Genomic DNA, 72089 nt, shown 5'->3' with positions numbered 1-72089 from the left:
TATAAAAGAACAGGCTTCCCAGCTCAGTGTTCCTCTCCTGTAACAACCTGCTGTGCATGCACACATCTATGTGGGTGCCCTGTGTCACTGTCATGGGAATTAGGAAACCAGGAAACTGACATAATCATGCTGATTGATGCTTATGCTACTTGCCAGGCTGTGAATGATAAATCTTTTGTATCTTATCCAAGAATCTTGTGTCTTCTGCCAACATCTATGAATCCATAATAGACTAAGTTATTAGCATTTAAGTAGAGTAAAATCAAATTTCAGATCTGACAATAGAATGTCTTCACTTCTGTTCCATTGCCCACACATTCTGTTTGAAACATTCTTTCCTCCTGTCTTTGCTTCTTTGTATTTCTTTTCTTTTATGGTTATCACAGTTTTAAATTTTTTTTCTTGCCTTTTTCAAAATTATACTTTATAGTTTTATTCTCTTGTTAGTTATCTTTAGGTCATGCTTCTATGCCTCCAGCAAAAGTTTAATCAGCATCTCTTTTCTTCTCTCAGACTCTACAAAGATTTCAGAATGTTTTAACACCAATCATACATCCTCTTTTTCCATGTTATGGTAGTCTTCTGTTTTAATTTAATTTCCCCTCATTTTAATCACCCCCCTTTTATTTTGTTTGGTTTGCTATTAGGCAGTGATTCAGATTTACCATATGCTTACCAATTGTTTTGCTCACCATTGCCTCTTACACCCCAATCCTTTCTTCTAGGTTTAATTCCTTTCTTATAATGAAGTGTATCCTTCTGTATTTCTTCCAGCAATGGTTTGTGAGTGGTGACTTCTTTATCTGGAATATTCTTACTTCATCCTTACTCTTTGGAGACTGCAAATAGCAAATGATTTTTAACACTGATATACATGAGAATAATCTGGAGAATTTGCCAACTGCAGATTCATGGGTTCCTTAAGAAATCTGTTTTAGTAGTTTTGAAAGGGGAGGAACAGAAATATATCTTTTCAATTAGCACTTAAAGTGATTCTGATGTAAATATGTCAAAGCCATCCTTTGAGAAGAAATGGAAAAGATTTTTAGTTTGTTTTTTACACTTTTTTCTTATAAAAGTAACACATAAACACTAAAGGAATTTTAGAAAAACAGAGAAATGAGGAAGAAAAAGTCACTTAATTCCATCTAAATACAGTTCCTGTCAATATGAATGTAGATAGTTGATCTTCATCATGAGCAGATTCCGTATTTGCATATTCACCTACTCCCTAAAATTTATTTGTAACTCCAAAATCAGTACTCGTGGAAATGCACACAGCAATGGAAAATCTGAGTCCAGGCGAGGTTGAGCAAAGCGACGCTCTGCTTGTTTCAGCGCTGGTGCTGAGCTGACCCGAGGACGGGGTCGGTAGGGGGCAGTATAAGGTAGTGCAAGAAGCTCCAGCTCCGTCGGCTGCACCGGGTTTGAATCTCAGCTCTGGCACCTGTTACTGGAATAGTCTCAGGCAAGTCACTTAACACCTCTGAACTTCGTTTTTACTCTTTTGTAAAATAAAGAAAACAGAATCTACCAGGACTTGTTTTTAGGATTTAAGATTATGATCTATGTGACATAATATATATATAAGCACATCTTTCTCCCAAGAGCAACAATTCAATATTTGCTAATTCAGTGTTCTGGGACTTTATGGACATAATTACCATTGTGACAACTGACTGTATTTCCTTCCAGACTTTTTAATGTTCTCAAGTTTTTTGCAATGTTGCTGTTCAGATTTAGATGATGTATTTATTACAGGCCTCTCCCATTCCGGATCGCCTTCTATGCGGTAGTGTTGCAACCTGGCTGTACATCAGAATCGCCTGGAGAGCTCTTACGAAACACTGATGGCCAGACCCCACCCCCAGAGATTCAGATTCAATTATTATGAGGTGGGGCCCACGTAACAGTGCCTTTTAAAAGCTCCCGGGTGGTTCCAGTGGACAGTGGAGGAACCTCTGTTTAATCTATTTGGAGGAGAAGCAAACGGTCTCAGTGCACTTCAGAGCCCCCTATTAGCCCCCTGGCCCTATGGAGTTAGACTACTTCACCATTCTCAGCTCTGCTCTGGCCATGGCCCATTCCTCTGCCTGCAAGTGCCTGGAACTCATACCTAGTGTCTTTCCCTCGACAACGCTGCTATTTGTGCCACTGACCTCATTCGAAGGGTGAGGTAGAAAGGGCCCCAGAGTGCCCTTTGCCTCCTCTCGACAGTACCACACAAGGCTGGAAGAGAATACCAGGCTTTCCAGAAGATGAGAGGGAGGGAATGGAAGCAAAAGAAAAAATGCAAAGCATGCACCAGATGTGAGTGCCCCCACAGTCCACGGACAGGGAGCCGTCACCACCAAATGAGTCCGTGCACAAAACCAAGCCCTGCCTTCCGCCGCCTTCCTGCCCTGGGCAGTGCACAGGGCACTTCCCAAAGCCTGGGCTTCTCAGGCTAGAATAATAGTCCATAAAAGATGGAAAGGAGTCCTTCTACCATTGCGACGTGAAAATACGGGTCTTCTTCCTTCCTGATAGATTCATCAGGTACCCCATGAGTCAAATGCACACACATGCACACACACACACTCCCATGGAGACAAAGGAAAATTCTCAGCCAGCCAGAGCACTGTCTCAGTTCACACCAAGGATGTAGAGAAACATTTCCTAACTGTGAGTTAACATGGTTCCCACATATACTGAAGATAATATTTCACCTTATTATGCCAAGCAATACCAACCTCCTCACCCAATTTCTTACCTCCCCGCTCACAGCCCCTTCCCAAAGGACTCCTGGTGCTGACTTGGAACACTTTGGCATGTTTTTCAAGCATCCTAGCCACTTGCCTCCCGATGGGCACATTCTGGCTCCACAAAGCAATAGCAAAGCACTGAAATGCTGCTTTCTTTTCTATTACATCAAATCATTTTCTTAGCGTGTTTCCAAGACTAGCTTCTGGCAGTGGTCGAAGGCTGCATGAGGTTTATTACCCTCCCGGGGAGACCACTTCTGAACCTCACCTCAGGGTGCGACGGCGGAGATGGGAAGAGGGAAGGGAAGCTGTCAACATTTTCTCTGAATTTTATGTTTTTGGATTTTAATGTGTTTACTGAACTTCATTGCATGAGCACTTTCCCATGCTCTAAAATAATGCAATTAAGTATTTTTAGCTGCTAAAAAATACTTCCTTGACTGGGTATACCATGGGCTACCTAACTCCCTCCCTAGGTGTACGTACGTTGTTTGTTTCCAATTTTTATTGTCTTAAATAATGCTGCATGAAACATCTCTGCTTGGAAAGCAACTGCTCCGGACCGCTTGCTGATGACGGATGATAAGAAACAGAGCTGTTGAGTCTAAAGACAGATAAATATTGGCAAACCCTTTTTCAAAAGGCATGTACCAGTTTACCCCTTTACGAGGAAAGTATGAGACTGGATGTGGCTGCTTTTTCAATGAGGAAATGACTGGTCAGACCTTCATCTTATAAAGGTAATTCTGGCTCATGTCCAGAGCTGGTAAGGTGGGCTTCTGGCAGCCCAGCTGTAAATGACAGGAGCCTGGTAAAAACGAGAGGGAAGACTGCATGAAGGAGACTCAGCCAGACAACCAGGAGAGAGGCACGGTCCCTCTTGGCCTTAAAAACACTGCAAATACATCACGAGTTGAAGGGAATTTGGAGGAATATTTCCGTCTGTGCCACAATTGAGGCATCACACAGTGCCTGCCGTGTTTGGTTGGAAATAATTGCAGCATCTGAGGCCCCTTGAGGCTGTTTTCTGTCCACATAAAGTTACATTATGCAGAAACATCATGTACATGGATATTAGAGTAGCCAGAAGCATACAAATAGGTATTTTTCATAGTCAAGTCTTTCTCTTTTAAAAAACCAAACTTTCCTTATTTTGTTTCTGATTGCAAAAGTCAGCCATGCTCACTCTCTGACTTCTAATTGTTGTGCTGATGCCCCTGTTCCAGAGAGCTTTCATGCCTTTCTGATAGTCCATTCAGCCTTAGAACAAATTTCCCTCAAGACCATTTTAGAACCTAAAAATAGCAGCTATAGCACTAGAGTTCCCTTTGACTTGATAAGAAATGTAATTTTTATGAATCTTTTTAAATTGTCACTTACAAATAATTAGAACTTAAATCTATTTTAAAGTCACTAAAACTTGCCTCTTAAATTCAAATGTACAAAGCATATTAATCTAAACCTTGAGTCTTAGATGTATTAACTCTATCCACTACAGAAACAACTTCAACCAAAAGAATAATCATCATCATCAAAAATAAACAATCAAAACAATAGTGATCATCATCAAAAAAATGCTTATTTCACATAGCTTTACCTAATTTGGCTTATTCTTCAAATCTATAGAAATTTGCCTAAAGATTTGAAAAAATCAAAATTGTCTATGGGGAAAAAATGCATTCTTTCAGGACAAATCTTAGCTTTGCTCTACCTATCCAACTCTTATGTATCTGTCTAAATCGGTTCTGGCATATGTGATGCTTTTCATAAAAATTGGAAATTATTTTTACAACCAGCTACCTTGTTCTTGCTCTGCCCCCACTGCTGCAGAATCTGTTCTGCATCCTTAAAACTGTCCGTTTCATTTAACGGTGTATCAGAGCTACGGGGTGTCAGACGCCTTCAAGAAAACAATTAGTTTTCGGGCGCCTGGGTGGCTCAGTCAGTCAAGCATCTGACTTTGGCTCAGGTCATGATCTCAGGGTCCTGGGATTGAGCCCCACAACCGAGGGGCTCCCCGCTTAGCAGGGAGTCTGCTTGTCCCTCTCCTTCTGCCCCTCCCCTCACTCATGCTCGCTTGCTCTCTTTCTCTCTCTCTCTCAAAGAAATAAATAAAATCTTTTTAAAAAGCAATCAATTTCTTCAGTTAATTTTCCACAGAGTATAACTGGCTTTCCCCTAATGCCAAATCGAATTTTTATTACATTGACGAAAAAGGTTTTTTGACCATTATTTTGATTGTCAAATACCAGGGAGGCAGTGACCTATACTGTGTCAAAATTGTGAAATACAAAAATCGCTTTTCTTGCCAAAGTATACTAAGGGTCACATTTAACCAAATAGCAATGGATAATTGCCCAGGAGCCTGTGGGGAAAATTTCACTTAAAAAAAAAAAAAAGTTTTTTCTAAGACAGGAATAAAAGCAGAAATGGTCAGCTACTATTGAAAATTCTACCTATAGCCCTAGAAGCATAATTTGTCTGCTTCCTTTTACGGACCTCATCTAACCCTGTGGCTCTTCTGGAAAACTACCAATGCATAAATCATGTGTGGTACAAGCTTTAACTGCCCAGCACTGCTTTGTTATCCTACATGCTCCCCACTGGGACCTAGAAATGCCATTCCAAATGAAAATTACTTTCTAATTTTGCATAAAGAGTGAAGAATTGAACAAAATAGTTTTTTTTTTAACAATTTTCAAAATTTAGCAGAAAGTATGGATTCAAAGGAAGAAAGACCTAATCCACAGGCTTGCTCTCCATCATGGTTCTCCCCTCCCCCCACAGTCCTCAGTGTTCCCCCACCCCCAGGTCTTGAGAGACTGGCAGTGGTCAACAGGTGCCTTTGGGGGGCTGAGAGGAAAGGGGAGTAGTAGCAGAGATGCGTTAATATATATGTGAAGCCCTTAGCACAGGGCCCAGAACAGTGTATTAGCAGTAAGCACAGTGTATTAGCTACTCTCGTCATCAGGATCATTATTGTTGGTCTTGTTATTGTTAGGAAATGGTGGATATGTCTTATTTCTTAATATTCTGGAACATTCTGGAAATTCTGGGCCAATGGAGGAGACCCCAGAGTGGCTCCTCTCAAACAGATGTGCAGGGTTCTTATGGGTCCCTCATCCTCCCTGTTGGCACATTGGGATCTGTTGGTTTGTGTTCTCTTATGGGAGGCTATTACAGCTCCCTTACTTCTGTAGCACCAGCGTTACCAGCTCTCTGCTCTACCACAGGGTAGTCATAGCTAACAGGTGCAGCTTCTACAACCACCACCTCTCATCCATTGCTACTGATATTGCCTTTGCCGTTCCTATCACAGTGGCTGAAGGTAGTCTCATTACCAGGATTATGGCCCTTCTCTATGATTCATTCAACTGTCATCTGACTCCTTGTTTACATGTTATTTTCTCAAAGAATCAAAAACATACGTCCTTAAGGTTGGATCGGAAGACTTCTATGTGACATCATGTATGCCTCCCTCCCTTCCAACCCCCAATCTTAACAATTAATCCCAAAACCCCTAAAGAATCTTTATGAGAATAGAAGTGCTGGTGGCTTGTTACAAGATGATAATATTTCTTCCATTATTATGCAGATTAGATTTCTCCCTTATTCTCAGGAATACTTCACTGCATTCCCAACCTGCTTATAATCAAAGTGCCCAAGATGTCTGAGAAGAAAACTCAATGGTTGTCTTAAATTATGAGCAGGGAAAAAGTGATACAGTGTGACAAATGAAAGCATATTTTTGAAAGAGGCAGCTGGCATTTTTAAGGATAACAGATTTGTGGAGATAAATGTAAAAGAAATGTAAAACAAAGAGAACTGATACATAATTTTTAAGAATCCAGGAACATTCTGAGAAGTCAATAATAGATCATTCTTGGGATAGAGCAGTACTCAATAAGTGTCATAATTATAACCCAACCTCTTTGATTATCTCTCTACTAGACTATTCCTCATTCTTCCATTCCCATTGAAACATTTTGAACTTTCTATGAGTATTCTGTGATGGGAAAGTGAGACTCTGACTAATTTTTTTCAAACAATGGCACTTCAGGAGCATTCAGAAACATGAGAGAGGCAACCTTGATGTGGATGTGAGGAGGGAGTAAAACGATATTTTCATTTAAGATTTGATAGTTCTATATCTTAAAGCTCATTTAAATTATCTCATGAATATCATAGTCTGACAATAGTGGATATTTTATGAGAAAGTATACAATTTTTACCTCTCTGATCAGACATCAGAAGCTAGTGGGAAGATTCTTCTCAAAGCCTGTGAATCTCCCTTTTAAAATGCTAAGGATATACTAAATTCTGAAAAGCACAGTTGAAAATTAGTCTGGTTATTGAATATAAAACACTATTGTAAGTGGAGTTATAGTTTCCACTTCTTAGCATCTTGAATAGAGTTCACTTAGGTCTCAAAAGTTCTGCTACTGACAAGCAAGTTTCCATATGAACTTTTTTAATTGTTTGGGAATGTCAACAGGACCATCATACACTGCAGCAAAAATGTTTCTCTGCTCTCTACTCTGTGTGTATGTATCAGTCATATTCACTCTGTTCATTTGTCAAGGTAACAGATATTTATATAAGGCCAACTACTTTCCCAATACTGCCTTAGATACTGAGCAGAATTTAAATGAATGAATGACACAGGGCCTAAAACAATACAAAAAATATTAGGAAATAATACAAAATGGTACACCATATGAGTATGTGAAACAGAATGCTAAAAGTGTTCAAATATGGAAGAGACCAAAGTGGGAAGACATAGTTGGGGAAGGCAGCATAGAATGCTCAGTCGTTACTGAGCCACAACTGATGAGCTGGCTGAGAAACTGACTGAAAGAAAGAACACAAATGGGAGAAGTAAGAAGAGACCACAAAAGTAGGAAAGATTCCAAAAGCTAGTGGGATTGATTGAGAATGGGAAATGAGGGGAGGAAAAGTCAAAAATACCAACCAAAAATACCAACTGAAATAAAGAAATCTGCTAGAAAGCAAAAGGAGGATCATTCATTCATTCAAGTGTAACGAAAGACAATTAAGGGAAATGCTTGGGTCAGCTGTGAGGCCGAGTTCAAGCCAAGTTCAGTGAATAAAGAGGGACTCTTAAGGAAAACACAACATAAAAAATTTTTTTAGAAACAAGGACAGATATGATGGTAGAGGTAACTCAGAGAGAAAAGACAAAAACATTTCCAGTTACAACCCTACTCACTGTGTCCCATCCTCAACCACTAAAACCAAAACTAAAATTTCAGAATAGCCGATTTCAAAGCAACTGTGGGGAATATAAGACAGTGAGAGCTGAAGACTGGCCAATGATGGAAAAACAAAGCATGTCTCTGAAGAGCAAGAAGCCAAGTGTAAGGCTGAGAAAGAGGAAGAGATCAAGCACCAGGGGCACATGGAGTGATCACAGGCAGGAAGGAACGGGACAGGACAAATCCCCATGAAGGACGTGGAGCACATTTAAAAGACTCGGACTTCAACTGGTGTTTGGTTTCCATGTGGCATCTGAAGACTTATGTGTATTATATGGTTTTCTGCTCATCAAGCTATCCCAAGCACTACGTTTCCCAGACAGGTCATGTGAGAGGGAATACCGAAAAGACAGTACAGAGGGATGGGGCAGGGACAGCTAGTAGCATTCTGAAGAGCTATTCTTAGCTTCTCCTTTGGCAAAGACTCCAATCTTCAGCTAAGCACATAGCTGCCTGAAATAAAGACCACGTTTCCCAGCCTTCCGTGCAGATAGGATGGCCATATAACTACGTTCTAACCAATGAGATATAAGAAGTATCAAGTGGGTCCATTAGAAAAATACCTCAAAAGAAGCTGAGTCGTAGAAGACTCCTTAAAAGACTCCTTGACTTTTTCACTTTGCTCCCTTCTTTGGCTTTGCAACTAAAATAGGGTGACTGGAGCTCTGGCAGCCACTTTGTCCATGAGGTGACCTGAAAGAGAGAAGCCATACACTGGAATGATGAAGTGGAAAGGCAGACACAGCCTCGGACCCTGCGGTCTGAGACGTCCCCACACCAGCCCTAGCATGCCTACTCCGAACCTCTTCCGCATGAGAGAAGAACACAATTCTATGTCTTTTTAAGCCACTGATATTTGGAGCTTATCAGTCATATGCAGCTGAATCCAATCCTAACTGATCCAGGGCATTTATAGCTGACCACAGTCAATAAATAGTTGCACAACGTGCAAGACAAGTTGTAAGATTGTGATGACTAAAACTATGAACGAAAGCACGCTTCCTTCCCACAGTCTCGAGCAGTGAGGAAGAAGAAACACATACGCAGCCATAATTCATTACAATAAGGGCTCTAACATATTGCAAATGCAACAGGGAAGAAACTTATTTATAATCACGCCTTGACTTCTAAGGATGGTGCAATTGGGTAACTAGGAGTCTGTTGCTTGTTAGTTGGAGCAAAGAGTGAGAATGTTTCTGAAAGTTTTAGAGCAGCTGAAACAAACTATTCTGCTCTGTATTCTAGGAGGAAATCAAGACCTAGAGAGTGGAGAGCAGAGCCACAGGAGACTAGATCTAAGAGAAGGATTAAAAGAAAGAAGAGAGAGGAGGGCAGGGAGGATAGAAAAGAAAAAACGAAGACAGAGAAAGAAGGACACATTAGTTGGAGCCAAGAAGAGAGCCTTGTAGAGAGGTGCCTAATGGACAGTTAAATGTGAAATACAATTAAAACATGTAAATCTGTTCCTCAGTTTACCCCCATGAAATCCTGAATAAGATCTTTTATCTGTATGGAATAGATATCCTTTGGGGAAATGTGAAGAATAACTAAATCCTACTTCAAGGTTGGTGGGGGCCATACCAGAGGCAGCAACAACCACCGTCTGGTTAAATATACCATGTGCTATGGAGGTTCTGAAGAAGGAGATATGGAAGTTTTGAAGGGGTAAGATGAGAGGAGCACCAAGAATAATGAGCAATTTTTTTAAAGATTTTATTTATTTATTTATTTATTTATTTATTTATTTATTTATTTATTTATTTTAAGAGAGAGAGAGAGTACAAGCCAGGGAGAGATGCAGAGGGAGAGGGAGAAGCAGACTCCCTGCTGAGCATAGATCCTGACGCAGGGCTCAATCTCACAACCCCGAGATCATAACCTGAACCAATATCAAGAGTCAGACACCCAACTGACTGAGCCACCCAGGTGCTCCCCTCCTTTTTTTAAAGATTTTTATTTACTTATTTGAGAGTGAGAAAAGAAGAATGAGCAATTTTACTAGGGAGATAAAGGCAGTAGGTTCCAAGTAGAAGTACTAACACCTGCATATTCCCAGAGACCTTTCAGAAAATGACTTAGTGGAATAGAATGGTTATCACTGTGAAAATTTAAGGTACCATGCCAAACTGGAGTGAAAAAATTGGGGTGGGGGGCAAATAGACCTTTCAATATCTCTTAAATCACACCATCTATGCAGGTAGTTGATAAACGAAAGGGGATAGATTGGGGAAACTCCTTTAGACCTGCCATATATTTAGCAAATACTAATCTGTGAGGCATTTAAAGATGAATAAACACAGGTCCCCCTTTCAAGAATCTCGCATTATATATCCATCATATTTTCATTGTGTTTTAGCAGCTGCTAAATACTCACTAGAAAAGCTCTCCAATGTGACCACATAACTATGCTCTAAAACAGGCTGGTTTCTTAACTAAATTATAACTGAGCTCCTTTGGGCTCCAAAGACCTACAACCGTACCATGATCTGAAAAGTTTATATGACAAAAGATGATTGTGAGAATTGGGTTTGCTATAAGATAGCATAGTTTCCTGCAGAAACTATGTTATTTGATTCTTATTTTATGTTATTTAATTCTGAATCATTTTCCAGCCACTTTATATCTCCTCCAAAGTAGAAGAAATAACGTTCCAACTCCAATTAGCTCAGCAATGAAGATACTGAATTAAGCCAGTATAGTGAACAAGGCAGAAAAGAAAGTTTCAAGGACCTCTCATTTAAAATGGAGATGAGATGTTAAACAGAGGACAAGGGGAAGAAAATTAGTTCAAAGACAACATACGAGCTATGATAGCGCTAATGTGATACCATAATGACAGACTTCTAACCCATGATTAATTTAACCAGTCACATGAGTCAACCTGCCAGTTATGTCAAAAGGAGTTGGCCTGTACAATGAATTCTGAAAATAGTTCCAGCAGATGTGGGAGCAAGTGGGAGAGGGAGGAGAGAGAAAGGGGAGGAGAGGAGAGATTAGTTCAGAGAAAGGTGGACCCTGGATTTGAAGCAGAATTTTATTCACAAACCAGTTCACTGGCTTTGCTTCAGGACAACGAACTCTCCACCTCAGAAGACGCATTTGCTCAGTAAGACATTGGTTCTTCAGCTTTGGAACTAATCGTTCCAGAAACTCAAAACTAGCAGTCACCTACCCATATGGTGAGTGTGATTTAAGAGATTGTGGAAGGTCCATCTGCCTCCAAATTTTCACACTTCCAGCTAGACCTGAAATCCTCACTATTACAACTCTGCCATTAAATTACAACAGATTCTGGAAAGTCTCTGAAAAAATGCAAATATTAGTATTTATATTTGGCACATACAAGACCATCTTGTTACTTTCCTGCCTAGATATCCTTCCTTCGAGAATGGCTGAGGCTTTCCCAGCTGCCTGGGATAAATTCTATAAATATGTAAGGGCTACAGATTCTAGCTGACCTACAAATTATGAAGCCTAGAGAACACGCATATCGTCAAACACGTGGCTCTTTAAGAGATAAAGTAAGACAAACTCCCCGTCCCTTTTAAAGTTAGAGGTAAAAACTGCTTGTGAATAATCAAGTCTTATAGCAATGAAAATGAAGGAACTAGGACTACGTGCAAAACCATGGCTAACTCCCACCAACAAATGTTGAGCAAAAGTAGTCAGACATAAAAGAGTACATATTCGACAATTCTGTTAATACCAAGTTCAAAACAGACAAAAGTAAACTGTAACATTAGAAGACAAGAAGACAGTCATTACTTCGGAGGAGAAAAGAAATGGCAGTTGGGAGGGAACAAAAAGGAGGCTTCCGGTGTGCTGGCAATGTGCTATTTCTTGAACCAAGTAATTGTTACCCAGGTATTTACTTTGTGATAATTTCTTGATAATGCATTTGTGTTTCATGTATTTTTTATATGTAGTATACTTCAATTTTAAAGAATTTTTATTTTTATTTATTGTTTTTAAGTACACTCCAAGCCTAACAAGGGACTCAAACTTACCCCGAGATTGAGTCTCATGCTCTACCAACCAAGCCAGCCAGGCACCCCCAATTTTAAATAATTTTTTTTTTAAGTTTAAAGGTCAACTACAGGGGCGCCTGGGTGGCACAGCGGTTAAGCGTCTGCCTTCAGCTCAGGGCGTGATCCTGGCGTTATGGGATCGAGCCCCACATCAGGCTCCTCTGCTATGAGCCTGCTTCTTCCTCTCCCACTCCCCCTGCTTGTGTTCCCTCTCTCACTGGCTGTCTCTATCTCTGTCAAATAAATAAAAAAAATAATAAAATCTTTTAAAAATAAATAAATAAATAAAGGTCAACTACATGTGTGGAATTTCAAAGGGCCCCAAATAGCAAAACCAGTCTTGAAAAGAAAACAAAGTTGGAAGTCTTAAACTTCCTGATTTCAAAACTTACTACAAAACTACACTAATCAAAACAGCATGGTACTGGCATTAAAACAGACATAAAGAATAAAATAGAGCCCAGACATAAACCTTCACATAACTGATCAAAGGATTTTCAAAAAGGTGCTAAGACCATTCGATGGGAAAGAATAGTCTTCTCAACAAAATGGTGTTGGGAAAACTGGATGTCTACATAGAAAGAAATGAAGCTGGAGTCTTACCTTGGACCATATACAAAGACTAACTCCAAATGAATTAAAGACCTAACTACGCATAAGAACTAAAACTATAAAACTCTTAGAAGAAAACATAGAAAAAAAGCTTCATGACATTGGACTTGGAAATGATTTTTTGGATATAATACCAAAAGCACAGGCAAGAAAAGAAAAAAACAGACAGTCGGACTCCATCTTTTAAAAGTTCTGTACATCAAAAGACGTTATCAAAAGAGTGAAAAGGCAACTCAGAGAATGAGAGAAAATATTTGCAGATCACATATTTGATAAAGGACTGATATCCAGAACATAGAAAGAACTCCTACAACCAACATACAAACAAATAACTGATTTTTTAAATGGGCAAAGGATCAAGTAACATCAGCAAGAGGTGGAATCGGAGTTTTCTACCATCATCACCTCCCCACAAAACATGGATTTTGACAACCACCCACAGATGCAAGTACCTTTGGGGGAATCTAAGAGTCCAGCAGAGAAGCTGCGGCACACCATTGAAGCAAAAAGTCCAATAACATGCATTAAAGAGGGTAAGAAAAAATACTTTCACTTAACCCGTGTCACCTCTCCCCCGAGGCAGCACAGCTCAGTGTCAAGGGAGACCCCCTCAGGCTGAAATTTCTCCCAAAGGGGAAAGTGAGAGCCCAGTGAGTGAGCACCCAGCTTCCCAGTCATGCAGCAGCTACCCAAAAGGCCCCCTTCTGTCTTGCTCCCCCCAAAACACTGAGCTGATCAGCATAACTGAAAGGTTAGGAGAAGCTGGTTGCACAGCCACCAGGGCTCAAAAGGAACATGGATTCTAAAACCACTTCATGGATTCCATCAAGAAGACTGCCTACAAGCCACTTGAGATGCTTTGCCTGGAGATCCCCCTCAACTGGCCTGTGGAGACTCTCCATGCTCCAAGTACCTCACCCACACCCCCTGCCATGGTTGGCTCCTCATGTGCACCCCCAGGGACAGCAAGAATGAACATTGATAGACGGCATGTGACCACATGCAGAAAACCAGCCAGACCTGCAGGGCTGAGAGAAGGCAAACAAATGTCAGCAATAAAGGGCACTGCTCTGGGGAAAAGAGATGAGAAGCGCTCAGCACCCAGCCTGGATTTGTGGGAATGAAAGAAGGTATACGATCTTAGAAATTCTCCCCAAAGAGAGAACTATAAATATGGCGTGGACACATCCATAGTAAAGGTCTGAGAGAGCCTCAGACTCCCTAGCCAAGCTGGCTGGTGAGGGTATTTCTCTCTCCCAAAGCCAGTCACAGTAATACTTCTTCAAATATGAAGACAGCAACGAGACTTCAAGGAACATGAAATATCAAAGACACATGACACCACCAAAGAAATACAATAATTTTCCAGTCACTGACTCCAAAAAAATGGAAATCTACAAATCACCTGTCAAGTATTTCAAAATAATTGTTGTAAGGAAGCTCAGTGAGCTGCAAGAGAACACAGATAAAGAACTCAATAAAAAGAGGAAGACGATACATAAACAAAATGTGAAGTTCAACAGAGATAGAAATCATGAAAAAGTACCCAAGAGAAATTTGGGGGCCAAAGAATGCTATGAATTAAATGAAAAATGCAGTCATTGAGATGGTGACAAAGGTCACTCCTGACTTCAGCCTCCTAATAAGAAGACCAGCTAGCAACTATCATCGACGAGACAGCATTGTGAAAATCCCAGACACCGGGAGTGAGCTTGAAGCACACTTCGACTGCAGAAACCATGAAGAACTCCATCAAAAGCATCAGAAGACTGGCTACACACTGACCACACTGCCCCTCTCTCAGGCTGCCACAGCACCACACCAAGAGGGCCCGTGGGCCTGCAGTTCCCCCAGCAGGAAAAAGAGAGTCCAAGGTGAGTATCTAGCTCCCCAGCATTGTGGATTTTTTTCCAAGGGGCCCACTTGAGTCTTGCCTCCCAAAGGTCCTTTAGAGGGGAAACCAGTGGGACTTGACTACTGGAGATCAGATTGTGATGGAGAAATAGGACAGGGCTTACAGCAACCAGCTCTCAGATCTTAGCAGATTGAGTTCCTACTCACGGTGGTGAACAGAAATCCCAGCCAGAGGCACTGCCCATTTGCAGAGGAAAGACAAAAGCCCCACCTGGCCAGGGTACTCAGTGTGTAGTTCTGCCTGATTTGATACCCCAAACAACAAGCCTGATTTGATACCCCAAACAACAAGCCTTACATCCTGTTCTGCTGCCCCGCCCAGGCAGAAAAGCTCATTCATAGCCCTCCCTGCCGTTGGTGGTACCTTCCCCCCAGCCCTGTCCCATCAGGAAGCCTGACCAGAGCACTTGGGAAACTGTGTAGCCCAGCAACACCTCTAGCAGAGAGCCCAGCCAACAGGTTTGCCCCTCTGCAGAGCCAGCTGTTAGCCCCTTCTGGCCAGGCAGCTCGGTGCATAGTTAGACCCCCAGTTGATCCCAAACAATGAGCCCTGGCAGCTTTGAGATCTGTTCTGTGGCCCTGCCCAGGCCAGTACACCAACTCAAAGCCTTGCCCACTGCTGAATACAGCTTCAGCCGCATCTGACCAGGAAGCCCACCCAGAGCCCCGGGGAAGCTGTGTAGCCCGCCCTGCAGCTCCATGAGTAGAGTGCCCAGCGACTAGCTCTGACTGTGAGCAAAGCCAATGGCCTGGCCTGGCCGAGGCCCTCAGGACATGGTTCTGCCATATTCATATCCCCAACCAAATGTGCCAGTGTTGGGGCCCATTCTGCTCCCCTACCCAGGCAATGAGCTAATTCATAGTCCCACCTATACGTCGTACGCAGTCCTTCCCAACAGAGCTTGATCAGAGAATCCAGGAAACCGCAGAGCCCATCCTGCAGCAGCACTTGGGCAGGGAACCAAGCCAGCAGTCCTATCCAACTATTCCCGGCCGGCGGCATACCCTCCACCTCAGAGTTCGGGCAGTGGCCTCACCCAAAAATAGACCCCACCTGCCCAAGGATGCTCCCAGCTGACCTGTCCAAAACCACAAGCTAAGCAGACTGGTGAAAGACTGTCTCTGCCAAAGATAACCTGTAAAGTCTGGGAGAGGGGACTGCTTACTTGAAGGCACAGCTACCGAAGTCAGGAATCTAGGATCACAAAAAAATTAGGTGAACATAACACCACCAAAGGAATTAATAAAGCTCCCATAAGTAACCATGAAGAAATGGAGATCTATGAACTGACAAAGAATTCAGAATAATCTTAAAAACGTTTAGTGAACGTAGTGTGCAAGAACAGACAACTAATGAAATTAAGAAAACAATGCAGGAACAAAGAGGTTTGACAGAGAACCAACAAAACAAACCCAGAAATTTTAGACCTGAAGAATACAATGACTGAAATGAAGAATTCAATAGTGACTTCAGTAACAGAATCAACCAAGCAAAAGAAAGACTCCCACCATTTGCTACAACATGGATGAGCCTGGGGGTCATTGTGCTAAGTGAAATAAGCCAGACACAGAAGACTAATGCTGCATGATCTTACTTGCATGGGGAATCCAAAAAGTCGGACTCGTAGTAACAGAGAATGGAATGGTGGTTGCCAGAGACCGGGAAACGAGAGTAACTGGGAGATGTTGGTCAAAGGACACCAAGTTTCAATCAGAAGAGAAATATGTTCTGGGAATCTAATGTATAGCATGATGACTAAAGTTAATAGTAATGTATACTTGAAATTTGCTATGAGAGTAGATCTCGAGTGTCCTCACCACAAAGGAAAAAGTGTTCACTCTGTGAAATGATGAAGATGTTCATTAGCTTGACTGTGCTGATCGTTTCACAATGTATATGCATTTCAAAACATCGTTGTACATCTTAAATACACATGCTTTTCGTATGTCAAACATACTTCAATAAAGCTGGGAAAAAATGGGCAAGGGACTTGAATAGATGTTTCTCTGAAGAAGTTACACAAGTGGCTAATAAACACACAAAGAAGATGTTCTACATCACAAATCATTAGGGAAATGTAAACCAAAACCACAGTAAGATACCACTTTGCACCCATGAGGACGGCTATTATCAAAAAACAACAACAGAAAATAACACACGTTAGTGAGAATGTGGAAAAATTAGAACCCTGTCCATTGCTGGTGTGAATGTACAATGATGCCACTGCTGTGGAAAATGTTACCATGGTTCCTCAAAAAATTAAACATAGAACAACCATATGATCCAACAATGCCACCTCTGGATACAGACCCAAAAGAACTGAAGGCAGGGACTGGAAGCGTCCATCTAAAATGCAGTAGGAGCGCCTGGGTGGTGCAGTCGATTAAGCGGCCGACTCTTGATTTTGGCTCCAGTCATGATCTCAGGGTGTTGGGATCGAGCCCCGCGTGGGGCTCGACGCTCAGCTGGGAGTCTGCTTGTCCCTCTCCCTCTGCCCTCCCCTCCTTCATGTTCTCTCTCTTTAATAAAATTTTTAAAATCTGGAAATGAAATAAAATGTGGTAAACATATACAATGGAATATTATTTAGTCTTAAAAAGGAAAGAAATTCTGACACAGGCCACAGCATGGATGAAGTTTGCAGGCGTTACACAGAGTGAACTCAGACAGTTACACAAAGACAAATAGGATATGCTTCCAGGTATGTGAGGTTCCTCCAACAGCCACATTCACAGAGACAGAAAATAGACTGGTGGGGGGCGCCTGGGGGGCTCAGTCGTTAAGCGTCTGCCTTCGGCTCAGGGCGTGATCCCGGCGTTGTGGGACCGAGCCCCACATCAGGCTCCTCTGCTGGGAGCCTGCTTCTTCCTCTCCCACTCCCCCTGCTGTGTTCCCTCTCTCGCTGGCTGTCTCTCTCTGTCAAATAAATAAAATCTTTAAAAAAAAAAAAAGAAAGAAAAAAGAAAATAGACTGGTGGTTGCCAGGGGCGGGGGGTGGCAGAGAATGGGGACTTATTGTTTAATGGGTACAAAGTCCCAGTTGTGGAAGATGAAAAATTCTGGAGAGGGATGATGGTGTTTGCAGGACGTGAATGTACTTGAGGCTTCTGAGCTGTAACGCTTAACACTGGCTCCAGTGGTAAATTTTGTGTTACGTATATTTTACCACCAAAAAAAAAAAAAAAAAAAAAAAAAAGCTTTGTTTTACCCACAAAACCGGGCCTACCACGGAAGCTGTATTCTGCACCAGCACTTCCCAAAGGTAAATCAGAACACTAGACTGGTGTGTGGTGAGCTGCACAGCAGTCATTTTCAGAGCTCGACCAAATGACAAGCTAAGGCCCCGTATCCAGATTCTAATTCAGAACATCCAGGGTGAAGCCTGAAGTTTCATTTTATGATCCCTGGGCTGTTGTAAAGTGCGGCTATGTTTGAAGGCTGCGCTGCTGCGATGTCACCATATCCAATTTAGAGGAGAAGAAGCAATTATCTATCTTTCCTTTGTCACAGGCTCAACTCTAAATGTTCTCATTTTATATAATGAAACAGTACTTTTTAACATAATGCTAAATCGATATTTAAGAAAAGCCCATAATTGAATCAATCAGAATCTCAAACCTTGACTTCACAGGCATCACTCAAAAAAAAAAAATTGATGTGACTCTTTAAGAATTACATTTTTAGACACATTTTCTCAACTCCTTCTGTTAGCTTTGTGTTGAAATTTCTTAGATGGCCACAGGATACTTGCTAAGCCGGTAAGGAATTGTCATCCCACATGTTTGTGGGATCTTACCAAATGTTGGCATTACAAAGATATCTGATTATTTGCTCATGGGCATGTCATAGGTTATATTTTAAAAACCAGCTTCGGGGCACCTGGGTGGCTCAGTCAGTTGAGCGAGCATCTGACTCTTGATCTCTGCTCAGGTCTTTATCTCAGGGTCTTGAGTTCAAGCACCGTGTAGGGCTCTATGCTGGGCATGGAGCCTATTTAAACAACCACCACCACCACCAAACGAACAATATCAACTTCCACCTGAAATGATCAGCGTCTCTTCAGCGAAAGCACGACGCAATAATTATATCCCATTTGCATCTGCAGATTCATTCATTATTAACAACTTTCTGATTTTACATTATTGATCAGCATCTTTCTGGAGCCAGGAAATTTATTTAATTACACGCTAAATCAAGAGCCTAAAGATGTCTACGGGCAATTCTTGATAAGTGGTGACACATGGTGTCACGGAAACACTGAACCGAAACCCAAAGGCCTGGCATGCTGGTCCGTGTGCCGCCCAGATCCCCGCTTCAGGACTAAGTACTCTCTGCCTCCGCTAAATACCAGGGGGGGGGGGGTGCCCTCAGCTCAAAGGTTATGTATGCTTCCTCCCAGAGTCAGGCTACATCCAATGACTGGTGGACACACACCTCTTGCCCCAACCCACGTATCTCTGAAGGTCCACCCCAGCTGTGCGCTTTCCCGGCTAAGGCTCGCCTGTGACTCAGCCGTATCACTATTCCACCTTTCTCGCCCTGCCTTCCTCCCTCCCAAGAGCAAGCTCTAATGAATCATCCATCAGCAACAGAATCTTCAGCTCAGAGTCTGTTTCCATGGAAACCAGACCTGCATCACCTATTCTCTCAACTAGCTCTGTAACCATAGTAAAGCCACTTAACCACACCTCCCCCTGTAATTGAAGTCTTACTGAGCTCGGGGCCACTGAAAATCCCCCATGCCACACAGAACGAGCTCCTGCAGCGGCAGAGACCTGCCCTCAGGACTCACCTGCTGTGACCAAGTTCATACATTTTACAGCCTGTCCCTTTATATTCCACCCCCTTTAGACGGCAAGGAGGAGACATTCTGTATCACTACCAGGCACTTCTTTAAGGTTCATCAGTTCCAAAGGAGGCTCTGGCCTTTATCTGGACAGAAAATGTCCTGGGATGGGGGTAGCTTAGGGTGAGCAAGCCATCGGGACTTCCCTAGTCCCTAACAGTCCCACGCCCTAGGAAACCCCTCAGTTCCAGGAAACCTCGACAGGTGGTCACCCTAACATATGTCCTCTGCCTCGTGGGCTTGCACAATCATGTGCAAGATCATGACTGGCTGCCTGACCTGTACACAAGGCAGAATATAAGTCTCAATCCACAAGACCAGGGCATATCTACGGCTGTACCTTTTCTTTTTCACAGCCCTTTTATTTTTCCTTTGTAACACTTACCATAGCTGTTATCAGTTATGCAGTTACTTGTCTAATTTTTGTCTGCTCAACCAGATTGCAAGTACCAAATGAACCTGTTTGCGTTGTTCACGGTTGTATCCTTACTGCTTGGCACAGAGCCTAGCACACAAGCAATGACCAATAAATATTTGCTGAGTAACTAAATGAAGCAAGAAGGAGGGAGATGTGCAAACCGAGACCCACTCAAAAGGTGGAAAACTAACACAAAGATAAAGTGCAGGATAGTCAGAATGAAAATAAACAGGGAGTGGAGGGCCATACACACGTATTCAACCTCGCACCACGTTTCCATTCTCCTGTTTCATTATATTGCTGAACTATTGTTAAGCCTGTAGTTAATGCCAACACTCAGCTTTGATGTATATTCATGATTTTCCATCAGATCAAGTTCACTGAAATACAACAGGCCCTCCATTTAAAAAAAAAAAAAGTGTTGTCAGAATGAATGAACTGTATCACCATTTTGAGGGTCACTATTTCAGACAAGTACCCTGACAAGGAGATTTTAAATTCTTAGGATCAGAGCCCTTTCTCTAGAAGAAACTGTAGCAATTTTTGGTCAAACCTTCCAATTTCTCTCTCAAGGCAACTGCATATCACATCTTGATTCCCTTAAGATAGTATTATCTGTGAATTTCTATTTTTTCTCACTTGCTACTACTAGAATAAAGCACATCCTTGCATATCGTTTGAAGACACACTGAAATTCTCTTTTTATAGCTCCTCATGCCCATAATAAAAGTCTTGATGTGAAACTCCCCACCCACATAACAGCTTTTTGATCTTGTTGATGCTTAAACTGAAACTGGCCTAAATTAAAACATATGCTTAAAAAAATACAGGAACTTGTGTGAAGTTACTTATCAGTAAACATTATCCATTCTGAACAGCAATTCACAAAGACAGAATTCATACTGAAATGCCATGCTTTTAGATTCTGGTATAATGATCATTAAATTTGGAACATGAAAATGGATTTGGCAAACGTGCAGATACCAAAATTAATCTTGCCCTTGTTCTTTGTTCTTACAAGAGACTTTTCTTTTTAAATCAAAGCTGTTTTGTTTTCTATTTTATTTATTTATTTATTTGACTTTTAGACAGAGAGAGAGAACACTTGCGCTGGGGAGGGGTGGAGGGAGAGAGAGAATCTTAAGCAGGCTGCACACTCAGAGCAGAGCACAATGCAGGGCTCCATCTCACGACACTGAGATCATGACCTGAGCTGAAATCAAAAGACAGATGCTTAACCGACTGAGCCACCCAGGCGCCCCCTTTATAAGAGACTTTATATCCTTGGACCATCTACAACCTATAGAAGCTGATCAGCTTCACTTGCCAAGCTGAAAAATTATCATGATCTCACCAACCTATTTCATCCAAACTAGGATATATTTGTAACAATTTTATTCATGATTTCACTGCTGTAGCTTATACTATAAACCATATATATGATCTACGTGACAGAAATAAATAAGCAAATGAGCCAGATGATAAATAGATAGTTGGTGAATTAAACAGGTCAAAATTCCTTCGTCTCTGGCCAAACTTCAGTGCAGAATTGTGACGTTTACAGTCCTCTCACCGACACTGTCAGGCTCTCTGGCTGAGACGATGAGCACGTCCAGCCCCAAGGAGCTGCTTGTGGAAGAAGGCTGTGCTAAGGCGGCAGTGACACGACCCGAGGACCACTGGAGATCCGGGGGACCCTTTCAGGGGCTGATGAGATAAATCAATTTCACCATATTATTAACACATTATCTGAGGATTTTGACTCACCTTGCTAACATTTCTGTTGATAGCACAAAACAGTAGTGAAGGAAACCACTGGCACCTAAGTACATATCATGACGGCAGCACCAAACTGTGCTAGCAGCCATGATATTCTTTACCAAAATGCACTTACTGAAAACAAAAACAAAAACAGTGTCACTTAAGAATGTGCTTGATGAAGCAGTAAAAATTATTATTTTTATTAAATCTGGGTGGTTGAGGGGCATCTGGGTGGCTCAGTCAGTTAAGCGTCTGCCTTCAGCTCAGATCATGATCCCAGGGTCCAGGGATCGAGCCCCCGCATCAGGCTCCCTGCTCAGCAAAGAGTCTGCTTCTCCCTCTCCCTCTGTCCCTCCCCCTGCTTGTGCTGTCTCTCTGTCTCTGTCAAATAAATAAATAAAATCTTTAAAAAATAAGAAAATAAAAACAAATAAAGCATGCCACTAAAATATTTTCAAGAATCAATAAATAAAGCTGGATGGTTGAGAACATGTCTTTTAAATATTCTGTAAGATGAAATGAGAAGTACACATAAAGAATGAGTTTACTGAGAACAAACTGGTGGTTACGGCGGTGAGGGGGGGATGGGCAAAGAAGTAGGTGAAGGGAATTAAGAGGTACAAAATTCCAGATGTGAAATAAGTAAGTCATGGGGATAAAAAGTACAACATAGGGAATATAGTCAGTAATACTGTAATAACTTTGCATGGTGACAGATGGTAACTAGAGTTACCATCGCAAGCACTACACAATGTATAGAATTGTTGAGTCCCTATGTTGTATACCCGAAATTAACATTGTATGTCAACTATACTTCAACAAAAAGATTTTTTAATTATAAAAAATATTTTAAGAATAAAATCCGTACTCTCTCAAAAAAAGAAAAGAATGACTGTATATTAAAGTAAAAGAGTTGTCCCCAGGAAGAGCATTTGTTAGCAGCTGATTTGCAAACTGGACGGCTGCTTTTTCATGTGATACCATTTTATTTGAAAGAACAACTGACAAGCAAAGTATGCTTATTCAGACTTGGATATTCGGCAGACATTTTACTGAAAATAAAGTGAGCCTTTAACTTCAAGGAAAACAACAGACAATATAGTTGCCAATGATAAAATGCAAGCTTTCAAGTGAAAATTAGAATTTTAGAAATCTGTATCCCACACCATGAGCTTAACAGCTTACCAGTATTTAAAGACTTTTCTGATGAAACCGGTAGTAATATAAACAAATGCGATTTTTCAATACTGTATAATGAAATGTGTCAACATTTGGGAGATCTGCATAACTCAGTGAGATGGTATTTTCCACACCAATGCATGATGTTACAAAATCACGCATGGGTAAAAGATCCATTCAAAGTGCAAGGCAGATCAATGGATTTTAATGCAGCAAACCATAAAAAGATCGCTGGTGTGGTTTTAGATTCCACACTGCAACTATCCTTTAAAAAACTACCACTTGTCATGTTTTGGGGTAATTTCAAAGACAAATCTTCACAATTACATGACAATGCTATTAAAATGGTCCTCTTTGTTCCAATTTATATCTCCATGAGAGCAAATTTTCTTCATAATTCAACCAAAGCCACAGATTGAATGCAGATGGAGACATGAAAATGCAAGTGTCTTCTATTAAATCAAACACTAATAAAGATTTTAAAAATCATAAAATAATGCCACACAAAAGAGTGACAAACTCTTTTTTTGTGGGGGAAAACACAGTTATATTTCATTAAAAACGTGTTGTTTATGTTAGCATGTAGTCAAATCGTTTTTTGCTATTTTTAATTGAATTTATATGCAAATATTTTTAAATTCTTCTAGTTTTAATTTCTAATGCAGTAAATCTCAATAGATGTAACCTATGTGAACAAAAGCTCCTTGGGATCCTCAAAAATGTTTAAGAATATAAAGAGGTCCTGAGTCCAAAAAGTTTGGGAATCAATGCTTAAGATGCTGAAGTCCTTATAGTGCTGAAGCTGGAGTCTGCTTTTTGTCACTGGCAACGAAGTCAGAACTGATACCGAGGAAAAGGCAATTTCATCAATACAGACTCAGTATTCCGAACAAAGAACAAGAATCCAGTCAGTACAGGACTCAGGAGCCAGAGGTGACTGAAAATGGAAGCTTTTCTCACTCCACCTACTTAAGGATATGTAGAAATATTGAGGATTCTCAGATCCGAAATTGGGATTTACTCAAAATATGAAGAAGGATGACTGAAACTGACATCTGGGTAACAAAAGTTATTTACTTTTTTTAGAGAAAGATTTTATTTATTTATTTGAGAGACAGAGAGAGGGAGAGAGAGACAGAGAGAAGAAGGGGGTAGGGACAGAGAGAGAAAAGCAGGCTCCAGATCATGACCTGAGCGGAAGACAGATGCTTCACTGACCGAGTCACCCAGGTGCCCCTGGATAACATATATTCTAATAGAAAAAATTCTGCTATAGAAATTTCATTTCAAGAAATAATGCCCACATGTCCATCACTGATGAAGAGGTAAACAAAATGTGGTACATCCAGAGATGGAATGTTGGGGCGCCTTCGGGCTCAGTCAGTTAAGCGTCTGCCTTGGGCTCGGGTCATGATCCTAGGGTCCTGGGATCAAGCCCCACATCGGACTCCCTGCTCAGCGGGGGTCTGCTTCTCCCTCTGCCCTCTGCCCCCCACCCCGCTCATGCGCAGTCTCTCTCTCTGAAATAAATAAATAAAATCTTTAAAAAATATATTTATTTGGCCATAAAACAGAATGAGGTACTGATTCATGCTATAACATGGATGAACCTTGAAAGCATTATGCTAAGTGAGAGAAGCCAGACCAAAAGGCCACATTTCTATGATTCCATTGATATGCAAGGTTCAGAACAGGCATATCCACAAAGATATAAAGTAGATTAATGGTTGTCAGGGACTGGGGTAAGGGGAAATGAGGAGTTGCTGCAAACAGGAATGGGTTTCTTTTGGGGGTGATGAAACATTCTGGAATTAGTGGTAAAGCTTGCACAACTTTGTGACTATTGTAGAAAATCAGTTATACATTTTTAAAGGGAGAATTTTATGGCATGTGAATTATATCTCAATTAAAAAAAAAAAACATTAAGGGGCGCCTGGGTGGCACAGCGGTTAAGCGTCTGCCTTCAGCTCAGGGCGTGATCCCGGCATTATGGGATCCAGCCCCACATCAGGCTCCTCCGCTATGAGCCTGCTTCTTCCTCTCCCACTCCCCCTGCTTGTGTTCCCTCTCTCGCTGGCTGTCTCTATCTCTGTCAAATAAATAAATAAATAAATAAATCTTTAAAAAAAATAGAATTAAATTAAATTAAAAAACACATTAAAATAGAAATCATAAACCTGGTGTATTAGTTTCCTATGGCTGCTATACCAACCAAACACAACCTTGTTACTTAAAACAACAGTAATGTGTTTTCTCACGGTTCTGGAGACCGAAAGTCTGAAATCAAGGTGTCAGGAGGGCTGCACTCCCTCTGGAACTTCTGGGAAAGAACCCGTCCCTCTTCTTTACCAGCTTTGGTGGTTACAGGCATTCCTTGGCCACATTACTCCAATCTCTGCTTCTGTCTTCACACTTCTTTCTGTGTGCATGCTTCCGTGGGTGCGTGCTTCCGTGCGTGCTTCCGTGCGTGCGTGCTTCCGTGCGTGCCTGTGTGCGTGCCTGCGTGCGGTCTTCCTCTGCCTTTTTTAATAAGGGCACTTGTGATGGCATTTAAGATCTCCCTGATAATCTTATCTCAAGGTCCTTAACTCAATCATATCTGCAAAGATTCTTTTTACAAACCAGGCATTTCACAAGTTCCAGGGATTGGGAGGTGGATGTATCTTTGAGAATCATTATTAACCCACCACACCTGGTTTATACTTAAAAAATTGATGTGGGGGGCGCCTGGGTAGCGCAGTCGTTAGTGTCTGCCTTTGGCTCAGGGTGTGATCCCGGCTTCCGGGATCGAGTCCCATATCGGGATCCTCCACTGGGAGCCTGCTTCTTCCTCTCCCACTCCCCCTGCTTGTGTTCCCTCTCTCGCTGGCTGTCTATCTCTGTCAAATAAATAAATAAATAATCTTTTTTAAAAAATTGATGTGGGATGGCAGCCAAAGATGAGCACCACCTGGATCTGCCTTTGAGAAAGAACTTGCCAGTCAACATAAGGAGTGCCATTAGCTGACGGCCTCCAGCCACACCACCTTCAGGATGGGCCATACTCTCCCCAGCAGCCCCAAGCCAATAACTGAGTGTGGCAAGTGTACTAGGGACTGGTAATCTGCGCAACATAGAACCTCTCTACCAGCTGTCTTTATACCAGAGCTCTTCATGGAGTTGGCTAAGATTTAGCTCTTCCTACTAAATCCATCTTCTTCTTTCTCTCCTTTCCTGCCTATTCCTATTTTCTCTCCTTTTTATATTTCACAGGGTTACTCCCAAGAATCTGTTGCATTGCCAACTTGGGCTTGATATCATCTTCCCAGAGGACCCAAACTCAGTCAGTTAATACTAAGAGTGGTCCAAGACAGCCCATAGCGAGATGGACTTTCCCAACTAGGTTACTCGCTGCCCAGCTGTAAATGATGACCCCATGCCCCAGTGGCATCGATAATACAAGATGGCACAAGATGGCAGCCTATTCACTAAACTCTTACCAGTGGTAACTCAGGAAAGGATTCTGGTGGAGACTCCTCTGCCAGTGCCACGATACAGGAGCTTGGGAGTGAACAATACATACAAGAACAATGGAATCAACTGGTTACTATGAAGGGATATGAAGAGATAATGAAAAACTGAAGGCAGTTAACATTTTAAAACTAAGCACAAGAGCCAAAGGACCTCTCTGACAGCTAATAAAGAGACTCATCTCCTGCAGTAAGAGAATAGACACAGCCATGGAACAAATTCAGGGTAGTCAAACTTCAAAGGCTATTGAACACTTAGCCAAGGCAAGTCTGTTACGCTAAGTTTGGGGCTCTGGCTAGAAAATACGGAATGCTGAAACATTGAATGGGGATATAGCCCCTAAAAGACTTGAGCTCTGTGGACTCCCCCGAACCCGCAGAGACTGCAGAAGCTACCTACCCCTCCCTATTTAGAGTTAGTTTTTCCTCCGTGAGACCCTATTCGGAGTTAGCATTGCCTCTACGCAGAAAGACAACTGGTCACCCCTCCTCCTCAACAGGCTGCCAGATCAATACCTAGGGCAAAATCCCAGCAAAATACAACCAAGCACATGCTGGAAATAACAAGGGAAGAAGAGATTACATCCTAAATGGGCTGCAAGGATTAGCTAGGATGTACTAGTGGACACCATAGGATCGGATTTTGAGTGTGCTTGGCCAAGTCATGTATAAGCAAGCATTCCCTGACTTACTGGCACTCTCTCAGAACATAAGAGTTAACACTCTGGTAGGACCCAAAGGGATGGGACAAACTCACTGGTAGGGTGGCTTTAAAATTCCGAAGAAAGCAATGGCCCGTGCTAAGTGAATTTGAAATGCATGAGTTGCCATAGCAGGCGGTGGAGAAAATAATTAAAAGACTTGGGGAATTGGACATGCTGGGATGCATATATTATGTGGGGCCAAAAGACCACTCAGAGGATCATATTCCACAGAGGACTGAAGGCCATCACTCACAAAGGCCATCAGAAATGCAGTGGTGAGGGGGCAGTGACGTCACTAAAAATTCTGTGCCGGTCCTCCTCTGCCCATTAGTGCTGACTGTGGGACAGGCAGTCACAGAGAGCAGCTCCTTCATAGCAATGGTGAGAATGGGTTCCCGAAATAGTAGAGGCCAGGTTGTGGCACACAACTGTCCAGCAGAAGCCCCTTTAAGACAGGAAAGGTACACCAGGGATGAAGCTGAAGCAGGACCAGAGCGTGTGTGAGCTGCGTGAGGAGGTGGTCCAGGCTCCCGTGTACCTTCCCTAGTTGCACCAATGCTCGCCCTTTGGTTTATGCCTCCTGGTCATGTGGAGGGCCTTGCATGACCAACTGAAGCAAGAGGAGGGAGACTGCCCTTGGTTTGAAAATGGATTGGCTCTGAATGTGAGTGAAAGTTGAAAATAAATGGAGGCTGCATTACGGTCTCATTCAGGGGTGACTTTGAAGGACAATGGTGAGAGAAAAATCTTTATGATGGCTAGAGCTTTGATGGTACACATGATCATTTGCCTTGCACAGAAGGAGAAAGGGTCCAAGGTAGGAATATAGAGAGAGAATCATGGATGATAATGAATGGCCTGGTAGGCTGGTCAAGGGACTGGAGGAAAAATTCTGGAAGATTGGAGCAAGGATTTCTGGAGTAGAGGCAAGTGGATGGATATATGAGAAGGGGCACAAACTGTAAAGATCTTTGTATTTCATATTAACATCTATCAGGAAGCATCACTTGGTTATGTGTCTGCCTTCGGCCAGGGTCCTGGGATCAAGCCCCATATCAGGCTCCCTGCTCAACAGGGAGTTTGCTTCTCCCTTTTCCTCTACCCCTCTTCCCTGCTTATGCGCGTGCACATTCTCCCTCTCTATCTCTCTCTCGCGCACGCATGCTAAATAAAATATTTTTAAAAAATGAATAAAAATAAAAAAGGAAGCATTCACCATGGAAGAGGCGATAAACAACTGGGTAGATAAAATGGATAAGCCAGTTGATATTAGCCAGCCTTCATCATCAGTTACTTGAGAACTGGAAAGATGGGCATACAAATAAAGAAACCATGTTAGAGATGGAGTCCATGCATGGGCCCGACAGCGTGTACCTAACAAGGCTGATTTAGGTACTGTAACCCTTGATTGTCTAACCGGCCAATAATAGAGACCAACGCTGAACCCATGATATGGTACTATTTCTTGAGAGGACCAACTAGCCACTTGGTGGCAAGTTAATACTTTGGATCCCTTAAGTCCTGGAAGGGCCAGTGTGATTCGTTCTCTCAGCAAAGATCCTTATTTAAAGTAAAAGGTTGTCTTTCCTGCCCATACCTTTCCTGCCAAAACCATGATCTGAAGGCTTAGTGTGACTCGGCTGCAGCCATGAAATCACACAGGACACAACATCCAAACGACTTCACAACAAAGGAAGTACAGTAGTGGGCCCACGAACGTGAGATCCACTGGTTGTATCCTATACAATCCTATCCAAAAAGCAACCAACCTGCCACAGCAGTGACATGGCCAGCCAGGCTGCAAGCTTAAAGGCAGTACTCCATAATACCCCCCGCCCCCGGAGGGGCAGCTCCCCCGATGTGTATGGAGAAGGGCACCAGCATGGCTCGGAGAGGACCGTGGGAACCACGGAGCTGCATCTCCTGGATCTCGCTTACGAAGAGCTTGCTGGTCCGCAGTCAGGAGCGCAGTTATCGGACCGCCCCTCTCTGCAGCCCCTTTGGGTCTGAATGAGCTGAGCCCGTGAGCCCCCTGGGCACCCCCTGCCAGTGACTGAGCCGTTGCAGCACGGCGTGAAGCTCTTCTCTGGGTCATCTTTATATTGGAGCTCCCTTTGGAGGCAGGCGACAGGGGCCGAGACTTTATCTTCCTGCCCCACAGGCCAGGCTCTTCCCATTCAGCCCTTTTTCTTTCCCTCTCTCCTCTCGGAGGTGTCAGACCGACATTGTATCCGAAGACTTTCTGTGCCTAATCTTGCTTCCCTGTTCCTCCCGTTTCACGGGGACTTTTACCTGACAGTGATGTTTCACAGTGAGTCTCTTGCATTTCTCCTCTATCCCAGCATTTCTTCCTGGAGGGCCTGAGCTGACACATACGAGAATCACATTTTTCTTACCAGTAAATACAATAAAATGAACTTACATTTCCTGCCTCATCAGTGGGCCCCTACTTAACACCGTGCAGTTCAAGCACTTACTAATGACCTCAATTCGTGTTGTTAGCTTCAGTTCCTATAAAAAGCCAAGTCATTAATGTATTCATTCAACAATTATTTATTTAATACCTACTCTGTGCTAGGTACAAGCACTAGAAATATAGTAATAAACCAGAAGAAAAAAAGTCCTTCTCTTCATGGAATTTATTTTTTTTTTTAAGATTTTATTTCTTTATTTGAGAGAGAGAGAGTGTGCGAGCATGAGCAGGGAGGGAGGGACAGAGGAAAGGAAGAAGCAGACTCCCCACTGAGCAGGGAGCCCGACAAGGGGCTCAATCCCAGGACCCTGAGATCATGACCTGAGCCAAAGTCAGACACTTAACCAGCTACGCCACTCAGGTGCCCCCTGGAACGTCATTCACATGGAGCAGACAGACAATAAAAAAAGATCACCAGCAAAATGCAAATCTATTGTATATTGATTTTTTCCTCAATGAAATTGCCTTTCACAATATGACACCCAGAAGTTAGTCCGAGGTTTTTATTACGGATCAATATAAGAGAGAGCCATATGTAAAATCTCCACTGCAATTTTTTGGTTAAAAAAACTAATTATAAATCCAATTTGGTCTATATAAGAAAAAAATACTTATTAAAAATGCACATAGGAGGGGCACCTGGGTGGCTCAGTCGTTAAGCGTCTGCCTTAGGCTCAGGGCCTGATCCCAGGGTCCTGGGATCGAGCCTCGCATCAGGCTCCCTGCTCCGCTGGGAGCCTGCTTCTTCCTCTCCCACTCCCCCTGCTTGTGTTCCTTCTCTCGCTGGCTGTCTCTCTCTGTCAAATAAGTAAATAAAATCTTTAAAAAAAAATGCACATAGGCTTTGATCTAGCTTCCACTTTTAAGAATTTATCCCAAGTTGGGGCGCCTGGGTAGCGCAGTCGTTAAAGCGTCTGCCTTCGGCTCAGGACGTGATCCCGGCGTTCCGGGATCGAGTCCCACATCGGGCTCCTCCGCTGGGAGCCTGCTTCTTCCTCTCTCACTCGCCTGCTGTGTTCCCTCTTTCGCTGGCTGTCTCTCTGTCACATAAATAAATAAAATCTTTAAAAAAAAAAAAAAAAAAAAAGAATTTATCCCAAGTAGATTATCATGGATATTCAAAAAGCTTTATTCATAAGAATATTAGTTGCAGGGTTTTTATACTTGCAAAAATAAACTGAGAACAACCTAATATATGACAATCTAGAACCAATCACATGAACATTTGGCTATCCATGCAATGCAATACTGCACAGCCATTAAGGAGGACGTCATAGAAAATATGGCAAGGAAAGATCTTCACAGTATATGCAGTCGGAGGAGGGAAGCCAGTTACAAAACAATACTTCATACACTAGTGATAGGATCATCCCATAAAACGTGTATCTGGGAGAACATACACCAAAATACCAACTGTTATTTCTGGGACGATGGGACTATGAGTCATTTTAATTGTTCCGGTTTGCTCCTTCATAGCTTCACCATTTTCTACAATAAACAGCTGAATTTATCTAATTGGCTACCTTAAATTTCTTACACTTGTGTTTTCATTTTTGGTTTTGGTAACGAAAAGTCAGTCAACATCTCTGACTTAAATATCCATAAGTAAATCTTTCAAATGACTTTCAGGTTAGCCGGAGATGTTCTAGAACTAAATATTTCTAATGGCCACAACCCTCCCCCTCACGGCGCTCTGAGAAAGGAGCTAAAGTGCCTTGTACTCTCCAGTGACCAGCCTGAAGGAAAACTAGTCCCCAAACACCCGTGTCCTCAGAAGCCTCCGCCCAGGATGCAGACGAGCCACAGCCGAGAAGCTGCGGAGGGACACGGTGTTCCCTCCACAGTCACTGATCGATAGTAATTGCTCTTCCCTCTCTATGTCTCAGTTTTCTCTCATTTAAGAGGTTTTTTCCTCTCCCCTACCTCTCCTAAGAAAAAACACACATATGCATACACACACACACACACACACACACACACACACACACACACAGAGCATTCTGCAATATCAAGTTATTAGAGAGGATTTTTTTGAGAGGATTTTTTAATGAAATTCAAGGAAGGGAAAAAGACTTCTCTTCCACATAATAAGAAGTAAATTAAAAAAAAAAAAAAAGAAGTCAAAAGCTGTGTGGGAACTGAAAAGAGATGAACCCTTCCAGAATCCCAATGCTAGGTGTTTGAATTTTAATATATGTTTTATAAATAATTAAAGCTATTAATTATATATATAATATATACATGTTTTTTTTTTCAAGGCCAATCATAAGGAAAAAAGAGCAGGCTGCCACTCCAAGTGTGTATGTCTCAGTAAATTTTTCCCTCACCAATTCTTAGCATCTCCTTCTACTCAACTTCCAAATTGAAAAAAAAAAGACAAAAAAAAAAAAAAAAAAGACAGTGACTCAGACCCCACCCCACAAAGTCTTAAAAATTAAAAGGAATCTAGGAGAAACAACCAGGATCTGGACTTCAAAGCCTACAGACTGAGTTCCACAGAGGAGGGAAGGCATAGCCAGCGGAGGGAGAGGCACCCCACAGGTCTGGGTGGAGAGGACCCCCACCCCGGGATCAGGGCCCTGTAAAGCACACAGCAGCAAGGAGGGCCAAGGCCAAGACCAGCTGACAGATTCAAGTGGTAAAAACACACTAGCCCTTTTTAAAGTTAGGTGGTTTATAACTTACACACCGCAAAAGAGTAGCCAAAACTCCAGCTCCCTGTCATCCTTGTCCCACACAACAAAGAGGATGAACCCCAAATAATAAGAGACAGAAGATTGCAGCAATACACCGTGGGGTGTCCCGGTGCTGCAGAGCAAATTCTAGACTGCAGCTAGACGTTGTATAGTGTGCAGCTATATTCCAAAGGGGCATGGCAGAAAACTCCATACCTCACTGTATCCCCACAGCAATGAGGAGCTCAGGGGTGATGGCCTTGGACCACCTCATCACAGACCTCCTGTCCTCTCATGTTGTGGGAGAATAATAAAGCATTCTGCCATCAGATTAGCTGTAGCTCGGACTTTTGCAGACATGACTTATGTGGGGGTGTGTAAGGGTGCTAGAGTGCCATGTGCAATCCTTCGTCTGCAAACCCCACATAAATTCTATCACTGTGAGTCGTATGTAAAGACTCAAATAAACATCTGGAATTCTGTGGATGCTTAGTTGCAAAGGGTAGGAGGAAACCAAACACCCAACCAACAGTACTCAGTAGGGAGAACCAGGGAGGTCCAGAATTTCCTGACTTCGAGATGATCTGATCGTTAGCCTGCAAATAGTACGCTAACCAAACCAATTATACTCATGGTCTTTACCACCTCCAAGATAAGGAAATTCATCGGGATTGTAGAGATAATGACACCCATGCTGGAGTGATTGTAAAGACTAATTTGGATAATATATATAAAAAGTGAGCACAGAGATAGTATGCAGCAGATGCTCATCAAATGATAGCTTCTTTCATTCATTAGTTTGCTTATAATTTACTTTTTAAACCTTTTTTTTTAAAGATTTTATTTATTTGAGGAGCACCTGGGTGGCTCAGTCATTAAGCGTCTGCCTTCGGCTCAGGTCATGATCCCAGGGTCCTGGGACCAAGCTCCACATCGGGCTCCATGCTCAGTGGGGAGTCTGCTTCTTCCCTTCCCTCTACCCCTCTCCCCTGCTTATGTTTTCTCTCTCTCTCAAATGAATAAATAAGATATTTAAAATATATATATATATGTGGGTGTATGTGTGTATGCTAAGTGCTAAGCAGGAAAACCAGGTATTACACTAGACCCACGGAGAGACGCAAAAATGTAATGTGCATGATAAGCATTACATCCTGAAGGAGCCTACTTAGTAAGGAGGACACAATATTTGTGTTTTTTATAGAAAAATTTTACTGAAAAGACTTCTCAACTCCAGAACTTCTATCTGGTTGTGTTTTTTTTTTTCAATTTCCCTTTATTGATACTATTTGGTGAAGCATTGTTCTCACACTTTAATTCTTTAGATATGGTTTCCTTTAGTTATTTACATTTATGTATTTATAATATTAAAATTTATAAGTATTCATGTTTATATTTATCTTAGAAATGTAAGTCCAAAATTCAGACCTCTCAGGAATAGTTTTCTAAGAGTGCGGTTTTTTCCCCTGGGCATGGGCCATGCTTTCCTGTTTCTTTGCATCTATATAGACATTTTTTATTGAAAAGTGTACATTTTATTGAAAAGTGACTGACTGGCTCAGTGAGAAGGGTATGTGACCCTTGCTCTCAGAGTTGCAAGTTCAACCCTCATGTTGGGTGTAGAGGTTACTTAATTTTTTTTAATAAAGTAGACATTTTAGATAATATGACAACTCTGGAAATCAGGCTTCCCCCACCCCAGTGTCTGTTGCTGCTGTTTCATTGTTGTCGGGGCTGCTGTTTGTTATACTAGATTATACTAGTGGCTTTTCTATAGAGACTAATTTTATAAATCCTTTATTCTCTAGAATGCACAGCCACTGAATTCTCCTTTCAATTAGCTTCATGGTCAGCTAATGATTGGCCAGAGATTTCCTGAAATGCCTTGAACCAATAGGAATTGCCACCTTTTGTGAGAAGCTGTGTGTGTAGGTATGTTGGGGCATGACCTCGACAGGCAGGCTGTTTATAATTCTGCCCTACCGTCACCTCCTTGCGCAGGGCCTCCAGCCAGCTCCAGCCAGCCAGAGGTGAGAGCCTGGGGATCCTCTCGGGTCTTTTCCAGGCATGCACACAGCCTTGCACATTTGCAGAGCCTTTTAGAACCCCAGAAATATATCAGAGCTTTTCAAGCCCTCCTACGGACACCTCGTTCCCCAGATCTGCCTTTTAAGTTTGGGCCAGGCTCTTGTTTGCCCCAACTGGTATCACAGCTGTGGCGTGACACGATTGCTGCTGGTGGTCATCGACAAGGGCCCTGAGGAGGGGGCTGTTCTGCAGATTAAACTCGAAAAAGGACAAAAAATAAATAAAAAACAACAACAGAAAAAGCCACTCCCCTCATGGGTTTTCCTCTGGGGAGCCGCAGGATGGGCAGATGAAATAGAGTCAATGTTCCAGAGGCAGGATTCTTGGGGAGCTCGATACACACTCTGGCCCCTCCAGGAGCCGCAGGGCTGCGGGTGTACAACACGACAGCGGCTCTGGGGAAAGGGGAAGGGGAGCGGGACAGGTTAAAACGCCACAAAGCCCACCATTCCTACTGAGATGCAGCAGTTTTTCCTGAGTGAGCATTCCTCGTAGGATTGCAAGCCTTTGGTTAATGTCCCGAGTTGTGAAAAAGTTGATTTTGACATATTTTCTCAGTATTTCCCTTGTTTTTATGGAAGGGAAGATTTATAGAGGTCTTCATTCTGTCATTCCAGAGACCCTGGCCTCTTTTAGAATCCATTAGGCGTAAGGTGAAGGAGTTCAAGACCAGGTTAGTGGCTACAGGAAGGGAGATGCGGGAAACTATAAGTAAATATTTAATACAACTTTGCATTGGGATATGGTGGCCAAGAAAGAAGTGAGGAGACAGAGATGAGCCGAGCCTACTGTGATATTCTCCCTGACCAGGTCACTCAGCGGCTGGCGTGATTCACAGGCAGAGTGGCCTCTGCTTACGTCTTCCCAGGACGAGCACTCAGGGCCGCTAGTGATCATCAGGCACTTGCCTCTCAAGCAAATATTTCCTGAACAATTTCCACACAGTTCCGTTGTGGTTCTGAAGGAAAAGAGAATTCCTTTGGCATGAATGCCAAGCCCTAAGTTCTATGTAATGTAAACCTTTCTGTATGTCTGGGACAAAGGTCACTTATCGAAAACTCTGTCACAAGCTCTTCCATTGGACGGGAGGGTTGAGGAACAATATCAGGCCTCATGGTTATTACTTTGGGTAATTTAACTCACTGAATCGGACCAATAGTACTTTAAGGACTTAGCCTGTTGAACAAAAGATCTGTGGCCACAATAAGCTTGCACGTAACGAAAAGGAATTTTTGCCCATAGTCTCACCAAGGGCAAGCAGAATTAGCTGCTTCATGATTGAAAAGGACGTAGAAAAAAGAACACACGTATTCCAGAGAGTTTAAGTTTATATAACTTAAGCCACATCATTTGGAAAGAGTATAACAACATTGTCGGAGAAGGAGCCAGTCATCCTTGTTTAACACCTAAAATGAAGTGGCCATTTTTCTTCAAAATAATCCTCATCGACATCATTCGTTTAACAGGAACTTCATACGTGTTCTCTCTGAAAGAAGTTATCTCCAAATAGAGGCATGTCTGTCTGAATTAGGGTGAGTGCCCTGCAGGGACCCATGCGCGGCCTCCTCTGTGCGGGCTTTGTGCTTTTGTTCAAAAGTCTGCAGAGACGGTTGCTTTGCCCCTTATCTGCAGGGCATACGTTCCAAGACCGCTCTCGGAAGCCTGAAACCATGGAGAGGACGGGGCTCTCTATCTACTGTGTTCTCCTAGGCATCCACACCGACAATAAAGTTTAATTTATAAATTAGGAGTGTGGGGGGCTCAGTCGGTTGCGCGTCTGCCTTCAGCTCAGGTCATGATCCCGGGGTCCTGGGATCGAGTCCCACATCGAGCTCCCTGGTCAGCGGGGAGCCTGCTTCTCCCTCTGCCTCTGACCTTCACCCCTAACCCCCGCTCCTGTTCTCTCTCTCTCTCCTCTGCTCTCTCTCTCTCAAATAAATAAATAAATCTTTTTAAAAAGTGGCAAGAATACACTAAGTGATTATAGGGCAGTTTGCCCTCCTCGGCAGGCTCAGTTCCCCGCGGTCAACCTGGGTCTGGAAGCCAATGGCTGCCCGCTGGCGAGTCCCCAGAAGGTCAATCGTAGCCTCACTGGACTTCATTAACCTCCGCCATTCACCCCACCTCCTCGCGTGGGTGTTTTATCATCTCACAGCAATGCAAGAAGGGTGAGATTACGGTAAGATATTTTAAAAGAGACTACATTCACATAACTTCTGTTACAGTGTATTGTTAGAATTGTTCTATTTTATTACTAGTTACTGTTAATTTTTTTTAAGATTTTATTTATTTATTAGGGAGAGAAAGCCCAAGAAGGGAGAGCAGCAGGCAGAGGGAGAGGCTGAGCCATCCAGCCCCCACTCTTGACACTTTTCCCTAAAAATTTCTCCCTCAGAAAGAAGAGAAGAGAGGAAGGAATATGGCTAAAATTGATGAGCTAAGGGAATAAAAATTATTAAAAGTTTCAATTCCTTTTTTGTAAATAAGAAGTGACTTGAAGGAACTATAACACGACGTTAGTAACCTAGATGAAAGCAACATGGATGTTTATTAAATATTCTTGCTTTCTCCTTTATTTTATTAATCTCTCAATATAAATAATAACATAGATGGTATAAAGATGTGCAAAATTCACCCAGAAGGGACGGCTGAAGGTGGGCGACACCAAGCTAGGCCAGTTGCCACGTTGCAGGAATGCAGAAATGAAAGGCGTATTCCTGCCCTCACCATGTTATGGTCAAGCGTTAGATTGAGAAAAGATACGTTCACGGTTCTGTGGCAGAGGTGAGCCAGGAAAGGCCGCCTTGGAGGAGGTGAGACCAGAGCCGCCATTAAGAATCAGGGCTGGCACCCATCACCTGATGAGGGGATAAATTAAATGTGATCTATCCATACAATGAGATGTTACTTGATGATAAAAAGAAATGTAGTAACAATCGATGCTACAACATAGATGAACTTTAACGTTATGCTAGCTGAAAGAAGCCAGTCACATATGGACCACATATCATATGATCCTGTTTTCATAAAATGGCCTGAATAGGCAAATCCGTAGAGACAGGAAGCAGATTAGTGACTTCTGGGAAGCTGGGATAAATGGAGGTTGAGGGAGTGGAAGGCAACTGTGAACAAGTATGGGGTTTCTCTCTCTTTTTTTTTTTTTAATTTTATTTATTTACTTAAGAGAGAGTGAGAGAGAGCATGAGGAGGGGGAGGGTCAGAGGGAGAAGCAGACTCCCCACTGTGCAGGGAGCCCAATGCGGGACTCAATCCTTGGACTCCAGGATCATGACCTGAGCCGAAGGCAGTCGCTTAACCGCCGGAGCCACCCAGGTGCCCCTGGGGTTTCTTTTTGGTTTCAAATGCAATTACTTGACTGCTGGTGTGCATGGGGTTTCATTGACAAAAATGTTGTAAAATGGATTGTGGCAATGGCTACACAACTCTGTGAATATACTAAAAACCATTGAATTGTACTCTAAATGGGTAAATTCTATGGTATATGAATTCTATTTCAATAAAATGGTCATATAAAATATAATAAAAATAAATTTTAAAAATGTTTTAAATGTTAAAATCATTTAGGGGCGCCTGGGTGGCTCAGTCGGTTAAGCATCTGCCTTCCACTCAGGTCATGATCCCGGGTTCCTGGGATCGCTATGATCAACTTTTAAAAGGACCACTTGGTTATAGAAACTACAAAAATTTCGTTTTTTTATTCTGTGATTTTTTTTTACTACCCCCCCCCCCACACACACCACCCCTCTTATTCTGCCACTTAGAACTACCCTCATGTTAGCCACCTCACAGTCAGTCAGCACAGCTGAAGAAAAGTCCTAGCTCCAAATGCTACCTGGCAGTCACTACTGTTTATGCTGGGCAAATTTGGGGGTTACTGTTTGTTCTCAAAAGACTGTCACATGTCATACATTGTCATGCAATTTGTCATATTTGACTTGAGATTCTTCCTCTGTAGGAAAAGAATGTTCTAGTTCTGCTAGATTATGGACACGTGAAGTAGTATACCCAGAATGAAAACCCGAAGATTATCACTTCTAAGGGTCAAGTGGATTCCCTAACTCTATGGAGCCATCGATGCTCCCTCAAATACTCACTTAAATATGTTCTAGATATAAGAAGGACCCTGTGTGAAACCACAGTAGTAATCAGTGACAAGGCTACCACCATTTGGTACAGTGAAATAATCATGGTAGATAACAACCCTATTTTCAAGTGGTCATTCACCTCGTAAAATAATTTCAGCTCAATGGATAATGAATCATGTATTCATTGTCTGTGACCAGTATTAACAAGTCTCCAAGAAAAATTAATAAACCCTCTATTTTTCCAGTTCAAAAGAGCTGACAAGAGCTCAACTCAAAAACTAAACAGCTGATGCACATGTCAGCTTGTCCTTAGGAAGTCCTCTCTGTGCCCTAAGACAAATAACTAAGGGGGTCTGTGTAACAACTCATCTTGATGCATCAACCCAACACAGGTGAGACTAGTCATAACAATGCCAACATAGGAAAGCAATCTTTCCAGGTGACGAGGAGAAATGCCTTGCAAATGGTCTCAGTGCAGAAAGTTGAGACATTTTTCCATCCAAAGAGCGGTATCCTGTGTTATCTATGTAGGTTTATTAACGTTCTTTTGAAAGTGTAAGAATTATGTTGCATGTTCACTAACTTACCACTACTGAAAATCTCTTTCACTCACACCAGCGAATGAAAGTGAGCAACTAGAGGCTTGTGTGGTTGATGCTTGGATCCTCGGCACCCACCAGAGGACTCAGCATAGGACCAGAGGCACTGAGGTTATGGAGAGTAACATTTGTTAAGTGGACACATAAGCCACTGTCTTATCTATGAGTTGGACAATAAATATACAAAATTTTCCATCCTAAGAGTTTCAAAATTCAGTTGTATAAAATGTAACCATTGATAACTCAACTTACCCGCTATGAGAGCCCCCATTTCAGATTATTAAAAGTTTTTCCTCTAAGATAGAGACGAAGACTGGATATTTTCAATCACCACTTTTATTCAAACTGACATCACATGGCTGCAGTTATGATACATTGAAAAGTTCACAGAATTTCTGCCCCCCCACCCCCGCAAAGCATTAACTATAAAGAAACACCAGACAAACTCAAACTGAGGGACATTCCACAAAGAAACTGGTTTGTACACTTCAAAATGTCAAGTTATTAAATACAAAGAAAGGCTGAGGAACTGCTCCATACAGAAGGAAACTGAACAGTCATGACACTGTGTGGTCCTGGGTCAAATCCTGGACCTATAGAGGAAATTTCAGCACAATCTGTAAAATCCAAATGAGGTCTGTGGTCTCACTTCTTGATTTTGATGGTGTGTACTGGGGCGTTGGAGAAGTGTAACTGTAAAGAAGAATGTTCACCACGACCAGCACCATCACCAACACTGCCTGGCTCTCCAGCCCGTGGAGATTAGGAGAATGGCTAACTTGGATGTGATTCTCAGTTCGGTTACATTCAAGCAATCCACTGTGAAAAGACTGAGAAAACACACGGTAATGTGTTGACAGTGAAAATGAGAATTCACAGAGCACAGTGAAAAGAATGCCAGGATGGGCAGTACAGGGAGTGAGAGTCAAAGACAGAGGAAGTATGAAGCATTCAAGTATGGGATAAGGGCACTTAAAAAGGCAGATATCCAGTTGGTCTTGGAATTGGGGTAATAATCAAGGGTAACAGGTATGAGAGTCATAAAGGAACAGCTAGCCTCAAGCCTAACAGCTTTTTATCATATTTATCAGGAGACCAGCATTCTGTTACCAGCTTCATTAAAAACTAATTATAAATACTATTCAGCAATAAAAAAAGAACAAAATACTGATACATGCCACAACATGAATGACCCTCAAACACACTACAGTAAATGAAGAAGGCCAGACACAAACACCACATATTGTATGATGCCATTTACACAAAATGTCCAGAAAAGGCTAAGCTATACAGACAGTAGATTAGTGGTGTCCTGGCACTGGGGATTGACTGTAATCCCCACTTGATTACAGTAAATAACAACTCATTTGTAATCCCAAAATTGAGGCATAGAGCTATTTAGTGACAATCACAGTACCTAACTCATAGGGCTCTTTGAAGATCAAATGAGATAATACAGGTTAAAAGCTCAGAACAATGCCCGGCACTTAGTAAGTAAGGGCTCAAGATGTACACGCACACGCACACGCACACACACACGCACGTCCAGCTTAAAAACTTAGAAAATAAAATGCATGTAAAAAAACAACATGCATATAATAAATTATAAACGTAAATAAAGTATAAGTTCATACTTATTTAAAGATTCAGCAACAAATCATAGTTCATCCTAGACCTATTTCTTAATCAAGGTAAGTAGTTTAAAATATTTTGGGAGGACTTTTTAAATATACATATAAAGTATAAGAAGAACAAAGGAAACTTACTCATCATTTCCCTAGTATTTTGGGTCTAAATAAAGTTTAAGGAAATGTTGAGACTCTTCCTCAGCCTCTCATCTTCTCAAGTTGACATTTTGATGTGTTAATTCCCTAATTACATGATTTTTCAGTATGTACCACATTTTATTTCTATATATAAAAGTCCTTTAGTGATTATGGACATCCCATCACATATTTTTACTTTAGTAATTTCTTATCACAGAGAGTAGGCTGTTGTTACATCTTAGCAATAGAATCCTGGACCAGAAAAACCCAGAAATCAATACTATTGAGGCCCAAGGCCCCGACCTCAGTGACATATGTATACTTTTCCATGTTTTCTTGTCCTTTATAACATACGCTATGATACTGGAGGCACTGAAGTTCTCTCTTCCCAGCAGGTGTCAAGTAATGATCTCACGTCTGCCTCCTGAACTCAGTCCTGTTCATTGACTCTTTCGATACAGGTATACAAAGTGTAAAGTTGCTAACCCGCTACTCCACCAGAGAAATAAATAGTTGTTTAATTTTAATCCTTTGAAATAAGTACTCCATGAACATACCTGTATATCTTTGGTTAAACTATTTCCTCACCAGCATCAACATTTATATTCTCTTATTTATTATCTCTAAGACCATTTATAAAATGAACTCGTTTTCATTATTCTGCGATTCCTTAAGTATTCCCAGAAAAACTTCTTAACATGAGGAGAAAGTAGAGACAAATTTCAATATTTGATAAATTTTATCTTGGCAACTTTGAAAACAAATTTACTCTTTAAACTGCATTATAAAAAATACATTAGTCTTCACATTAGCTTTACATGGAAATATATACTTGCTTGAATATTTAAATATAGTTTCTCTTTACCAAAAAGTGTCACTCAGAGCCCTAATTACACAAATAATTTAAATGCACAAATGCAAAACACACTTCACACAATATTGTCCACATACTGTATAACTTGGGACAATTATAATAAAAATTTATGCAAGATACTGAACAAGGACAAGATTAATAAAATATTCATTGTGGTTATAACTTGATTTTTCACTATTAAAAGAATTTAATGCACTCCTGAATACACAAAAACATCCAACTGTTTCATCTAATCTGCAAATGAAGCCAAAATGTATTTTGACAAAGGGGCACATCTTGTTATCCTACCAAATTCTGAAAGTAATTCATTTCTAATTTAATTTAAATTATAATTTTTACAATTTCAAGTTTTCAAGCTTGTCTAAAATAATGACTACAGGAACTTATAAACATTTCCAAAATGTTAAAAAAAAATCAGGACTGTATTATACTTTGATATTTTTAGTAATATGAATTTTAAATATAAACCTTTTTTCTCTCAAAAAAATGGTATTTAGAAGAGTCTCCAATGTGAAAAAAGTAGTAAAATTTTTTAACTGCTTTTGGTCATTTGATTTGTAAGAACTGTCCTCCCTGTGTGACGCAATCACAATAGATATGACATATCATAATCATTGAGTATATTATTTCGTTACAATCTCCTGCTTTTAAACTTAAACCTAAAGCATCCAGAATGCCTACTAACAGTACTTAAGGAAATTACCGTGTCTACTTTATAGGGAAAAAAAGACACCAATATCCCCAAATAGAATATTTTTATATATTAGCTGATTGTTTACTTCCTAATCAGTAGGACAGTTTTTTTCTAAATTAAAATTGGAGGATTATTTTAAACTAGTGGCCCATAGTATCATTTTAAGAAAGGGACTTAAAATACGCTTGTGTATGAGGCAAGGTTGAAGTTGCTTTGCAACTAAAAATATAAACATTTGTCCATTTGTTTTTCAACAGAATTACTGTTTTAAATTTAGAAGTAAAGAAATTACAACAGAACACCATCATAACGTACCCACAGGTTAAAAACGGCCCCTGAAATAAGACTACATTTAGACACCAACTGTTACACTATATTTCATTAATTCTAAAGTAACACATTTTTATCTGTGAAATCATGGTACACTGATCTAGTTTCAATAAAATATGGTTTATACAAGATAGTTGAAATTCATGTTTCCTTTAACATTAACGATAGAAAAGGATCCTGGATCCTTGTCTTAACAGGGTAATTGGATGCGTCTGTACCAGCTCAACCAGTGTCGCTAAATAAAGGATCGAAACATATTCTGAGTATCTCAGACCCAACTGCTTATCTTAACATCTTTTGTTTGAACTATTAAAATTAGTTAGCAAGTTTAAGGAAAGCCAAACTAATGTACAAATATGTAGTTTTTCCCTTGCAAAACTGGCCTCCACTTAGGTTATCAGTTTTATTAGATCTTTTGAAATACTAAGATTACAACTAATTTGTTAATGACAACTAATGGTTTGCCCAAATTACCAAACCAATAATTTCAGTTCAATTTCAGTTCAATAATTACAGAAAATGATATGATAGTGGCTGAAATATTTTCAAGAGGTAAGGCCATAAAGATAACCCAGATTTTCATATTAAACCACCAACACTTCAGGTGGAGGGGAATAAAGGTGGTAGAAAACATAATTACACTGGCAAGATCATTTTCCCCTTAAGATCTAACAATGCTAAAGAAAAACCTAAAGAGATCGCATATGTGCATGTGTCCAAATAAGGAAAGTTAGAGACTTGCAAATCCAATTTAAATGAAGCAGAAGGAGTTTGTGTTTATGTATATAAAATCACTAGCCAGTTTTTAAAAACTGGATTAAAGATCACGGAATCTTATCTTCTTGGATGCTCTTAAAAGAAAGGTAAATTATATTTTGTTTGTGATTATTTAAATCAACCTCTCTGGAAAGTTGAGATAACTTAATCTAGTTTTTTTTAAATTATCGTTAGAATACGATATTGACAATGCCACTCTGAAACGCACAGAACTACATATTCCTTTGTTTCGGTTTTTAAAAAGTAAAAATAAGATAGCATTTAAAGTTTGCCACATTCATTTTTGCAATATTATAACCTGCTGACATGAGATACAATCATAAAAATAAATAAGAGGGACATGATTTGAGGGAGGAAAAAATGTATACATACTGTGCTAAATTATGGATATAAATTAAGAGGAAGCTCTTCTACGGCAAATGGACAAAGGATGTGTTTGAATCTCTAAAAAAAAGAAAAAGGACCTTAAACACTAATTTTAAATGAATTATAAAAGTTCTGAAAAATAATGTCTGTAGCAAAATAGTTGAAGGTTAATTTTTTTTTTCACCAAATCTGGGAAAGCTATGTGCACAGATATATTTCAAGTGAAGTACTGACTCCTCAGCTCGCCTTAACACTTCTAGGCGGTCTCATTGGCCCGCTGTTTGTTTGATAGCCGAGTCCTCATCCTATCAGAGTACGGTATCTGAGAATATAAGCTTCTCAAAGCATATATTTTCACAGGTCGCGAAAGCTTTCTTCTCTTCTTCCTAGGGCGTTTCCTACTACCATTCCTCTTTCTTCCTGCAGGGGGGCAAGAACCCTGGCCAGGCTGCTTGGGAGCAGAGCTGGGGGCAGCGATTAACCGCTCCCTAGCAGCCGCCACCGACGGCCCCGGAGGAACCGAGGGAACCCGCGGTCCCGGCGGAACCGAGGGAACCGGCGGCCCCGAGGAAACCGGAGGCTCCGAGGGAACCCGCGGCACCGACGACCTCAAAACCATTTGGGCGGGGCTCTTCGCCGCCTTTACCTTCGGGACGTCGCCTTTTTTCTTCTTGAGATTCAGTCTACTAAAGGCGCTCCTGGACTGGTATTTGCGACGCAAAAAAGCAGAGTATTTTGAAAGATACTTCCGAATGATATCGTTCAGTTTGGTCTGAATCCAAATCTGCCGTTTTTCTGAAGCGATTCTGGGTTGTGGGTGGAGACTAATGGGTTTGTAAACTTTCTGGGGGAAACCTGGCTTATTCTCATTCGCTGTCATCCTCCTCTGAATTTTCTTTTTACCTTCTAAGAACGTACGTGTAACTGCTTTTGAAGAGGTCCCGGCAGCATCGCGGCTGACAAGCTTATAATTACTTTCCTTTGGAGCCGCACTAGCGCTCGAGGTCCCTGGTTGGGGCGCTCGCTCGGGAGACACAGGGGCCCCCGGATAAGCCAGTAATTCATCTCTTATGGTCAAAACGGCTGTTGGGTCACAGCCTTCAGCATCTTCATCGCCTGAACTGGAGCTTAGGTCGCTAAGACTAGCTTGAAGCCAGTTAGTTCTGTCAGGGTCGGATACATCTATGCTCAGAGGAGGATTAATTACAATTTTCTTACTCAATGGGTCATAGTAATTAAAGGAGCTCCGTTTATATTTGTACTGTATGCTAACATCTCGACTTCTGGGGGTGCGGTACTTTTTAGAGAAGTTGGCAGTTTCACTGTCCTGAAATTTCATATTTGAAGAAATAACATAGACTAAGGCATTGGGTTGCAAAGGCTTCAAAACTTTAGTACATGTTTCAGGAAATTCAAGTGTTCCGATTTTCACTTTCTTTTTTGTTTTTTTGTCCTGTAGAAGCGATCGCTTCCCTCTTGGTGAGTCATCCTCCTGTCCACTGTCTTGTGCGTCTGACTGATTTGTGAAATTGGTTTGAGTTCCATGGCTGACTTTTACTGCCTGACATCGAGAAGCCACTCGCCATGACTGTTCATAATAAGGCCTCTTTACTGTAGAATGATGGCTAGTTTTATCTAAGGCCACTGAAAAGTCATCAGTATCTGAAATGCCACCTGCATTATCATCACAATCTGAAAGAACTTGAATTGTTGCAGTGTCCTGACTCGCGTCAGTCCAGGTAATCTTTTTTCCTTCATTCAAATTTTTTTTTTTTATTTTCCTGGTCTCACAGTCATCATCAAAGTAACAATGGAAACGACCTTCCTTAAATTCCTTCACAAGAGCATTAATTTTCATGTCATCTTCTCTCATTATTTGAGACCATGTTTTCCCTACAAATGAAGGAGGGACATGAGGCAAGGCTTCAAGAACAGGCTCATCAGGATTGTCTTCAATGACCTCCTTTGCCTTTTCCAGGTTCCTGACAGGATCAACCACGAAAATAGAGCTTGAATGGGAATCACGGTTTGTTTCTTCTAGGTCCAGAGACATCTTCTTATATAGTCCCGTTTTATTAACAGCTTCTTGAGGCTGGTCAGTGTCAGACTGAAGAGAGGGGGCACACTGAAAACTCATTCCGGAACCACAGGGTTCACAGCTCATACTCTCTGGATCTGCATGTTTTAACTTCAACAGTTTTCCTTTACTAGCCCTCTGATGGGCTGCCGACCCAGAAGAGGCATTACAACGCACCGCAGAAACACTGCATTCACCGTGCTTATCTTTTCGGCCAGTATTTTCTAGACCCTTCCTTTGACAAATGGTGATTGCTTTGTCTTCTTTCTGAAGCTGGTCAGCCATTGGCTGAGAATCGTCTTCCCATTTAAAATTTGTTTTAGGACTATCAGATCCACAGCTCTTCTCTTCTGAGTCGATATACTTCACCATTTCTTTATCAGACCCTTGTGATGAGTAAGTCACAGACCGATCTGGGGGATCAATTTGAAAATTTATTTCAGAACCGTAAGACTCACAGCTTGACTCCTGCAGAATAATATAGTCTTTCTTCTGGTTTACTACTTTGAAAGTCTCTTTGGATTGGTTTGCCAGTGACTGAGGAGACGCTTCACAAACATATCCTATTTCAGAACCACAAGAGTCACAGCACTCACCTTCTAGATCAAAACCTTCTGTATTTATACAATTGATTTCTTTGACAGTCATGTGAGGTGAGTCAATTACTGGCTGAAATGGCATATCAGACTCAGCAATCACTTCGCAATCACTATCACTGGTCACTAGGTCCACAAATAGCATCTTTCGAAGATTTGCTTCTTTAACTGACACTTGAAGTTCATTAACCACTATTTCAAGAGGGACATCAGAATCACACATTAATTCAGAGTCACTTGGTTCACTGGTCTTTACTTCCATGCCAAGATGCCCTTCCTTTGGAAGATCGATTTCTTTGCACACCACTTCAGATTGGTCAACTTCTAACTGAAAATGAATACCAGAATCACATTTTATTTCAGAAACACTAGGCCTACAGCTCTTATCTTCTAGGTCATGATGACCCCTCTTTTGCAAGTTTATTTCTTTGACAGCTAGAGGAGACGGATCAGTCACGAAGTGAACAGGAACATCAGAATCATAACTTACTTCGAAGTCGCCTAGTTTATAGCTCTTGTCTTCCAGGTAAATATGGTCTTCCTTCCAAAGGCTGACTTCTTTCACAGATTTTTGAAGCTGGTCAGCCACTGACTGAAGATGATCATCAGTGATAAAAGTTATTTCGGGACCACAAGCGATATTGCTCTTATCTTCCAAACTGGCATGTTCCCCTTCCAAAAGGTGTGGTTGCTCAACCATTGATTGAAGAGGGACATTTGAAACATAAATTATTTCTGAATCACTGGGTTCATAGCCCTTATCATCCAGACAAACATGTCCTTCCCTCAGAAGATTAATTTCTGCAATAGCATCCTGAATTTCATTAGCCACAGACTGAAGAGGTTCGTTAGAATCAAAATTTATTTTAGGATCACTAGGTTCCCCAATCTTCCCTTGCAAGTCAACCTGCTCCTTCCAAAGGTCCATCCCCTTAACGACTTCTTCAGTTTGGGCAGCCACTGACTGAAAAAGGACGTTAGAATCATACATCATTTCAAAACCCTTGGGTTCATCCGTCTTATCTTCCACATCAACTTCGTCCTTCCAAAGGCTTATTTCTTTCACAGTTTCTCTAACCTGCTCAGCCACTGACTGAAGAGGATCCTCAGAATCAAAACTCATTTCAGAACCACCGGACTGACTGTGCTTATCTTCTAGCTCAATATGGTCCTGATCCAAAATAGTTATTTGAGGTTGATCAATTATTGACTCAACCAAGAAATCAGAATCCAAACTCATTTCAGAACCACTACATTGGCTGTTCTTATCTTCCACGGTCACATGACCTTCATTCTCAAGGTTTACTCGTTTAACAGCCCCTTCAGGTTTATCAGCCACAGACGGAAGGGAAGCACGTATTAATTTAGACCCTTTCGTTTGAACCATTTTATTTTTCATTACAACCTTCCCTTCCTTCCTCAGGTTTGTTTTCTTAACCACTTCCTGAAACTGTCCAGTCAATAGCTGAAGAGGGTCACCAGAATCATATCGTATTTTACAGTGACTAGATTCACGGTTTTTATCTTCCAGATGAACACTTTGTTCCTTCAAGAGGGTTAGCTGAGGTGGGCCAATGACTGAATGAAGAGGGGCACCAATATCCAAATTTACTGCAAAACCTCTAGGTCCAGTACTTTTTTTACCTTCTGGGTCAACATGGTCCTCCTTCAAAACAGCAATGTGAGGTGTTTCAGTCATTAAGTGAGGAAGGACACCAGAACCAAACATTATTCCAGAACTGCTATATTTATCACTCTTTTTTTCTAGAACGTGTTCTTCTTTCTGAACATTGATTTCTTTGACAGCTATTGGAGGTTCAGTCACTAAATAATGAGGGATGTTAGAATCTGTTTCAGAACCACTAAATTTAGCACTTTTACTTTTGAATTTAGCATGTCTTTCTTTTTGAAGCCATATTTCTTTCACAGCTGTTTCAGGCTTGGGAGTCACTGACTGATGAAGATGGACACCAGAATCCAAACTTGTTTCATAAACACTTAATGCATTATCCTTATCTTGGAAGTGTATGTGTTCTTTCTGATGGCTCATTTCTTTACCAGCTATGTTAGGATGATCAGTCATTAAATGGTAAGAAAAGTCAGATTTCAAACTGATTTCAGAAACACTAGGCACATTACCCTTATTTCCTAAGTGAATGTGCTCTTCCTGAAGGTTCATTTCTTTAATGGGATCTTTAGAATGTCCAGTCATTGAATGAAAAATACCATAATCCAAACTTAATTCGGAACCACTAGGTTCATTGTCCTTATTTTCTAAGTATATCTGCTCTTCTTTTTGAAGATGTAGTTTTTCCATAGCTACTTCAGGAGGCTCAGCCATTGAATGAGGAGGGACATAAAAATCCAAACTTATTTCAGGACCACTGGGTTCATCATTCTTCCTCCCTAAGTGTATATATTCTTCTTTCTGAATGATCATGTCTTTAACGGCCAGTTCAGGTTGATTAGTCCCGGAATGAACAGGTACATCAGAATCAAAAGTTATTTCAGCAGCACAAGGTTGATTAGTCTTATTTTCCAGATGACTAGGTTCCTCCACATAAATAGCTACTTGAGATTGGTCAACTCCTGAGCGAAGAAGAATATCAGAATCAAAAGTTATTGCCGAACTATTTGACCCAGAGTGCTCACCTTCCAAGTTAATGTGCCTTTTTCTTATTTCTTCCATGTCCATCTCAGACTGCTCAGTACCTGACATAGCAGGGGGATCAGATTCAAAAGTCAGCTCGGAACTGGAGCACCCATAGCTCTTAACTTCCATGTCAACATTTAACTCTTTCAGATTTATTTCACGCTGATCACTAGCTGACTGATAAAGAGAAGCTCGAGAATCAGAACTTTGATCAGAATTGCTAGATTTAACACTCTTCTCCTCCAGGTCAACAGCTATTTCTCGAGGGTTCCCTTTTTTAACTATTACTCCCGATTGGCCAGCCACTAATCGTGCATTGGTGTGAAAACTCATTTCAGAACCATGAGAATCGTAGTTCATATCCACAGGTTCATTCTTCTCTTCCAGAAGATTCATTTCCTCAACAGCCCTGGGAGATTCATCAGTCACTGTCTCAAGGGAGACAGCATAATCAAGATGTGCTTTAGCGCTACTGGATTTAAGGTTCTTATCTTTCAGGTAGACCTGTCTATCTTTTAGGTTTCTTTCTTTGACAACCAGGTGGGGGTGCTCAACTACTGACTGAGGAGAAGCATCATTATCAATACTTGTTTCAGAACAACTTGAACCATAGTTCTTATCAACCAAGCCAATGTGAACCTTCTGAAGTTTTGCTTCGGTGACAGCCACTGGGAGTCGGTCACCCACTGATTGAAGAGGAAAAGCAGAATCCGTACTAACTTCAGAGCTACTAGATCCATAGTTCTTATCAACCAAGTCAACGTGTTCCTCTTTAGGAAGGCTTCCTTCTTTTGCAGGTTGTTGAGGGTAGTCATCAGTTGACCGGAGTAAGGCATCACATTCAAAATTAATCTCAGAATCACTAGATTCATAGCTTTCATCAACCAGGCTAATAGGCTTTGCCTTCTGAACACTTACACCTTTAACAATGACTTGAGTTCGGTTGGTAGCCAAAGGAAGAGAGCCATCTCGATCAGAACTGATTTCAGAAACAAAAGATTTATTATTCTTACACTGCAAATCAGTGTATTCTTCCTTCGAAAGGTTTATTTCTTTGTCAGTCACCTTAGACTCGCCAGTTGGTGAATGAAAAGGGGAACTGCAGTCAAAGCTCATTTCAGAAGCTCTCGATTCATAGTTTTTATCTTCTTGGTCAATTTGCTCCTCCTTCCACAGGACTTGGGCGGCCTCTTTGGGTTGATCAGACCCTGACTGATGGGAGCCACGAGCAAACTTCACTTCAGAAATCACTGAGCTCTTCTGTTCCAAAAAGGCTGACTTATCAAAAACCAAATGCTCTTCCTCTTGGGTATGATCCACACCAGAAAAGAATTTCTCACCATGCTTTGCAGCAGCATCTTCAAAGATTCCTTTCTTGGAAGGCAGGCCGGTTTTATTCAGGTTGATTGCTTGGCTGACAGCTAACTTGGAAAGAGATTCAGATTTTAAAGAGCCTTCAGTACCCATAAATTCACGGGCTTTAGCGCCAGCTGACAAAGTTTTACGCTGAGATTTTACATCTTCCTGTATAATCAGTTTATCTGAATTTGTACCTAAAGATTTCCTATTTGGTTCTTTAGGTTTCTGATATGAAACTGGAGAAGTTTCTAGATTGGATGACAGCACAGGATTTCTAGAGCCCCTGTCTGGCTGGTCAAGGTATCTGTCAACTTTGTTTGGGTCACATTTTCTGACTGAATCCAAACTGGCTGCAGCTGGTAACCTAGTCGTCATAGTTTTAACTGGTCTACCAAAGGAACTTCCAGCTAAACAGCTAGCAGGGGCGCTAGAAATCACTGATGGACATATTAAGTTTGGTCTAGTGTGTGTAGCCTGACGAATACCGACTGGATTAAATTCTTTCATGCCACTCCCAACTTTCTGAACGAACCCCAGGGGCTGCTGCTGTCCCTTCTCCAGTTTTTGAATAACCGATGGTCTAACTGAAACACCCTGTATATACTCCTGAGATTTGCCAGGTCTAGCCTGTAACTCTTTACTAGGTTCAAAACCCTTGGTGGAGCTCTCTCCTTTGACTCCAGCAGCATCCTCAGTTGCTTCTTCAGAAACCGAATCATCGACAGGAACCACTTCAGGAGGTGACGCAGTATTCGTAAGGAGTCTCTCGTTTTGGGTTGATCTAAAAGGCAAGGGGGAAAATCCATAAAAACATTCTAATACCTATTTAAAATGTTACAATAAAGGCATAATAAATGCTATTTTCCTTCTATCCTGGGCCCGATGATTGTTAGCAGACAAAGAATCAAGGCCATCCCAGGAGGCTGTACACTGTATGTATTTTCAGGGAGGGAAATCAGTAGAGAAGGTGGAGGCAGCTCCACTAATTGCTACTTAATAAACATAAATGGCTCCTAAACATAAAAGACTGTTTTAAAATAAGCCATATATCATTTGTCAGTTATCAGAGTGATAAACAGCAACAAGTGTTATGTAATTTACTTAACCTTCTAGGCTTCAGTTCTCTCCCAAAAAAAGAATATAATATTGTTTTCCCTCATGAGATTGTTTCAAGGAGTAAATTAGTTGTTGTATGTAAATAGCATTTTTTTAAAAGCCTGGAAAATATAATCATTCACAAATGTTAGCTATTATTTAACACACTGTTGGGGTTTTTTAAGTTTTTATTTAAATTCCAGTTAGTTAACATACAGTGTAATACTGGTTTCAGGTGTACAATATAGTGATTCAACACTTCCATACAATGCTCGGTGCTCATCACAACAAGTGCCCTCCTTAATTCCCATACCTGTTTCACCCATCCCCCACCCACCTCCCCTCTGGTAACCATCAGTTTGTTCTCTATAGTTAAGAGTCTATTTCTTGGTTAGCCTCTCTCTCTCTTTTTTTTCCTTTGCTCGTTTGTTTTGTTTCTTAAATTCCAAACATGAGTGAAATCATATAGTATTTGTCTTTCTGACTTATTTCACTTAGCATGATACTCTAACTCCATCCACGTCATTACAAATGGCAAGATTTCATTCTTTTTTATGGCTGAATAATATTCCTCTGTGTGTGTGTGTGTGTGTGTGTACACACACCACATTTTCCTTATCCATTTATCAGTCAATGGACATTTGGGCTGTTTCCATAATTTGGCTATTGTAGATAATGCTGCCATACACAAAAATAAATTCAAGATGGATTAAAGTACTAAATAGGACACACGAAACCATTAAAATCCTAGAGGAGAACACAGGCAGTAACCTCTTTGACATCGGCTGCAGCAACTTCTTCCTAGATGTCTCTGGAAAAATAAACTTTTGGGACTTCATCAAAATAAAAAGCTTCTGCACAGTGAAGAAAACAATCAACAAAACTAAAAGGCAACCTACCAAATGGGAGAAGATATTTGCCAATGACATATCTGATAGAGTTAGTATCCAAAATATAAAAGAACTAATAAAACTCAACACCCCCAAAACAAATAATCCAATTTAAAAAATGGGCAGAAGACATGAATAGACATTTTTCCAACGAAAACATACAGATGACTAACAGACACATGGAAAGATGCTCAACATCACTCATCATCAGGGAGTACAAATCAAAACTCCAATGAGATATCACCTGACACCTGCCAGGACGGCTAAAATCAGGGGTGTCTGGGTGGCTGAGTCAGTTAAGCATCTGACTCTTGATTTCAGCTCAGGTCATGATCTCAGGGTCATGAGAGCAAGCCCTGCATCACGGTCTGTGCTGGGCGTGGAGCCTGCTTAAGATTCTCTCCCTCCCCCCCGAAAAAAAATTTTTTTTAAATGCCAAGAGGAGTCTAAGGAGACAAGTTAATGGAAATGGTTATCCCAGGTGGAAACTTGAAACAGAAAAAGACATTACGTAAAAACTAAGTTTTTACTGAATTAACTGAATTAACTGAATTAACTACAGAACTTAGTTAACGTATTAATGTTGGTTCATTAATTGTTAACAAATGGGCCATACTAATGAAAGTTGTTAGTAACAGGGAAACTACATGGAAAGGGTATCTAGGAACTCTCTGTACTACTTTCTCAAGTTTTCTGTTGATCTAAAACTGTCCTATTAAAAATAAATGAGTTTTTAGGGGCGCCTGGGTGGCGCAGCGGTTAAGCGTTTGCCTTCGGCTCAGGGCGTGATCCCGGCGTTGTGGGATCGAGCCCCACATCAGGCTCCTCTGCTAGAAGCCTGCTTCTTCCTCTCCCACTCCCCCTGCTTGTGTTTCCTCTCTCGCTGGCTGTCTCTGTCTCTGTCGAATAAATAAATAAAATCTAAATAAATAAATAAATAAATAAATAAATAAATAAATAAATGAGTTTTTAAAAAACAGATTAACACCTAAAAGACCTTTATTAAATATTTTTCAATTTGAGAGATGCTTCAATCATGTAAGAGAAATGTATAACGCATTAGCCACGTGCAACTATTTTTTAACATGTCAGAAGTATCATTATTTATTTCCCATAAAAATTTATCATAATTAACACTAAAAGAACATTTTTTGGTATTTGTAAAATTAAAAAGTTAACCCAGATACCAGAATAATATGATAGGACAAAAAAAATTCCAGAATGTTTCACTCTTCTGAATTCTTATCAATAAAACTGCAGTACAATTACCACTTTACCCTAGTTTTTCAGAACCCTAGAAGATCATCTCCATTTATTTGTCTTAATGACGAACACAACATTCTCAAAATAAAATTAATCCTGCAATGTTTGGCAAAGAAAAGGAAGTAAAGCAGAATCATAAAATAAAACAATTAGGCAAAATCCCAAAAAAGGTAGGAATCACCATCTAGATGGTTTGATTTGCATCTGTATTTGCGTGTGGTTCAAATTAACAACTAAATCACAATCTATATTTCTACTCATTTTAAACTAATTTCACAACAAAAAAGCCCTCTTAAAATCTAACCATTAAAGATTAAAAACTCTCTTCTATATAATTCTTGTGCTAAATTTTTGAAATCTATAAAAAAAATTAAAAACAACATACCAAATCTATGATATGTGATCAAAATGGAAACCTCACACTTTTACGTCTTCCACCAAAAAAAGAATTAGTAGATACAAATTAACTAAATGAGCACTTAATTCAGGAAGAAAGTAATCAAATCCCCCCCCACCCAGGAAATTTGAGGAAACTAGTTAGGAAAAAGAAAAACCAATAAATAGAAAACAAAAATAAAGCAAGAGCTGATTTTCAGGAAGGCTAAAATAATAGAAAAACCTACAATGTCTAGATAAGGGGGGAGAGAAGAAATTTTTTAAAATATACTCTATAATTTAGAATGCTTATAAACATAAATAATGTGTTAGCATGGGATTAAAAAAACTCAAGGTAAGAAAATGGAATTCAAAATCAGATATACTGATGGGAATACAGATACAGATATGCAAATAGAGGAATTCAGTTTCTGTTACAGGTGACATTTTTTTGTTTTTAAAGTAATCCCCACACCCAACGTGGGGCTCAAACACACACCCAGGAGATCAAGAGTCGCATGCTCCACCCACTGAGCCAGCCAGGCGCCCTTACAGGTGACATTTTATATCAGCGGAGATAATTACTATAAGTTTACAACAACAACAAAAAATTAGAAGTCCTACCTCACACCACACATGATAACAAATTCCAGGAAGATTAAAAACATTTAAAAGCAGAAATAAGGACATGAAGAAAAAGACATGAAAGAAGCCATAAAGGAAAATTCCCCTTACACCTAATTATGTCAAAATGTTTAATTTCTATACAGTAAAAGACAATACACACAGATGAAAGACACATGACAGGTGCCTGGAAAATAATTATAACATACTTAAAATACAAATAAAATATATTTATTTTCTATAAATATTGCATACAAATCCAAAATATATAAACAATTCAATAGAAAACCAGACGTCTACAATCCATAAGATAAACATATGGCTAATAAACCTATATAAAGACATGTTCTCTTTTACTCTTAAGTAAATAAAGGCTAATGAAGGGATACCCTTTTTTGGCCTATTACGTTATGGGGGATAAAAAGAAGTTGCTAATCCCAGTGTTAGCAAGAGCGACAGAAAATGAGCAGGCTCACAGACTACTGGTGTGTATGTATGTTATATAAATTGTATATAAATTGGCATAGCCTTCTAGGAAGCCTCTCAAGAACTTTAAAGTTCCACACACAACTTGAGCAACAAAATAAGTAACAGTGAAGGATTAAAACCCACAGAAGACACAGCCATGAGTTTATAATGGTATAAATAGATACTCGAATAAGTGAGGGAACAAGAAAGCTCTTCTTTATGAAGGCTAATTAATATACATAATAACTGTTTCAGGGAAGAATCATCAATTAACACGATAAGTGGGTGGAAATAAGATGAGAAACGGTATTTATTTACATAGCCTCAAAGTACTTCTCCGCAAGTCTTATTAATTATAACGGGGAAAAGAGTAACATTATAGTAGAGAAGCCACCTTAACTAAGTGATCCAAGTTCACATCACCAGCCAGGAGACATGGCAACATCATGGGTCTCTTTAATACACTGAGAAGGGCACAACATCAATTTTAATTTATTCTTGTTCCAAATGCATAATCTAAGTTTAATCATGAGAAAATGTCAGGCATACTCCAATTTGTGGAGATCCTACAAAATAACTGGCCAGCAGTGTCCAAGGTTTGAAAGCAAAGACTGAGGAACTGTTCCTGATTAAGGGCGTCTGAGGAGATGGGGCAATGAAATGCCACGTGTGAATCTGGACTGAACCCTGGTCCCAGCAAAAGGGTATTAGTAAGACAACGGACAAAATCTGAATAAGGCCTATGAACAGTATGGCATCCATGTAATTTCATGGATTTGGCCATTGTACTGTCATTATTTTAGATTTAACATCTGAAGAAGTCAGGGGAAAGTGATATAGGAATTCCTTGTACCAGTTTTGCGACTTTTTTGTAAACCTGAAATTATTCCAAAATGAAATTCAGGTTAAAAAATAAAAAATATTTTTTAAGCCCCAGAAACTTTGGCCCGGAAGTTCAAGTTTGAGGACTCTATACCACAGAAACAGCTGCATGTACAAATATGTCTGGTGAAGCATTGCTTATAAAAGCAATAAACTGGAATTTTATACTGACCCCAAAATAGTCTATCTTTCCAACAGCTAAGAAAGAGCATTTATTTTTTAAACTTTTTCCCCATTTGCTAAATTCTGGGTTGCGACTTGCAACAGCAAAGCATTCAAGAAGTTTATCCTTTTTCCACTGCCTGTGCTTATCTCAACCATTCCGTGCAGATATCCTAATAATCTGTTTTGCTTTATCTCATAAGCTATAGCTGCAAACCTGCACACAGTACTTAATCTAATCTTCTAGCAACGTTTTCCTTGACACAGGACATTAACTCTTAAATGTTATCAAATATTTATTTTTATTAAAATAACCAAAACATTGATACAAGAGAAAGCTATCAAGACACTGACAGATCATTAAAAAGCCAATTGTAATTGATATCTCTTCTACCCAGTCGGCGAATAATTCAGAGAAGGTGGAACTGACTTGGTTTTTACTTACTCTGCGGCAGTCACCAGCTTGTCCGTTCCCATTTTCCCCCAGCATCTTCCCCTGCTGAATCTTACGGCATATTTAATAGAACACCTTAATGATGTATAACTATTTATTGACCTAAGACTTTTATTTAGAAAAAAGCCTGGCGTGATCCATATCTTTTATAGTAAAATTTCTTATTTAAGCTAGAAAAGATTTTTAAGTAACAGCAAAGAGAAGTTACTATAAAATTTCACTTTACATTCCTTAATGAAAAGACTCATTTAAGAAGTACTAGAAAGTCCACACAAACATCGACTGTAACATACAATAACTCTGTCCTAACAGAATTCCACTCAACCTCTTTACCTGCTTTCTTGAGAATGATACGGGTGGTGCCGGAGCACGTCCTGCAAGAAACGCTCCATCAGGCTAGTGGTGCCCATCCGCTGTCGATTCTGTGTGGTCAAGTATCTGTGCTGAGCACTGGACATATGCTATTAAAGAGAAAAAATACACTAAATAGTTTTAAACAGGTAATACTCACTAAGAGTGAGAGTTTCACAAATGGATTCATATAGATACTGCTGGTAGAAGTATAAATTGATAGAGCCTTTCTGCAAAGCAATTCTAAAATGTGTATCTAAAAACCACAGAAGTATCTTTCCCTTGGATATAGTAATTACATTTCTCCAAATCTCTCCTAAGGAAATCCTCTTAAATGTGGATGATTTATGCAAAAAAAACGATGCTTATCACAGCTTAACAACAACAACAAAAACTGGAAATCTCCAAAGTGTCTAATGGTAAAATCTATAACATGACCTAAGATGTAATACTATGCAGCTGTCTAAAATAATACGAAAAATTTTACATAACATGGAGAAATGTTAGGTATTGAGAGAAAAATGGGGGATGCAAAAATCACACGTATGCTTTTACCTGAAACTGTGGTTTTAAAATGTACAAACTAAACTAAACTAAAATAAAATAAACAGACAAATCAATGGAAGAAAACAGACCAAAATCATGAGTTATTTACAACAATTTAATAGCATGTTTTCATTTAACAATACCTAGGGAAAGTCATATTGTAAATATCATAGTTAAGATGCCAAAAGAACTTAAACCACGTTCCCACTATAACAACCCCTGGAATTCTCTCCTTCCACGTTGACTTCAGGGGTCTACTCTGCTGCTGTCTTAGCCCCAGTAACAATCTAAATTATGACAGTCCCAAGGTCCTCTGGCCTCAAAGCTCCCTACTGTCCAGTTCCCTAGCCTGCCTGGTTCATGAAGGAAACAAATGTTCAAGGAAACAAAGGTTCAATTAATATCCAACCTCATCCTCTCTCTGCCTCAGTAAAAATTTTACAAAGGCAACATGAACGGACAACTTTTGCACTGATACAAGCCACAGAAAACACCACACTATACATACCAGAAAGTGTCAGCTTCTTTAAATTTTCTGAATTGACATTTACATAAAGTGCACAAATGTATAGCTCAATAAATTATCACAAAATAAACACGTCTACAACCGTCTATCCATGAAAAACTAATGAGCACTCAGAAACCCTCTAATATCCCGTATCAATCTAATATTCCTTTCCTCTTCTCCCAAATTAACTCTTATCTAGATTTTAACAATATAGACTAGGTATGAAAGTTTCTAAGTTCATATAAGTGTAGTCCTACAATGTATATACTCTTACATTCATCTTCTTTCACTCCACATCTGTAATACCTGACCATATTAGCTATAGTCCATTCGTTTTAATTTCTGTATAGTATCCCATCATATGAATATACCATATATTATTTATTCATTCCATTCTTGATGGACATTTGTGTCATTCGCAGCTCACAGCTGTTACAAATTAGGCTGCGAAATACCTTCTCATATGTGACTTTTGGCACCCACGTGCATGCGTTTGTGTGGAGCATATTACTCAAGGTGGAACTTCTGGGTCGTGAGGTTTGCACGTGCTCAGCTTTAGTACCCTCTGTTGACTAGTCTTCCAAAGTGGCTGTACCGATTTGTACCCTCCCCAGCAATGTAGCATAGTTTCCATTCCTCTCTCTCCTCACCAACACTTGCCATTGTCAGTCTCTTAATTTTAGCTCCTAAAGAGGGGGGTTCATGTTAGATCACTGTTGCTTTAATTTGCAATTCTTGTGATAGCTTTTCATTTTTCTGGCCACCTGGATATCTTCTTTTACAGTGTGTCCAAGTCTCTTCCTGTTTTTCAAGTGCATGTTCTTTTTTTTTTTTTTTTAATGAATTGCAGAAATTATTTATTCTGGACATGAGCTCTTTGTTCAATTACATGTGTTTCAAGTATCATTCTCTGGCTTACCTTTTCACTTTCTTTTCTTTTGGGTGGGGTGTTCAGCAAGTTTATTTTGTGTTTGTGTGTGTGCGTACGCATGAGGCACACACACGTAAATCCATAGCTTTCCCAGGAATAGTTACAGGGCACTTTTCCACTTTCTTAATCATTCCAATTTACCAACTTTTTTTCTTTGTCGGTGCTTTCTGTTACCAGTTTAAGAAATCTCTCCCTACCTCAAAATCATGGAGATTTTCTATTGATTTCTAGAAGCTTTATTGTTTTACCTACAATATTTACATCTACCATCTACTTGGAACTGACTTTTGTATCCAGGATGATTTAGTAATAAGAGTTTCATTTCTTTTTCTCCATATGGATAGCCAATTGACTGAGTACCATTTACAGAGAAATTCCTGTCCTCACCATTCTTTAGCAACACATTTGTCATAAATCAAATATCCACATGTCTGTTTCTGGAGTTCCTGGTTTATTTCCATAATCTTTCTAACTTTGAACCATTGTCTTAAAGACTGTAGTTTAGTAGTAAATTTGGATATTTATTACTTCTGAGTTTGTTCTTCTTCAAAATTATCCTGGTTCTTCTTAGCCTTTTGCATATACATACATATTTTTAGAATTGGCTTAATTTTCATTAAACACAGAATTTTTCTGGAATTTTGTTTGGAATTTCACTGAATCAATATATACGTTTGGGGAGAAATGACATGTTTATAATACTGATTTTCTCAATCCATGAACACGGTATATCACACCAATTATTTAATTTTTCTTAAATTTCTCTTTATGTTTATACTTTTCTATATAAAAGACTTATACATATTTTGTTATATTTATTCCTGAAGAGTTGATTTTCTTTGATGCTATTGTAATAAGCATCTTTTTAAAATCTCATTTTCTGTGTGGCGTTGGATATAAAAATACAATTTCTTTTTATGTGGCCCAAGAAGCTTTTTAAACTCACTTACCAAAAAAAATTTAAAAATAAACTCACTTATCAATTTTAACAGTTTACCTAGATATCTTTAGGATTTTCTATGTCCACAATCACACTGTGTACAAATAACAGTTTTGTTTCTTTTTATCTAATCTTTGTCGTTTTAATTTCTTTTCCTTTCCTTATTTCCCTGGCTACAATCTCCAATAAAATATTAAATGTAGTTTTTAATTCAAGCACCAAGTCTATTTTCACTTAATATTCTACGGGCATATTTGGATTTAATCTTTGTTTTTATTTTTAAACTGTTTTTTATTATTCTTGCCTATCCGATGTCCCTATTTCTCTTCTTTCTTGCCTTCTTGTGGATTGCTTTTTATTATTCCAAGTTTTCCCTTTCTGTTAACTTGGCAGTTAGTTATAAGCTAGGCTCTTTTTCTAGTCTATTAGTGGTAACAGATTATAACAAGCAGCACTGACCTACCAAGATCTAAAATTACTTGTTACTTTTACTCTCTTCTTGAGCAAGGACTTAACTTGATTTACTCTTTCCAGTTTCCATGCCATTGTTGTCAATCGCTCCTACAAGATACTATTCATTTAAATCACCTACCACCTTTCCATTGATCTTCATGCCTTCCCATCTCTCTCTGAGCTTCCAACTGGAATCATTTTCCTTCTATCTGAAGAACTCTTTCTAGGATTTCCTTCAGTAAAGGGTCTGCTGCCGACAAATTCCCTTAATTTTTGTTTTCTGAAAATATTTCTATTTCACCTTTTTTTTCAAGGAAGTATTTCTTAAGCACAGAATTCTAAGAGGGTAGCTGTAGTCTATCTTTTGGTTTCCATTGTTTCTGTTAAACATTCACCTAGATCTGGGCCCTATATTTCTCCACTGCCTTAAAAGTTCTCCAAAGCCATGAAATTTACCCATTTTCTTATTTATTTAAGCCTTTATACTTAGCACAAATTACTTCGACTATCATCAACAGTCTTTTTTGTCTAATGCTTGAGTATCCAAAGATCGAAAAATTATTTTAAACCTTAAGAAAAAAGTTAGACTGAATGATTACTGAATAGAGCTTGTACTTAAAGATTTAGTAGGTTTTATTAATATCAAAAGTTCAACAAATAATATTCCAGTCAAGTGATGCTATAATTTATCAATCGCGACAGAAACACTAAAGAAAGCTTTGAGATTTATCACCTGCTGCCTCTTGTTTATAACCAGCATCAGAAAGTATTTTTTTTGTAAAAAGGCAGAGATGTGGAAATCACAATAGAAACTTTGCCTTAGTATGAATTTAAATGATGACTGTTGACAATTAAACAAAACAAATGCCACTGAACAGCTGAACTTTTACTTATTACAACTTGTCTTTGATATCACCTAAAACAGTTTATCAGATAAAACAGTTTAGCACTAAGAGGACCAGAGCTTTGTTATATTACTACTTCACCTATGACACAATTCCTCAGCTTAGACCCTGAAGAAAACCTTGAGACTCTTCCAAGTTAATAATCCCGGTCAGAAGACTACAGCTACTATTACCATGAATACTTATTTCAAAATGTCCATATACAATGCTTTACGAACCCTTCCAACAAAAAGAAAAGAAAGGAGCACCACTCAATTCATTCTGTGAAACCTCAATACCAAAACCAAAGACTCCCAAGAAAAGAAAGCTACAGACAATATCCCTTATGAATACAGATGTAAAAATCCTCCACAAAATGCCGGCAAACCAAATCCAGCAACATACAGAAGGATTAAACACCATGACCAACTGGGATTTAGCCCAGGGATGCAAAATTGGTTTAACAGCTAAAACTCAAATCAATATAATTGCTCAAGACTGAATTGAATCCCCCCGCCCCTCCAACCTGCCCAAATTCATATGTTGAAGTTTTAACTCCCAATGTGACTGTCATTGGAGACAGGGCTTCTAGGAGGCAATTAAAATCACAACATATATAAAAAAAAATTCCCCGAAAAGGAACCAAAGACCTAAATGTAAGAACAAAAACTATAAAATTCTTAGAGGAAAATACAAGGCATTAATCTTCATGACCTCAGATTAGGCAATCTTTTATGACACCAAAAACACAAGCAACAATAGGAGGGGGGAAAAGCTACATTTAACTACAGCAAAACGTAAAAGATTTGTGCGTGAAAGCATACACTTCAAAGTCCTTCCCTTATTCTGTAATGTCTTCTAGAATCTAATCCTCTGAATTCTTCACCTCTCAACACCCGCCCTCCACCTGACCAGCACCGTGGTCGGTTGGCTGCTGGCTTCGGGTTAGCACCCTACCCACCGTCTACCTTGGGGTCTCTGTCTTTGTTCTCTCTCCCCTCTACCTAGAAATTCTTCCCCCAGAGATAGGCATGCCTGCATCCCACACTTCATTCAAATCTCAACTCAAATGTCACTTCCTTCACCTCGCCTGGCCACCCCTGCTAAAACTGCACTCTCTTCTATTTTCCTCATAACATTTATCCCAATCTGACATATTCTGTACCCACGTTTATATAACTATTTATTTTCTGTCTTACCACACAACAAAGTAAGCTTCATGAAAAAGGGGACTGGATCTGTTGATAGTCATATCCTGGCAACCCTGAACAGTGTCTACCAACTAGAAGATTCACAACATGATCTGCTCAGTGGATGAATAAATGAATTGAAGGTATTAAACAAATGAGGTCTTCTGAGGTAGAAGCCCATCAGCAGGGCGCGCTCACCTGTTCCAGGCTGTTATAGCGCACGCAGCAATAGCTGCAGTACCCTTGTCTGCTCTGCATGGTGAACAACCGGTCAAGCGGCTACTGTCCCGGAATACTCACACTGAAAAGGAGAGAAATGGCAAAAACACAATCATTCCTTACTACCATGAGCAAAACTGATAATATCAGAGAACAGAAATGCATTCCTGAGTCCGACCCACTCTTATTCCTAATAATTATGAAATTCCATAAGGCTGCCGTGAGCTACTGAATACATCAGTAACCCTGGAGTAGATAGGAAGGCTGCGCATCTTCTTCTCTCTCTCTCTCTTTTTTTTTAAAGATTTATTTATTTGACAGAGAGAGAGCGCGAGCACAAGCAGGGGAGTCTGCAAAGCAGACTCCCTGTTACACCTAACGTCTAATTCTGTCATGAGAATATGCGTGTACTTTCCGTTTAATCCACAAAGGGGCAGATTTTAAAATAAATTATCTGACAGAGTTGCTAAAAATCAAAATAACAAATAATTCGTGTCTGAAACACAAGACACTTCTCTTCTGACAACCACATAATCCAAATTAAATACAAGGAATTTTTCCCAATCGATGAAATGAGACTTCTCTACAAATAAAAGTTTCCAAGGTCCTACCCCTTAAAACGATAACCCTTCAACATTACATACTGCAGTGGTTCACAAGCCAGGCTAAGTATCAAAATCATTCCCCAAAATTCTGACTTAGTAGGGCTGAGACAAAGCCTAGAATTCAGAATTTTTTTAATTCCCCAAGTAATTTTGATACACAGCCAATTTACTCAGTGACACAAAGTGTTTACAATTAATGATTATTTTAAGTAATAAATACAATTTCAGTTTTTTGGCTGTGTTTTGTTAAAGTGAAAACAGAATTGTAAGAAATAAATTCATCAAGTTTTAATTCTAATTATTTTAAACATTCTTGTCTGTTGGAGAATATGTAACAGAATGATCCTATAATGTGTTGAGTATTTCGGATAAGATGATCCTGCAACACAAAAAGTTTACTCATTAAAATCAACCTTTAAAAATGAAATCACAGCCTTAAAAATCAATGAAAACAGAAGAGCTTTATTAAATCAAAATGCTACCATAACATTCACTTACCTGTTACGCCTAATTATGAGAAACTCTGACTTTCTGACTTCCACGCTTACAGGGAAAATAAATCAATTAAACCAGCCTCTGAAATAGAGAATATATAAAAATTGACTTCCTTAAAATTTGGTCTTTTTTCCATTATTTTACTTCATTTATTAACCTGAAGCAACAAAATGAAACAAGCTTTAGTTGTATTTATAGATATGGCAGTTTTCAGGCTGAGAGAACCCTAGCACTTACACCTGAACTTTGAAAATCATAAAGTAACAAACTTTTTAGTGCTTTATTCAAAATATACTTAAAACAATCATTGAGCGAAAGGCAAAATTAAAGTATGAGTCTAATATCACACACAAAATTGAACTCCTTTTTTTTCTGATCTGCAACACTTACAGCCTTCATTTCCCATTTTTATTTCCCATTCCCATTCCGCATTACTATATGACATTTCTAAAACATTTCTATCATCTCATGTCACATACATGCCATTATGCCAATGAGCTACAATGACTCAGAAGCACCGGATGGGCATTTTTAAAACTTTGCATGCTAGGAACCCCACCTGAAAAACCTACTGAATCAAAATCGCCTGGCACATGCACATTACGCATATTTAAAATGCTCTAAGGTGGTTCTGAGATAGGCTGAAGCAAGTACATAAGTCGTCATTTTTTATGTAGTAATAAAGTTCTTACTTATTAAAGGGATCATTTCTTTGGGGTCTGGGATTATATTACTTTTCATGACCGAATGGGTCTTTTAATACCAATTCTGAATTCTACCGGTACAGGGTATTTTCATAAAGTAACAAATCACCTACCTTGAGCAGGAAAGAGCAGGTATTACATCAGCTGTATTAGTCCTGGCAAACATCTGTAAATTAAAGCAATTAAAAAAAAAAAAGATAAGCCCCCTAAGTATCTACCATTGGCCAAGTAAGTACCCCCAAGTCATAGATAAGCCTGAAAAATAGCACAATTATGTTTCGAAGGTAGAAAAAGAGATTAACTTTTGAACACAAAGCACTTTACATACTATGACTCACTGAATCCCACATGACCTGCTAAGATGCTCTGGAGCAGAGTAACCGTGACGCGCCCCCCCCCCCCCCCCCCCCCCCCCCCCGTATAACCCACCATCATGCATTTCACATCTCTGGGTTCCGGGAACAAGCTGCTGCAAAAGAATGAACTGGGTCTCTGGTAAGGTTAAGAACAAAGATGCTCTAACCCCCTATGAGAAATGTTCGGGGGAAATGTTTGAAAGAAATATTTACATGAAATTAACTTTGGGTCCTGAACTAACTACACAACTCTGCTCCTGTGTTAGTTTCAATGAAAAACCCTGACAATTCTTTATCATCTATCTCTATCAATTGACAATTAAGCCAAATATCAGTTTTTCTTATTCTTCCACATTATTGTTGGCAGTGTGTTGTCCCTTACTCAGAATCATTGGTTAACTAAAAATTCCAACACTTGGATTCAAAAGAGCTGGTGACAGCATTGTATTATCAAAGAATAAATATTTAGCACCTACCCTGTGCAGAGTTCCAAGCTAGAAGCTTTAACGGATAGAAAGAGACAAGCCTTCTTGCTCTCAAGAAGTTTTAAATGGCATTAGGAAATGAATGAAAAATACCAGGCAGTATCTGAGAAATGCACAAATAATAAGTGGCGAAATGTCACAGTGGATATGGTTTTTCAACCGGACATTGGAAAATGGGTAGGATTTGCTTAAACAAAGATCAGGAAAAAATATTCCAAGTAACAAAGAAGAAAAGCACAAAAGCAAGAAAGCGAAGGTACATTTAGAGATAGTAAACTGACAAGTTCAGCTGGAGCTGATTTCACTTAAAAATTTAAGGGGCAAAAAAGCAAGAAAAGTAGATTCAGTTTCAACATGATTGTATTTAAAAGAAAACTTGAGAATTTAGACTACATATTTAGGCAGTGTCGATATTCTTCTGAAAAGCAGTATGTGCAGAGAGCCTTAAGAAAATTTTGGAACAGAATTTAAGAAAATTCTGGGACAATGGTTCTTCCCTCTTCAAAGGACCTTTTCACAGGGTAAGTTAAAATATTCAGCACCATTTTCCAGACTACTGGAGAATCAGTTAATATCCAAAATATCCAAATTCAAAGGATCAGTATTAGAGCAAAGACTTAGTCTCATTTATGCTTGCAAATTAGGAAAACACACATTAATTTTTTTCTTTAAAAAATTACTTTTATTAATTTTTGTCACGAAAATTTTTATTATGGTACAATTAAAAAAACGAAGAGCATAAAAATCAGTCATAATCCCACTACCCACCATTAATATTCATCATATATTCTTTGTTCTAAACATGTTTTTACAAAAATGGAATGGTCCTGCACAGTCTACTCTATAGCTTCCTCTCTCACTTAACCATATGTGATGAGCACCTCTATATATTATATATGATTCCAAAACACAATCTTTAATATTGCACAGCATTTTACCCGTGTAAGACAAAAGCCCTCTTATCTGACAAGATAAGAGCTAGCTGTCGGTGAGTTAACTATTTAAAAATTAGTAAGAGGATTTTAAAAACACAGACACACATCATCAATATTTTGTCTAACCTAAGATACACAAATGAATGTATATTTGATTTAAGGTCAAGTTAAGCTTTTTGGTTTCCCTGAGGCTTTTTGTGGCTAGGACAGCTAGAGTTCCAAGTCATATTTTTTTCATATTTTCATAAACCACATCATAATTTACCATCAACGAATTTTCACTTCGGTCCTCTAAAATAGAACAAGAACTTAAAAGACATTTCTAAAACTGAGAGCAATATTATGATTAACATTTAAGACTTCCCCCAACCTTCTACAATTGTCACACCCAATTAAGTACTCTTGCAATGGCGTTTTTCTTTTTTCTTTTTTTTTGAGTGCAAAGGATTCAATTTATTTTTTATAAAAATAATAATGCTATACAAAAAGATAATGCTTACATTCTATTTCATTTGTTTATGAAACACTTAAAACTGCATAAACCGATGGGGGCCGTGAACAAAGACCTCTGAACTGCCTGTGGTGACTTCAACATAAATGTCTCAAAATTGCATTTTTTTTGGACTATTTCTTGCACACCTGAGATCGGTACCCACTGCAGAGATAAACACACTACTGAAATGAGTTCAGAGTTGTAGTGTGTGTTTCCCAAGCCGACTGCGGTATTTTGAAATAAGAGCTAACAAAATCCAGAATCCCTATGGAAATATTTTATCAACCGCCTAATAAGAGAGACACCAACTTAATATTAAATTTAAAAAGACAATAGAAAGGCTTTTGGTTTATTGAATAAGATCATCTAAATTACCTGTCTAGCAATAGGAAAACAATTGGGGAGCGATCACAAAACAATGGCCAAATGAAATAAAAAGACCATTTTAATTCAGTGTCCCTTTCCTTACGACATTAACTCATTTTCAACTTCCCACTTCTTTAGATTATCCGTCTTATGCATCTGGTAACAAGCATTATTCTGGACCCTCCATTCAGTCTTAATAAAATAATAATGGTTAACTTTTAGTGAATACTTAATCTGGGCTAGGCACTATGTCGTCAATTTCATACACATTATCCCAGCTGAATAGCAAAAAGCCTTATGAAATTGGTGTCCAGGGAACTTCTACTTTACAAATCAGGAAACTGAGGTTTAGAGAGAAGCCGTATCTGGTTCCAGGTCACACACCAATAAGCAGTGTAGCGGGGATTTGACCCTAGGTCAATCTGAGCAGTTTATGCTCTTAACCTCTTCACTTCCATAAAACGCTTGTCTCTGTATTTTCAAGAATGCTAATTGATTGTTTTAATATTACGTGAAAACAAATAATTAGGAATGTAATTTGCTGCCATAAACACTGTCACATATTCCAAAGAAAAGAGTAAAGATAACATTTAGCTTAATTGCATCATTGCTCTCATTCTGAGATGAGTGCTGACAGTACCTTGGATTAGGGACTTTCAAACTTAATTAGCATGGCACAGAGGAAGAAATACATTTTATATCACAACCCAACACACACACGCAGTCACACATGCAACGCCACACTCACACGCATGCATCCCACACACGCACCGGCCCCCCCAACACACACACACGCAGTTAAAACAAAGCTTAGAAAATATCCTCACTACATGTAATGCATCCTGGTATTTTCTATGCCATCTTATTTCGTTAATTTCAAGTGCTAGCTATGACCCACAAAATTAATTTCACAATTCACTAATGGATGAAAACTGCAATTGAAAAAAACACTGCCTCACATTATTAAGCAGAACAGACAAAATTTTACAGAAGATGGTTGTTACCCTGAATTCAGCTTTTTTCTATCCAATATCTTGGCCATTGCGGTGATACTTTGTCAAATCTCTAACGAGTTTTACTAAGGTTGGCCACTGGCCAAGGTGCAGGGAGAAGAAGAAAATTCTTGCCTTCCAGGCTTTGGGTCCAAATCAGTGCAAGTTAAGAAGGCAGTGGAAAGACGTTTATGCACTGATACAGAAAAAAGCCACAACGCACCAAACAAAAAAGGCAGACTACATTAGTATCCCCCTTTATGTAACACGAATATGCGTTTACGTACCCCAAATTGTTAATACTGACTCCCTTGAGGATGAAATTGCTATGGACTTTTTCAGTGGGCTTATTTTTTTTCCCTGATAGTATATAACTGCTGTAAAACAAATAAATACAATTCCATTCTGGGGGTAAAAAACCGTTTTAGTTCCTTGAGAGCCAGCATCTCGTTATGCATTTCTTCCCCGCGCTGCCAAAATCATCGCGACGGATAATGTTAGGAGCGGCAAAGGGCCTTCTCAGGAGCACGTAATAACGACGGCGTAATCTGCCCAGATTTACACAACTGTTGCACGACAATAGTAAAACGATCTTTCACACAAAAATCTAACGCTTCCAAAATAAATTCCAATCGTCAGAGACTGATAAAGGCCTAGGTCTGGGGACAGCTGGACACAGCGCAGGGCATTGGGGGAAGGGGATTTGTGGACAGGTGGCTCCGGATCTCGGCCCCACAGGTGCCCCCGCAAGTCCCCGCGGGTACAAAGCCCCAAATCCGACCTCCGCGGACAACCCCTCCCCACCGCCTAGCCCAAGGCCTCGTCCGCGGGCCCCTCCGACCCAGGGCCCCGACAGAAGCACAAGGCAGCCTGCGCCCCACCTCCACCCCACGCCCCAGCCACCTCGATCCGGGCCCGGAGACGCCGGCCCCGCTCCTGCAGGAGGTGCAGAAAGGGAGTAGGGAGACGAGAAGCCGAGAAGGACCTGCGAGGCGGGTGCAGGAGCCGGGCGAGCGGTCCGGCCGTCCCTCGGGAGGAAGAAGGCGCCCGGGGCGCGAGGCGAGCAGGCCCCACCCCCGGCCGCGCGCACATAGCCCGCGGGCGTCGCCCCGGCTGCGCGCCGCCTCGGCTCGGCCCGCCCCGCCCGCGCCCGCCGCGGTGCTCTGCGGCGCGGTTCTCACCTCCGCGGAGGCCTCCCGGATTCCTTCCGGGCCTGGGCGCAGGCCGAGGACCGGTGGGCGCGCTCCCTTCCTATTCCGGTTCCATGGCGGTGCCCGGACCCCCGGGCCGTCCAGGGCGCCGCGGCCGCCCGCTGCCTGCCGCCCGCAGCCCGCGGAGCCCGACAGTGGAGCCCGCGGCCTCTCCCGCCAGTGCGAGAGGAGAAGCAAAGTGCGAGCGTCACTCGCAAGCCCCGGGCCCCGAGTCACGACTCAGCCCACGTAGACATCCACCGGGAGCGTAGCGCTGCAGTCCTGATTGAGCTTTGACGTCAGGGAAGGTGCGAAAAACAGGGCCCCTTCTGACGCAGGAGCCGCGCACCGCCCCCTGCCCACCCCCGCCCCCGGCGCTGGAGCCCCCTTCCTCCCGCCCCCACCCTCCCCTCCGCCAGATCTTTTAAAGCGAACACTTCCTCCGGGGTCAGGGCCCCACTCGGGAGCTTGGAAAATCAAACCTGTTCTAACCAAAATGACTGGGCTCACGGCGGACTCGGGACGCCAGGCAGACACCAAGGTTTTAGCATATGAGGGCCCAGAGAGGAACTGCTTTGCCAATTCGCAGCCACAGAGGAATCGGAGAAAAGCAAATGCGGCGGAGAGGGCTCGGCGTTGGCGCCGTTTGCGTGTGTTTGCCGCAGTGAGCTGCAGCAGACAAAAGCTGCTGTTTAATGAGAGCTTACTTCGTGCTCGGCACGGTGTGCCAGGTTTCTGCAAGCGTTCTTGCGCTTCAGGCTCAGGGCAAGCCTTGAGAGGACCCGACTAGAATCCTACTCTTCCCTTTCGACAAAGGAGAAAACTGAGGCTGCAGGACGTTAGGTATTGAAAGACCTCCCAGCACACGAAAGGGTTACAAATATTAACCAAAATCCCCTCAGTCATTCCATGGTATTCTGTACCCCCACTGCGAACGTGGTGCTGTGCCAAAACAGCGGACTGTAATGGGCGACACAAACCTGAATCCATTAAAATCTGTGATAAGGGAAATAATCATCCCTAAAATGGAGAGCCTCCAATGGGAGAGCTTCTGTTTTAGGTAAAAAGAATCTTAGAAGGAGCTACCTTGTTCTCTGGCTCTTGCTGTAATTATCATTACATTTTTTTTTTTATATGAGCTTAGGGACTTTGTCCCTTTTTTTCAAATTCTCCATTGCTTTTGCATCCATAGTTTCCATTGTTTGTGTATTACTCTGCTCTTGCCTTGCCCAGGACATCTTTCTGCTAATTTAAACCTGGGCTATTGCAACTATTTAGTTTATAACCCTATTTAGATTTTTTTAACACACCAAAAAAATACTGATTTCTAATAAGACAGGCTCTTTCCACATCCCAGCCTTGGAAATGGTGACAGAAAACCTATTATACATTAACCCATCCGCCACGACATAATGTATTTCACAGATGCGAAGACACACATTCTTCACACTTTCACATCTCCAAAATCAGGGTGCATTTTCCAAACTGGTCTCTTCATAGTACTGGCCAGGAGGCTGTATTAACCTAGTTGTCATCACCTCCACATGCAGAAACTTGGAGGTAGCTTTTTGCATTGTTCTTATTTCCACTGAGTTAAGTGCGTTGTTTAATAAAACCCACAACCCTAAAAGGAGGAAATTAACAGGCATAGCAGTCTCTTAAACTTGAGGAGAGCTTTTTCTAGGAAAAAAGAACAGATTTTCCTAGGACCAGAAAGCTATTTCCTTCAGCACATAAAAAAGAGATGGGACTGGCCGAAAGAGCTTAGACTTCTAAGAGCCCCGAGTTACTCACCAAGTACATCAGTTCTTAATACATTTTAGAAATCTACACCTGAACAGTTAGATAAGGCTAACACACACACCCCAAAAAAGTGAAATGGCTTAGGTATTATTTCTGATGGTATGGTTTGTCAATTACAACCCCTCTAAGTTTTGGTCAAAAAAAAAAAATCATTGAAGAAAGAAAATGGGTCCTATACGTTACTGGGAAACCCACCCATTGACCTCTTCTGGTTAGATCAGAAAATGCCAGCATCGCAACCTGAGGAATAGGATCAGCTCCTTGGGAAAAAAATTCTAGATTCAATAGGAGAGCACTCTTTTAAGACTTGATGCATCACCAACACTTCTGGGGGCACTGAAGACAATACTGTATGGAAAACCACAGGCATCAACAATTGATTCAAAAAGTGACTTAGAAAAGTTGGGTTCCAGGGATGTCTGGGTGGCTCAGTTGATTAAGTGTCTGCCTTCGGCTCAGGTCATGATCCCCAGGTCCTGGGATAGAGCCCCAGGTCGGCTCCCAGCTCAGCGGGGAATCTGCTTCTCCCTCTACTTCTGCCTCTCCCCCTGCTTGTGCTCTCTGTGTCAATCTCTGTCTCGCAAATAAATAAATAAGTAAATCTTTAAAAAATAAGAAAATAATAATAAATTTTAAAAAGCTGGCCTTTGCATGTAAAGAAGTTTTTGAAATCCCTTAACCAATCTTACTTACATTTCCCTTTATATTCATGTGCAAGATTGATACATACCAAACCTAAGTCTGAAAGGGCTATTTCACTATGTAGGAAATAAAAATACTAAATTATCAAAAATCAATGTGCTTTAGTTGACAGCATTTTTGTTTTCAGCATGATACTATCATATAAAATTCAAGAAAGTGTCATCCTACATCAGATTAGCAGTCCTTCCAGCCTAGATTTCTGGCTACTGGCAATGGGCACTTCTCTGGCAGAGCTTAATTATCTATAAGGTTAAGCTTTAAAATTGTTCAGTTCCCCACAATCTTTTATTAACCCATTATAGA

At 40.5% G+C, this 72089-nt stretch overlaps 1 protein-coding gene across 3 annotated transcripts; it reads right to left on the bottom strand.

Annotated features, from left to right (window-relative positions):
• Positions 1-39253: 39253 nt before the first annotated feature.
• Positions 39254-69554, bottom strand: ZDBF2 (zinc finger DBF-type containing 2). Of its 3 annotated transcripts, none has more exons than XM_026492106.4 (6): positions 69273-69554; positions 64578-64630; positions 63764-63841; positions 62640-62742; positions 56972-57099; positions 39254-51206 (listed from the first exon to the last, which is right to left on the bottom strand). In XM_026492106.4, exons 4-6 carry the CDS (start codon positions 62697-62699, stop codon positions 43997-43999), a joined length of 7398 nt encoding a protein of 2465 aa, XP_026347891.2. In that variant the 5' UTR covers positions 62700-62742; positions 63764-63841; positions 64578-64630; positions 69273-69554; the 3' UTR covers positions 39254-43996. The 3 variants fall into 3 exon arrangements, with proteins under 3 accessions (XP_026347891.2, XP_026347889.2, XP_026347888.2); XM_026492104.3 differs by lacking the exon at positions 69273-69554 and adding an exon at positions 69077-69188; XM_026492103.4 differs by lacking the exon at positions 69273-69554 and adding an exon at positions 68995-69164.
• Between the last annotated feature and the right edge of the window lie 2535 nt (positions 69555-72089).

This window comes from Ursus arctos, unplaced genomic scaffold, assembly GCF_023065955.2.
Source record: "Ursus arctos isolate Adak ecotype North America unplaced genomic scaffold, UrsArc2.0 scaffold_1, whole genome shotgun sequence".
Classification (NCBI taxonomy): domain Eukaryota; kingdom Metazoa; phylum Chordata; class Mammalia; order Carnivora; family Ursidae; genus Ursus; species Ursus arctos.
The sequence above is the reverse complement of the archived record's forward strand: the minus strand, read 5'-3'. Positions and strand labels throughout refer to the sequence as shown.

Excerpts from the sequence above, each read along its gene's own strand:
- ZDBF2 (XM_026492106.4), bottom strand. The coding sequence starts at position 62,699 with ATGCAGAGCAGACAAGGGTACTGCAGCTATTGCTGCGTGCGCTATAAC. Across the intron at positions 57,100-62,639 it reads GCTATAACAGCCTGGAACAG|CATATGTCCAGTGCTCAGCA; the intron begins GTGAGCGCGCCC and ends TCTCTTTAATAG. Across the intron at positions 51,207-56,971 it reads TATCATTCTCAAGAAAGCAG|ATCAACCCAAAACGAGAGAC; the intron begins GTAAAGAGGTTG and ends CTTGCCTTTTAG.